Here is a 72,089-nt window from a genome sequence, read left to right on the forward strand (position 1 = left end):
TAAGTCAAATATAAATATACACACTCCAGCCTCACTTCCTTCTTCCTCCTTGCAGTTAAAATAACAGAACAAATACATCATTTACCCTGTTTAATTTGAACTTACTGGTTTGTTCAAGAATTCCAACATGACATTATTTAAACTTGCACATGTTTGATTTTAAGAAATAAGTTGTTAAATAAAGAGTTATACACTTGTGTCTTAAAATATAGATACATTCCTGCACGTACGTTTGAGAAGTTTCTTGTTGTGGCAGCTTTTCTGAATCTTTATCACTTATTGTCACTATCTGGTCATGTATAATGTGAAAAGCAGTCTCTCATACAGGTATCTCATTATTTTAAATTCTTAAACTGCTTGGTCAAAAACGTATCTAAGACTGTGTCTATAGCAGCCAAATGTTCCCATCCAGTTTATCTAAGAGCAGCTGGTCTCTGTTATTATGAGGGGACCTTAAGAAAGTGGACATGTGTTCATTATACGTAGCAACAAAGGACAAGAGGCCACCAACCTCCTAGACATGGAGTATACATTTTAAACATGACCTCTCTGGAGTTAAATAGCTTTCAGCCATCCTCTCCAGAGATGGAGTGTTTTTGTGTGACTGAACTCTGTCGTGGGCTCCTGTCAGCTGTTTCTAAATGCTAATCAGTATGCCTATTATTCAGGGCCAAACCGTCTGTGGAGCACAACCGATCCCAGCATAGTCATAATAATAAATGGTGTCTCAGCAAAGCAGTGGATGAGCAGTAGATGAGTAACACATCAACACATCACATTCAGAGGAGCTAAAGGAAAAGAAAACCAGTTCATAAACATCCACACCACAAATGTAATGTAAATCAGATGTTCTTTGATTATCTGGTTGTGTCTTTGATCCTCTCAACAAATTCTTATTTCTATGGTCGAGTCCAGATAATAAAAAAAGCAGGAGAATAAAAGCATTACATAGGCATTAATATATTTTGAAATGACATTGGGTGGATTCTTTCAGGACAGTCAAACGTTGCATTGATGTAGTTAGACCTGTGAAATTATTACATAATCCCCTGATCACAATTATTTTAGCTGATTACAATTATTTTTTGCACAATTGTAAGAATCGTTTCCATATAAAGTATTTCCATCTCTGTTTCCACGTCGTTTGCCATAGTTTGACGTTTAGTCTAGTGTCCCCTTTTTCTCCTACGGTCTAATGCCACCTGAGGGGAGAATCCGTGCCACCAACTAATTATTTTGATCTTCTAATTTCACTTCTAATATGGCTGATGGTAAACAACCAAATTAAGCTGTTGATTAATCTGCAATATATGACAATTAAATCATTAATCACAGTTATTTGGGTGACAGTTAATCACAAACTAAACTGTAATGATTGCGACAGCTATAGTTCATAAGAGTGGAAAGAGTAAAAAGTGATTTTTATCAAGCTGATCACCTGCAGCATCAAAACAACACTGCTGGACCGAAATCTAAATCAGTGTAAACGGAGTTGAAAAAAATACAGAACATTACAGTCATTCTGACTTGTTCATGTCTAGAATGCAACTTGGCAAACATTAATGGCCGTCGTTTCTGCAGAAAAGGTTTATCAGTTGCTGCACAGCCGTTGGCGGGGAGTCAGATTTAGGACAGTAAGTAATGTTGCTGTTGCATCCTTTGTTGCACAGAAGTGATTTAAGGCAACTTGCCTCCAGTAACATAAGATTAATCCAGTAAAAGACTCTATTTTATTAACCATCTGTTGTTGTAATATTTAAATATGTATTAACTGTAGTAGGTGCAACATAATTACAAACTGGTCCCATCCTGTTTTAATCCTATTCCAGTCTCCACCGTACAGTTTATGTTTGTTTCGAAGAGAAAAATTGTGTGACCCACAAAAGTACTGCAACACAATCCATTTCCATTGTATGTGAAACCAAACTTTCCCATTAGGTGATAAGGAGGAGGGGAGCAGCAGCAATTGTTCTGGAGAAGAGATACTGTGATTTTGCCTTGAGCAGAATCTATTCACATTTATGGAGAGGACGATAGTTCAGGAAAATTCGGAAACACCCAGACGTCTTCAAGGTTTCTGTAACTGATACTCCAAGCACACCCTTTAAACCCTCTGTGATGCTTAATAAAAGATTCTCTGTTGTTGGAGGAGATAGATTTGCCATCAGGTCCTGTTGTAGACTACTTACAGCTATCCCTTCCCCACACATGGGTGTGGCAACGTTTGCCACAGACACCTGGACTGACACTTGAAGGATGTGAATTACTCCCCTGAGCCGTGAAACACCTTTATTGAAACTGAGTACAGTGCCACTAAGAGAAGCCATGCAAAGAGATGGGAACAGCTTGGGTCATAGTGAGTTTAACCAGAGCTCCTGCTGAAACTACTTTATGTTATCCCTGCATTGCATTGAAAATACGCTGTTGGATAACTAACATTTGTACTAAGTGTTGGTCCCTTCAGGAACAATCTTGATGACCGCTGATCTGCTATCTTTTGCTTTAGCAGAAGTTTGGCATTTCAGATGGAGAGAAAAAGGTCTCAACAAGAGTTTCATGCCACAATATGTACTTAGATATCGTCAGTGTACCTCTGGCTTTTTATATTGCACTGCCATCAGGTGCTTGATTTGTCCGATAAACTAAAAAAAAAAAAACTTCTCCTAATCCTCAGCTGTTATCTTTTAGTGTGAATTGGGAAATGGTAGCATACTAACGTGCTAAACTGGTCGTGCTAAGTGTTATAATGTTTGCTCGTATAAAGCACATCTGTCCTAGGGTGCAGCCTCATAAGCAGATCACATGGCTGAAGCCTTGTTGGGGATGATTTTCTTTAATGCTTTTGAATTATTTCATGTTGCAGAACAGTAATCTAACATTTCTTTTAATCTTAGTGCACATCTTCTGAGAAATGATAAGTCTGTGTTCGTGAGATGAATCATGACAAGTGTGATTGTGAGCAATCTTGTTCAAGCATTTTTCACAAAGGTGGATTCTTTTATCTTATTTTTATGAAGCAGAGAGTAGCCGCTCTTAACCTCTTCATCTCTCCTCTATTTGTGATTTCGAAGGTTATTGGAGGGTAATGAGTTTGTCGGTGACAGATCTGGGTTATGTCTGCCCCTACAAGAGGTGACAGGTCTTGAGTGGCTCGGAAGGAGACTGTACAGTGTCCCACAGGCGAGGTCCCGGGGGTCACCACCCAGCCTTACAGGATTAACACACCTGCCACCAGCACAATGAGGTCTAATGAGCGCACACTGGAGGCCCCAGTCTGTTAGCAGCAGGCCAAGAGCTCTCTGAGAGGCTCACACCTCAGCGCTGGTACTGAAGTCCTGGCTCTCAAGTCAGTACCTTCATTAGTGACTTCATGGCAGATCACTCTCTGATGGCGAACAAAGGCTGCCAGGAACACAAAGTGACACATTCCAGGGATTACAGGGGAACACAGGCAGGTTCGTGCCATTAAGAGATTTCTTTTCCCTGAATGCATGGAATTTGCTTTGACAACAGAAAACAAAATACATTTCAATGTAATTAATTTGACAGCTGATTTTTTCTTGATTTAGTTTAAAGTAGTGTTGACATAATTCACTGTATAACAGACATTCCTGTGCCTAAAATATCGGAGATGGTCTTGAAAGCTGAAAATTGTTCACATAAAACACACAGACCTTTACCTTTAACTGTGAGTGTGTGTGTTGTGTGGTCTCGTTTGTAGGTTTTAGGTTACAATTTTAGGCGATGTTTAGGGGCTAGGGGATACATTACGTCAATGGAAGGTCCTCGCAAAGATGTGTGTGAATGCTTTTATATGAAATGTGTGAGTAGTCATAGATGATGCACTTTGGTCCTAATGGGTAACAAAAGTGATCACACATTTAATATGGTCTTTAGAAAGCACCACATTTGATTTGAGTTTAACCTGCCCGACAATAGAGGGGTGTTGAACTGATCTTCATTTCATTTTATGTGACCTAGCAATTACAGTAAGTTATAATATCTGTCCTTCAAGTTTTTGCACTGATGAATTTGCAGGACTTGTTTATTTCTTCTTTGACTTAGAATGAGATTCAAACTGGTTGGGTAAATAGCTACCTGTGTCACCTTTCACAACAGAAGCTTTTTAGAAATCTGTCCTTGTAAGCAACGTACAAACAGGTTTATCAAAATCACAATAAAAAAGACTGTGATAACAATAAGTATTAATAATTTTCGTCTCAGACGAACTGAAATGGTAACAATGTTATGGCCTCTGCCATTACTGCCAGTGTTGTAATGCTCTGTATCAGCTGGCAACTGGAACTGAACCTGCACAGTCCTGCAAACACTGGTGTTAGGAACCCTGTGTATTTTTTTTAATTGTGCTTATTGAGAATTACCTTTAGAAGTATGTAATTAGCGAGAACTTGGAACTTTGTCTTGTGGCCTAAGAGCTGGGCTTTCACTCTGACTACCTACTATTTAGGCTTTCCATCTTTAATTATGTTGGGAGATGTTGGAACTGTTCACTCATCAGTGTAAAGCATCTCGTAGTACGACACCAAACGTGCATTTGTGTTGGTTTTTGCATGTTTTGCAACATAAGCAGCTGTTACTGGTGTTATATTGAAAAATCACCTATAACATCCTAACTGTTGTCATAGGTCATTTTTGGTGCCATAGGCTGTAAACTGACAACATTACATAAGAGTTTTAATTGTGGTTTAATGGGTGTGCATCTTCAGAGTTCTTTAGTTGTAGACTGACCTATGCTCCCACTAACATGTGAAGCTCTCCTCTGAATAGGATATTCTTCAGGATGTCATTTCCTCATCGGGACAGAGTTGATGCATCGAGATGGTGTCATGGCTCTTTATAGACTTAACTACAGTGACATAATGATTTAGTAGCTGGACTGAGACCTCTGTTCCCTGCAGGAAACACTCTGCTCTGGCCATGAAGAGCCTGTGAGCCCTGTTGCTTAAAGTGTGCTTTCTCTATCGGCTCCTGCTTTCCCACTGTTCACCTTCATGACCCCCAGCAGCAAGAGTCAGATGGCAGCGATGCTTCAGTAACTTTAACCTCTGATAATATGACCTATGAACCCCGCGATGACCCCAGAACAAAGACGGTGACATTTTCTTTCCCAGGGCCTGAGATGGTGTTCTAGCGTGTGCAGGACTATGAGTTGTGCATGTTTGTGGACGTGTCAGGAAGTTGGAATAAAACAGTGAATCTTGGACATACTTGAAACAAAAAGGCTGCATGTAGCTCTGGCTGCATGAAGGAGAGAGAAGCATTCAAACTCCTGACTGACATTCCACTCAATCTTTTGTCTGTTTAATAAAGAAAAGGCCAGAAAAGGCCTTCAAGGAGGACACTTCACATTCCTGAATTTTCTCTCAAATATCTCCAAGGATTCTGGAGACACTTCACATAATCAAAACGTGACATTTATGCAACTCCTTTCAGAGATGTGGGAAACACTCTGCGCAGACTTCACGACTGAAACAAAGGACAAAGAACGTCCCCCTGCCCTCCTCTGAGATTACTGTGTGTAGTCTTACACCGTCGCTTGTGAGATAAAGGTTTTTTCCATCAAGTCAGGTTCATTTATGTTCCTCAGTGTAACAAAGTGGCAATGGAGAGAGGTGAGCACAGAGGGGGCTGCTGTTGTGTGTATCAAGCGGCAGGAAGGCTGCCATTCAGACAGCACGTAATACAGTACTCCCACTTGTTTGACGGCGATGTTGCCCTAAATTCAAAGAACAAAGACACTTAAGGTGGCTTATGTATGGGTGTTCTTGTATTTCCCTCTTTGTGGGAAGCAATTGTACTTTCACACCTTGACAAGATATTTTGTCAAGGGTTCATTTGAGAATTAAGACATGGTTTTACAGTAGGTTTGAGTCAGAATGAATACCTTTTAAACTTGACCTGATGAAACTGTTGTTTAAGAATGTGATTAGTAATGTTAGAGGAGCCATGAATAAACAATGCGTCCCTTTCAATGGCATGTTTTCCACCGGGACTCAAAGGCATAGGCCCTTCACATGTCTAAATCATAATTTCGTCCCTTCACTTTTACTGTTTCTTATCGTCCACCAGCCATGATTCAAAAATGTGAAGAGACCAGTTTCCAATTCCCGTCCCTCCCACGTCTTAGGAGGTGAATTTCTTCAAATTGAATTTCTTCAAATTGACACAGTAATGGCACAGACATTCACTTGGACTCAAGGTTGAACTGATTAGAATTTGGTGGTTCATTGTGACCTCTCAAAATACATTTTTGTCCATAACTCGGGAATGCGCCTTCTATCTTTTAAAAAATCTCACACAAATGTTCAATAGGTTGAAATAAAATTACAGTAATTCATATCTAAAATGCCAACTTCACTCTGACATAGTAATGGTCTGCAAAAACACTTTAAAGTCCTCTCTATATTGTGTATATTAAATCAGTCTGAACAGACGTGTCGTACAACCCTCACGAGTGTGAGAATTTTAGGTTTTTGTGTTTTACAGCAGTGGGAGCCGAAGGTATTTTGAGTATTGCTCTAAGTTGTGACATGTTCCGAGCAGCTGAGCGGCTGTGAAGCTCTTGAATCAGTCTGAATGTGACGAAAAAATGTCTTTCACGTCAGAGACTTCTTCTTCATTTACTTTTGTAGACAGCTGGCCCCAAGACAAAAATGTGTTTGCACAAAGACAGATCACGGTCACTGAACATCCTCAGATGTAGATATATCATTTAAGCAGCTGGGGCATTCTCTCAAATATTTCATTTGCTGTCCTGCACACTAAAAGCTTTTCTGTCATACAGTCCTCTTAAATTCCACTTCCTCACCAGTGGTTATTTGCCTGGACTGGAGCCTATCCCAGCTGTCAGTCATTGAGCGAGAGGCGGGGTACACCCTGGAGAGAAGAACATGCAAACTCCACACAGAAAGGCCCCAGATGGAATCGAACCCACAACCTTAAGTGTCAACCACCACGCCACTTGCCCCCTGAGACTTGATTTAGTCGATTGTTATATTTGGCACAATATTAAATGTGCTAGCACTATTAGTTAAATGTTACATTCATTAATTTTCTGTAACCGCTTGTCCTGTGAAGGGTCATGGGGGGGGGGGGGGGGGGGGGGGCTGGAGCCTATCCCCACTGTCATCGGGCGAGAGGCGGGGTACACCCTAGACAGGTCATCAGTCTATCACAGGGGTAACACAGAGAGACAGACAACCATTCACACTCACACCTACGGCGAATTTAGAATCACCAATGAACCTAAAAAGCATGTCTTTGGATGGTGGGAGGAAGCTGGAGTACCTGGAGAGAACCCACACAGACACAGGGAGAACATGCAAACCCCACACAGAAAGGCCCACAGTCAGCCAGTGGGCTGAAAGTTGCTGTGCATTAACATTTTCATTTTAACAACAGCATTAAAGAGAGCTGTTAGTGTGCTCACTCTGCTTTAAAATATTTACGACCAGCATCTACCTTGTGCTGTTAAGAATGGGAGACTTGAAACACAGCTTTACAAGATGTTTCCTGCTGAGAACCAGAGTGAAAAGATAATTGTGATACAAAATGTCAAATCACATGTCACTTTGCGTGTAACTCAGTACACTGGGAAAAGAGTGTTTATCCCAAACTGTGACATTTTTTTTTGCTACTATCATGTAGTCACTGTATATGCTGAGAAAACACTTTTATTCTCTTTGCGGTTTTCATCATTTCAATACACCTATTAAGTAGGCATACAATCCTGGAGACACAGGAAGTAATGTATACTTTTGTGTTGTCTTAAGTATCACTGTGTACTCGGGTATAAAGCAGAACATGGGCGGGTTTATCAAGGGTGGAAACTCGACACAGGTCTCATGTTTATTATTCTCTGATGCTGAACTTTTTTTCTGATAGTAAACAGGACACTGCTGCGCTTTTCTACAGGAGTGAGCAGCAGCAGTATCCTGTCGTCTAAACTCTAGATGGAAGGTGTTTGTCAGTGGCTCCAGAGGACAGCGCTGTGCTGCCTCTGCCTCTGACACTGATCTCTCTCATGTCCTATCACAAGTCCCATGAGGCCGGAGATCTCTGTGGAGATAAAACTGTAGCGGGAGGTCCGCTGGGACTGAATGAATGTAAGTGTTAGTGGAACTAGTGGCTGGTAATGTAATAATATTCAATCTGTCTCAGTGTAACTGATCATTAAGATAACAATCGGACATATGACATCCTTACAATATCATTTCCACAGTGACAAGATCACACGCTCTCCTGTATCCTTGGTTTAGTTGAAAACTTGCTCTAAAAACAAATAAAATGTGTTGTACTATAGCACAAACCACAGACAGTCGCACATCAACTTGTTACAGTCCAGCCTTTAGACACAGTAACCTGGTTAAACAGCTGATTGCATTTTCATAAAAACACTGGCTCATTCCTCAGTTTGTTCCTCCTTTTCAAAGGTCACTTCAAACATACTGTCATGAGGTTAGAGGTCAGAGACATTAATTCCACTGGTAGACTTTATTTTAGGTCATCTTGGTCTCAGGGACATTTTGTGAATAAATTAAGCCTTACTATTTAACTTGAGGACTCGTTTATTAATGTGGACAGTGATGCACATTTTTTCTTGATTGTTAAACGGATTAATTGATCTTGCAGAAAAGAGATTTAAAGTTTTGCCGGGAGAATGATCTCCCCCAGCACAACTTTAAATCTGTTAGTTAGGGTAAGACTGAGTGAAGAGTGAGGGGACACATTAAAAACAAGAGAGCAGAGCTTCTTGTAGATGGCGTCATAAAATGAGTCTGCAGACTGCATCACTACGTATATTCTCACACACATCTAGGAGTCACTGAGGAAAAGTTGTTTTGATGAGGAGTCTGGCTGTAACTTGTGTGAACTCTGTCGACTTAGATGTCTCTAGTTGTGGAGTAAGAAACGTTCTGGCCCAAACCTCCAAACTCAGCGTCTAAGCTGACAGAAAAACTGTCTTACATAAGAGTTTCTCCTCCTTGAAGAGCTGCTTTACGCTGAACCAGCAGAGCTTGTTGTTGTTTATGTACTTAGAGGTTGACAGTCAGGGAAGACATTTATTGGACTGAGCTAGAGGCTGCGTGCTGCTGTCTCACTATCGTTCAGATTCAAAAGGAGCCGCTGTAGATTAAGACTCACACGGGAGACAAAGCAGTCCTACTGCCGTTCATGTCAGTGTGCGAAATGTCACTACTTATCGTCTGCGATAGAAAGGTCATTTCTGCTCAGTGAGTCGTCAGGATGTGGAGCAGACCTCCCATTTGAGCTTTGGGCCTCTGTTTTGACTCCAGATATTATCACGACTTTATGATTCACAGCAGAGCTTTTTTTTCCCCTTCGCTCAGTGTCTGGGTCACAGTGAAAACACATACGATGTAGTTCAACATCTGCAGAATTATCCCAAACACCTTTGACTTGGCCGTGTCGCCTGATTCTGACATATTTCCTGTCATCTCTTAATGCAGACATGCCTCAAACAAAACAAGGTTTTATTGGTTTATTTATTTTTTTAGAAAAGGGAAGAAAATGAAGAATCAAAACGCTTTATTAATACGCCAAAAACAGATTCTTGGTGAGATCAACTCTAGTTCCTAAACCAGTTGAAGAAGGGTTTTATAAAAGTAGTAGAATATGGGGTTGTTACTGAGGCCATACAAAGATAAAAAAAAAAAACCCATCTCCATCATGTAGAAATATTACAGTGACGTTTCTGTAGATTTATGCAGAGTAATTCTGATCCCTGAGAGTGCAGAACTTGTTTTTATTTCTCAGTCAGATAAGCCACTTTCCTGGTAAAATCCTAAACCAATGACTCCCACACAGGGAGGCTGTCTGAGTCCTGGCTGTGCAGGGAACTTAAGCCAGTGTCTGAGTCGTCGTCGTTCACGCTGGGAGCTTTTGACAGACCCCTGGCCTGCTCCACCCACCCGCTCTTCCTCTCCAAAGTGCTCATCATCCCCGTCTTATCGTCTGTCCCGTGGCCACATCTCCCCTCGCCCCCTGTCCCTTCCTCTATATCCAGAGTGTTCACTTTCTCCAGCAAATCCCTCATCTCCTTCTCCCTCGCTCCGCAAATCTGCTGGGTCAGCTCTAAATCGCTCCTAATAGCCTCTAAATCCGCGTTGAGGCGCAGACCGATGTATAAACTCGCATCTAGCTGCGTTTTGATCCTCTCTTCTTCCAAAAGCGGCTCACTTTCTGATGCTGTGCCTGCTCCGGTGGCGGGGTGGGATGGCGAGCCGCCGCCGACGCGCTCCGAGTCTTTGCTCTGCATCTCCTCTTCCCTCCTCTGCATCCAGCGATGATTAAGCTCCTCCTGGATCTGCGACGTGATGGTGTCTATAAGAGTTTCCTGCTCCCACAGCTCCTCTTGTAGTCTAACCACCTCCTCACACTGTCGGACATACTCCTCAAACTTGGCCAAAGTCTCAGTTGAACACTCTTTGTCTCCCTCTTGGCTGGGAGTTGCAGCGGCACCCACCAAATAAGTATTCTGCACGTAATTAATCCCGTGTCTTTTAATTCTGTCAAAATGCACCTCTGCCTCGCACCTTTCGATCTCTGCGTCCAGCTCGGTAATCCTCTGAACCTGCTGGCGGATTGTATGATCCTGAGAAACCACAAGATGAACCAGAGTCTCCATCCTCTCCGCACAGGACGCATCTCTGTGCGCCGCCTTTGCCCTCTTCTTAGTGATCTTCTCCAACTTTCTGAAAGCTTTCCTCACAATCCGACGCTGCTTCTCTGGTGAGATCGAAGTCATGGGAGACCGCGCGGGCCCCTTGGTAACACAGGAGCTCTGTTTGCTGAGCACCACCCGCGCCTCTGCGCTCCGGGCTCCGTGGTTCGCCAAAGACGCCTCGCTTCTCACCAGCACAAACTTCACGTTCCTCTGCTCCTCTCCCCACGCCATCCAAAGCCGTAAAATCTTCGTTTTATTCGGCAAAATCCTCTCGAACCCTCTCCATTTCTCCACGATGCAATAAGACTGCCCCGCAGAAAGGCCACTGTGCTGTGAGTTTTGGTCCTCCAGAAGCACTTTGACTACATCAGAGCAGGTTGTGCGCTTTGACAGGCCGAGGACAAGCTTTTCCTCTCGGCAGACCCACACAGATATCTTAGTCTCCTCGGGCTCCATAGAGGTTTTCTGCTAAACTGTATTTGTTTTTAAAAAAGTGAAGAAAAGTTGAAATAGGTTTAAATCCGCACGACCGGAGAAAAGCGCAGCAGTGTCCATACTCAGGTCCCGTTTGTGCATGCGCGCTGCGTGCCAGATGCGTCTGAGAAGTTGTAGACGGGGCTGGAGGCTGGGAGCTCCATGTGTCCTCTTGTGCACCTTTCAGAGGCCCGGTCAGGGACGTCCTTGACTGCCTCTGTTGTGATCACATGACCGCGAGGATTCCATGTGTGTATCGACAGGATTATTATTTATTAACTGGAGCCGATGTCAGTTCAGTATCATAATCAGATTTTATTTTTAGAGGCATCTTTGGGTATTTACTACTAAATTCACATCAAGTCCATGAACATAAATTTCCAAATCAAAGTATTAAGACAAGAAAAAAATAGTCTGTTATTGATTAAAATTATAGAATAGAAAAGTATATTTATAAGATTTATTATAATTATATTTTAAATCACAGCATTTATCTCTTGTTTTCTGAGACATTAATTAACTTTTTTTGCTTCTTTTTTGTTGTTGCCACGAACAATAGCCTATCTAAGGGCTGATATCAGAATTCTATTTGAGCGAGATTTAGAACTTTTCCTCTTTGTTTTCTTCTAGTGTCTGGGCATTGAAGTCACCATCCACCATAGATCATGCAGCAGTCTCTCACTCTCAGTTTAGGATCAAATGTTCTTTAAATGTTGATTTGTCACGTCCTCAGTGCCGATAGAGGGTTTCCAACTAGCAACTGTACTCAACAACATCCGCATGTGGTGATTCAGCACAGTTTACACATATCTCTATTAATGTATTATTCTTAAATCCATGACAGATGAAAATGAAAGGAACACTTTGAAAACACATCAGATCTCAAGTTAAAAAAAAAAAAGCCATGCTGGATATCTATACTGATATGGACTGGGTAATGTGTTAGGAACTAAAGGATGCCACATTGTTTGATGGAAATGATAATGATCAACCTGCAGAGGGCTGAATTCAAAGACACCCCAAAAACCAAAGTGAAAAAATGATGCAGCAGGCTAGTCTATTTTGCTAATTTTCTTTGCAGCAAACCAGTGCTCAGTAGTTTGTATGGCCCCCACATGCTTGTATGCAGTCCGACAATGTCGGGGCATGCTCCTAATGGTGTCCTGGGGTATCTGCTCCCAGATCAGTCTGAGGACCAACCTGGCCACAGCAGATGAACTGAGACATAATGTCCCAGAGAAGGATTTAGGTCAGGCGAGCGTCGGGGCCAGTCACTGTCAATATCAATTCTTTCATCCTCCAGGAACTGCCTGCGTACTCTCACCACGAGGCCGGGCATTGTCGTGCATCGGGAGGAACCCAGGACCCACTGCACGAGCGTAGGGTCTGACAATGGATTTCATCTCGATACCTAATGGCAGTCAGGGTGCCGTTGCCTGTAGAGGTCTGTGCATCCCTCCATGGATGTGCCTCCCCAGACCATCAATGACCCACCACCAGACCAGACAAGCTGAACTATGTTACAGGTAGCATAACGTTCTCCACGGTTTCTCCAGACTCTTTCACGTCTGTCACATGTGTTCAGGTTGAACCTGCTCTTATCTGTGAGATGCATAGGTCGCCAGTGGTGGACCTGCCAGTGCTGGTGTTCCATGGCAAGTGAACACAGGGCCCTAACCCTAACCTTCAGGTCACCCACATGAAGTCTATTTATGATTGTTTGGTCAAAGTCATTAACTCCAGTGGCCTGCTGGAGGTCATTTTGAAGGGCTTTGGCAATGCTTATTCTGTTCCTCCATGCATAAAGAGCAGATACCGGTCCTGCTGACAGGTTAAGGACCTTCTATGTTCCTGTCCAGCTCTCCCGCCTGCCTGTCTCCTGGATCTCCTCCAAGCTCTTGAGACTCTGCTGGGAGACACAGCAAACCTTGTGGCGATGGCATGTATTAATGTGCTATCCTGGAGGAGTTAGACTGTCTGTTCAACCTCTGTCATGCTACCAGCAGCGACAATGACCCTAACCAAATGCAAAACTGGTGAAAAACAGTCAGAAAACATGACGAGGGAAAAATATCAGTGGCCTGACTTGATGCTATTGAAAAAATGGTCTGCACACTGTGTATGCTCCAAGTGCTATTTATTTATTTATTTTAAACAGGCAACGTTTCGATCCTATGGGATCTTCATCATCTGACTTGATGCTATACTCAGATTAAAAGGTGTTCCTTTAATTTTTTTCATCAGTGTAGAAAAGCAGCAGTGGTCTGTAAATGACCACAAGATGGTGCACTACACTCCGAAACTATTCATTATTCTCTCTGCCCACTCTTAATTGAGCTCTATTCACCAGAAGTTTGTCAAATATCCTACAGAAAACCCTTTAGGTTTTTACTCATCTAACTTTAACAGCAGCTGTTTGAGAGCCCCTCCAGTTCTATAACAATATTGACTCTGTGTGAAACACAACTTAAGTGCACACAGAGATTCATTGCCGAAATCATCCCTAAAGCAAATTATGTTTTAAAACTGGTGCTTTATAAAATACATTCATATAGTAGTCATAATATCCTCTGATACTTCCATTCAGATTAGTTTATCATTTGGATCTCTTTATTTTCACTAGCAAAATATTTCATTACAACACCAGGAGTTAGAGTTTTCTGTCAGATTCTTGGTGTGACTGCACTCTAATTACATTGCATAATGAATAATGGTTTACTGCAATTTGAAGTTTAACTTTCAAGGAAGGAGCCATAGTGCATTTACCTTTAATTAAGCAATGTCTCCCTCTGGTGGTGGTTTGTTACTACGGCGGTTGGATGAAATTCTATGAACTGGGACACAGGTTGGTTAAAAAAAATATATATCTACATCTACTGTTGATCTAAGGTTTATGCGATTTTTTCTCTTTTGTTTTTGTTTTTTTGAGTTAAACAAATCACCTCAGGTCAGACCTCTCACCATCACTCATACACTATTATGTTTAACTCAAGTGACAACAAAAAAGGTAAGGAGATATTTTTCTGATTTATTTAACTGCAATATTGCATACATACAAAGTATCTAGAAAGCTACAAAATATCAACTATTGTCAAGAAGGCATCATAATGTTACGGAGCCAAGACAAGACCATATGCAGAACACAGAAACATAGCCGAGCTTCTTTTCTCTCCTTTGCTCCAACACTTTAAGTGTCATGGATATGAAAAGATATCACACATCTGTACCAAGAAAAGCTAAGATAGAATTTTATACAAAGCACCTTTTTACATAAAAACATCTGCACACAAAACCCAAATGTGTGTATGATAGCTATATGTGAGCTATGTCAAGAATCACTTTAAAGCCACCATCGGAAATGGTTATAAAACAGAAAGGTACCAGTACCTACTCTTCAAAAAAAATAAAATAAAATAACAAGAGCTAAACTGCTGATATGTTTGTAGCGTGATTCCTCAACTTGGCTATTTCTATGAGTGTGTGTGTGTGTGTGTGTGTGTATATACGTGTGTGTGTCCATTTTCTAGTGAAATGGTCCACCAAACATTCGTGCCGTTAAAGGCATCAGTCCTGCTGTTTTTAGTGTTAAAATGTCTAAATGTACCAGCAGTGCAGCAGTAACATCATTACCATCTTATTGGGCTTGCAATATACAGACAATGTCATCACAAAACCAAGTATACAAGTACAACAAGAAAACAGGAACATCTCACTACATAATCAATAAATGTGAACGGATACATACACAGGGTAAACATAAAAAAAAAGCCTATTAAACCTCCACGGTGTCCACTGGACTGTGGCAAAATACTGAATGATTGAACTGCTTCCACCAGAGACATTGTCTGCAATTATTAAGAGCTTCTTTGATTAAAATACTCTAGATGATTATAATTTTTGTAAGAAACAGTAAATGTTTGAATAATTACGGTCCTTACAGTGGAAGTGGTGGCCTCGATGCCCTCGTCCACTGCCCTAAATCTGATGTTAGTTTGTCGCGTTTAATGAACTATTACATAAACTTTCACATTTCCTTCTGAGTGTTAAATAAATGATTATGTGTCTGTAGATGCCTCACTGACATACCAGCTGTGTCTGCATCATAAAGAGAACATTGTGAAAGTCTGGTTTTCACTACGTGCAAGTGTGTGGTCCTGGGAAAGAGGAAACCATATTGGTTCCAAAACCTTTCTGAAAAACACTTGAACCTGCAAGTGTGCACTAAACAGACAGCTTCAGTGTTTGAGTTGACATCCTGCATGCAGTCAGCGGCTGTACGGTGTTAGACGAAGTCTTTGACCTCAAGCAGAGAAATAGTTTTTCTTTCATAACTTCTGAAATTAATTTACAGTAATAAAAATGAATATATCATTTCACTTTAGGGATGCACAGATACCACTTTTTAAGTACAAGTACTTAGTGTTATTTTAAATGTATGGCAGTAACTAACGTTGCATTCATTGCCCTGAATCCATGTTACTCATCTGTTTCTTTGGTCAGAAGTTACAGAAAATATTCTCAGAACTTACCTCTGCTCGATAAGAGACTGTAGCATTATGCTACACGCTAACAGCATGTAATACGTGCTGTTCCAGTGTGTCAGTGTGTCGGCATGGCTTGCTGGAGCTTTTTCTTTTCTAATATGCTGGTTAAGCTGCACCTGAATGCCTTACAGGCAGAAATAGGCTAAGGTGGTATATTTAAAATGTCCAGCTATTGTACATCTGACTGCTGCAACACCTACAACGTCTCTGAGCCAAAAGACTCATTAACATGCCAGTTGGAGGGTATGAGTGACACATGGCAAGCTAGGGAATCAACCTGTGGCTTTGACTGAGTTTTTGGTGTTGGCACAGTGTGGGCAGAATGTCCCACATCTGAAGCAATCAGGAAACGCACCTGCTGTTGCTTAGCTGGTGTTCAAACCCTAAAACTGCTCAGTAAAATCTTCATCAAACGGTGAATCTGATGACACTATTTGTCCAAATATCAGTGAAGATGACGGCCCAAATTTCATGATTCATGCAGCAACTGACGTCTTGTCCTCAAGTTGTTTATCCTTAAGATATTTTAACAAATTACTTGCTTTAAAGAAACTATTTTCTTCACTCCTTCCGACCTGCTTTACCTCTGTCATCACCGCCTTTCCTAAAATGTTACCATACTGCTGACATTGCCATGCTTCACTTAAATGTACAGGTTAACGTTACATTGCTGTAGAGTGGTCCTGTGTTTCGGTTGTGTCTGAGCTGTTTTACAAATACGAGTACATGGTCACAGTATCGGTGCATCCCTGCTTTATTCACCGGTAACTATCTCTCCCCTGCTGTCATTACAGTCCTTTAAAAGGCAATGTGGTGATTGGTTTCACTTATGTATCTTTTTTTTTTTTTTTTTTTGGTCTAGCAACATTTAATTTTTAATTTCTGTTTGATGTTTTTGAAGCTGGAAACTTAGAACCAAAGGCACTTCCTTGCTACCACGCAGGATATGACAAAAAGATTGACTGTATCTCTGTATTTTTGGTCTTCTGCAACAGGAAAGGCAGTCAGTCTGTGTTTATATTACACTCTTAGAAAAAGGCTGATATTTCTGAAACACATTACAGTGTTAGAGAAAAATAACACGTTTCTGAGCTTAAATTTGCAAACTTAATTTAACATAAGTGTACTGCCTCTTAAAAACATCAACAAAAATGGTGTCCCTAGGAGTGTACCAATTTTAGGAAACATAATTTCTCAGATGTGAAAATGCACCATGTAATACATTGGTTAGTTATTTCTGCCTGTTTCGTCCACAAAACTGATTGTAAAACAAAGCAAAGGATAATGTTACAGTATATTCTAAGGCACTGTACACTTACGCTTTGGCAGATTGTATTGTGTGTGTGTTTTTTTTTTTTCTTTAAACACAATTCAAACACATGTAGAGATCACAGTTTTAGTGGCATCTTTTGGAGCTCACATACAGCTTTAAGATGTTTAAGGCTCGGGATCAATGGGCCACAGAAAAATGTGAACGTAGTGTGACCAAGAAGGCAGCAACACTCTGGCTTGGAATTATTACACCATGATCCCAGAGGGAGGGGGGAGATGTTCTGAGACCTCCAGGGGGCATAGCCACAGCATACTGAACATGACATGCTGTCTCCAAGTGATTTGTGGTGCCAGGAGAATTTAAATTGTTGTTCTAAAACCACAGATCTAACAGAACAAAAGTAAGCATCACAGAGACAAGCACGGAAAGGGGAACAAAGTGCTTTTGGGCCAGATGAGTCTGATTAGAGTCGTTTCAGTCGTACTTTCACCTGTGTAAAAACCTAAAATTCTCTTATTGTCACACAGGAAAGACTAGTTTGCAGCACAGAAATGCTTAACAGGCGTTAAGACTTCCAACATTTATGAAGCAGATGCAGGCAAAATGTTTGTAGTATTTTCACAGTGTATTCATTCTTTTGTTGGTGGCTAAGACTTGGAGTGCTTCAGGGATACACAAACGACTGAAAGCGGAGTTGTTGTCTCTCTTTTTTTTTTTTTTTAAGAAATAGTAATTTAGCTTTATTCTCAACTACCTGCTTTCAGCTCTACGTGTGTCTATAGTGTTGTTAGTTTGGTTTCTTTGGGAAATCTATTGGCTGTGGGTACATGTCTGTATATCTACAGTATGTATGCTCACAAATAATCAAGTACAGACATACAGAACATACTCAAACATATTACACAGACCACAGCAGGCTGCCGACAGAAAAGGCCAGCATCCATTTTTTTTTCCTACATAACAAAGAAGAGGACAACATACATTTTTCCATTTACCAAAAAAATCTAAATTCTTTAAGAACGGCCACATTTATACCCAACAGAGACGCATTTGAAATGAGAATTCCCATATTTAAACATAAAACAACTGTACCGCGATTCACAGCTGCAGTCAAATAACAAACACTTATATTAAAACAGATTCATAACTGAATTCACCCGATACCTTGACCAAAGAGCATCTGTAGGTATGACTTTCATGTAGAGGCACTGCCACTCGTTTTGAGGTTGATAAGTCTATGAAAAGAAAGGGGGGGAGCACTTGGGAGGGGCATTCATTCCTTTACCAGTCTGTAGATGTGATGCTGGGCGCCGTGCTCACTGTTTGAAACCTCAAACACACACGCCATACATAGCAACGTCTCCTGGGTGTCCCTATTCGTCACCACCTGCAAGGGAGAACACAGTCACTATCTAGTAGAGAAGTACTCTGTGTAATCTTCTAGGAATGAAACCCAGAAAAAGGGCTGAGTATGATTTTTTATTTTTTTTTTTTTTTTTATTTTTTTTTAAATCGAGAAAACATCACAGAACCTAAATATATGGTGTCAGACTAGCATCATTCGTTTACATGTCAGTTTTGTCACTACGTACTATCAAAACAGACTTAATGTAGTGCTTTGCGATAGAAAATTAACGAAACATGAAAGTATGATGAAAATAATTTTTGTAGATTGCAAAAATAGAAGGCCAGTGAATCTGGCTTTGATGCCCCTGATTGGGACCCTAGCGTCCCATCACATAAAATCTTTCAAGTGTCCCATTTTTTTTTTTTTTTTATGAAAGCCAAAGGTAAACTTCAAAATTTGAAACTTCTGCTTCACAAACGAGCAAACAAGCAACATATCCTCAAAGAGCCTGTGTACAAACACCACAAATAATCTACAACTATTTCTAAAAGCATATTAGCTCTTACTTTTGAGAAATTACTCATAAGATAAAAGATGTAAAATGAGTTTCAAGATCCTCGGTCTTTTGGGAAAAACATCCCTGGTGGCTTTTTTTTTTGTCCACACAGCCATTCATGGCGGTGTGTCTGTCTCTTTATTTATTTTTTGCCCTCTCTGTAGTGCTGAATTACACTTTAAGACCCCATGTGATGGCTAATAACAGGGGTTCCTGGTCTTTCTTATCCTCCCTTTCCCCTGCAGATAATGAGGCTCCTCACACTGTGTTTCATCCCCTGTGGAATGAGAGGAATGTGAGACCAGCAAGAGGAACTCATCTCAAGGCCCAGCCAAACCCTCCCAGCTGGAGCCACCAACACATCCTGACAGCGGAAAGAAGAAGAAGAATGAGAGTCCTGGAGAGGGACGTCGCCCACTCAGGTCAGTGAGGTGATTACCAATAAGATAGTGAAGTTCTCCAGCACACTGTTCATCATATATTTCTCGGGCAGATGTTTTAGCTTATGGATGAAGTTGATCATGTATTCACACATGGGAGACCGGCTTATCCGGTAGACAAAGCGTCCATTCTCAAATCGGGAATATTCCGTCTGAGGAAGAAGAGCAAAAGAAAAATGTACAGTGATGGTTTTTGTCATTCACATTTTAGCCACTGTTCTGATTCTCTGGATTTTGAAAAACGTCCATACCTCGACTTTCTCGACCACCTGCTTGCCAAAGGAGCAAACCTTTGTTGAACATGTAATGGTCATGTTCTCTGAACTCTCATACTGACTCGCGACTCCGTAGAAAGATTCATTATCATCTTGAATGTTGCAGTTCAAGTCAGCCTGAGGAGAAAACACAAAGTATAAATGAACACTGGGATTTAGGGTCCCCTTTTAGAGAAATACTATTGAGTTTAAAAAGAAATGTATTTAAAACAGCATGTTAAAGGGGGAGAAACACCAGAAAATTAAAAATAGCTTAAAATAAATAATGTCTGGTTGTTACACCCACAACAGTGGAACATCATCACCTTCTAAACTGTTACGGCAAAGTTGGTAGCAGAAATCTTGTTTACAGATACGGAGGAACACTGACAATCATTTCGAATAATGTTTTTCTCCAGTAACTGAAAAAAAAGATTTATTATTTCATTTTTGGTCTCTACCAGCTACTGAGGAAGACATTTCTCTCCACTGAGTCGGCTTGGGAAGCTGCAGATGTGGAAGATTGTCTCTGGGATTATTACCACATGCGTCACATTGTTTTCGGATTTTAATCAGATTTTCTAATTATTATTATTATTTTTTTCCTCATAAAAACAGAAATTGTAATCTGTTAAAATGTAACTGGATTTAAAGAGGTGTTTCTTTTCAGGCATTCTTGTTAGTATAAAACTGTTCAGTATTTGTTTTGTTTTTTAAAATATAAACTGAAATAAGCAGCACACTATAAGAATTACAATAATTGATTACAGTTCCCATGTCACAAGGTAACACAGAGCTGTTGAGGTAATCTGTGTACATTGCATATCAAATTAGAAGAACTCAGCCATATCTGAATAAGCATGTTAATGTGCCAATATTGGAAACAAGACTCTAAATAGGATTAAATGAAGTTACGTTAAAGGACTGATTTACAAGGTTGAACGGGTCTGCTCCTGGAGGGCAGCCTCTCTGTGCCCTGAACATCCTGTTCATTATGGACACAAAAAGACGAGACATCCTCCTACAACATTCTCCTCCTTCATTAAGCAAAGCAGTTATACATTCATTATTGTGCAGATTCCGTCTTTCATTTGAAATTTAGATTTGTCGGTCACTTCAAAAGGAATTTGAGGGGACTTGGTCCAAGTGCATACGGCCCTACTTTGTTGGCAGCCGCTAGTTAGCATTTTGCATCAGTGAGGAAATACATGCAATGTTTAAACAGCCATTAGGAGTGCAACCAGGTCACTCCATTGTTTGGAGATATTACACTGAATTAGCGAGTGCTTTGATCAAAAGCTCTCCTGCTATGCAAGTCCAAATATAGCAGAGTGCATTCTGCAAACATTAAGAGAGCAATCTTCTCTATGTAGACTGATTACACCCAATCACTAAGCACAAACCCGAACACGCTGCTACTGAACAGGATTCTACCATCAAACATTTCACAATATGCAGAAGGGTATAATGATATTAAAACTGATGCATGGAAAACATAATCAAGCTGCGGTTTTATGATATTTATCAGTGCGGCTGATGATTTACTCACCCAGAATTTTATGAGGAAGAAGGAATTCTGGGGGCCTTTTCCGTACAGCTCCTTCAGTCCTCCTTTCTTTTCCGGAAATTTGTCATAAATCTGACGAATATCCACCGACTCCAGCAGAGCATCGCTGTAAGAATGATTTGTCTGCCCAATATGTACAAATAGGTGCTTGTTGTACTGAAAGAGAGAATAAATTAGTATTAGAACTGTAGTTTAAAATATGTGTCTCAAGCTGCAAATGTAAAAAATTAAAATACAGTCCTATCCAGTCTGAGTTTAGTGATTGTAAACCGACATGAAATAAAATAATGTGTAACAGTACTGCACATCACTATCCAGAAAGTAATCAGCACACAAAGGTTTAACTGAAGCCAAATAAGCCAGTTCTGACAAATTACCACTTTCTTATTATAGTGGTTGGCAGGATTAGATTGGGAACAATACACAGTGATGATGAGAAATAACCCTCTGCAACATGGCTTTTTGTGCGTCTGTCTGAATGGTTTTAAGCAACTTTTCTATTTTATTATGTACAAATTAGGTAATAACATACACTGCTCCATGAAAGCCAAAAATGAATTTGTATTAAACAAAGCCGTGAATGCCAGCCTGCTCTGCCCAACTTCTATAAACTTAAAATGTGATGCCACACCACAAATTCTGACCAAAATAGATCTATCTCAAGCTTTAAATAGGACAAAACCACCATATAATAATTTATCTCGCAGGTTTCACTCCCATAAAAAACACTATTTCTGCATCAACAGCCACTAAAATGTATGATGAGTGCTTTGTTTAAAACAAAATTTAGGTTTGTTGCATTTCTTCAATTTTCAAATGAGAAATTTTTGGTTCAGTTTTATAGTGGATGAAAATCAGACACATGCATAGCCCAAAGCAAACAAAGAGAAGCAGCCAATGAGAGAATAACGTTTTATTTTTGGATATTAGTTGCCCTTGTTGTGACCAAATGAAACCCTGTCATGTGGTGCTCCACTTCAGTTTAAAAGCTCATTGAGCAGACTCTCCAGCATGTAGCCTTTAGGGCAAATGCAACAATTTCAAATATTAAGCTGCACATAAGATTAATGGCTGTTGTCATTCAATATCAATCCCAAAAGTGCACAAGAAAATGTAGGCAAACATTAAATTGCTAAAGCAAACATGAAAAAGGAATCAGTGAACATGTAGAGAGTCTGTATATTGTCTCGCTGAGCTTTGTGGCACAAATTTAGTTTGCCTTTTAAGGAGCCAATTAATAAACAGTTGTTTCTGCACGTTTTTATGCTGTGTGTTGCTACAGGCCAGGATTCGCCCCTTTCAGCTCGTTTTGGCCTCCTCTTAGTTGACACTCTGCCTGGGAAAATGTCCCAGTGTATTCATAGAGGAAAAGACTGCATGATAAGAGGTGGGAACGAACACCTTGCGATAGTGGCATTTCTTGCTTTAGTATAATGCTCTGCTCACCGAATCTGGATCTCGCTGCTGCTCTAGGAAAGCGGAGAACTCCACCAGTCGGAGCTTAGATGTACCGATGGAGCGGCCCTGCCATGCTGGTGCCGTGGGTGCTGGAGCCGCTGTGGGCTCGTAACCTACAGGAACATCACAACAATAAGAGAATGTGTTCAACTTTAACAACATTGCAACTAATAATTTTTATGTTATATTGGCAGAATTGTATAATGCATAAAATGTTTATATGCAAATTCACTAAACCCTTAACAGAAGAAAAGAGAGGCAGTCTATATACATTTGGTTATGTTGGCTTTTCTTGTTTTTCAATCTCATTTTTATGAAGTTTTAAGAATTGTCTGCAGTAGTATTGATTATTTTTTTGCATCAGATACTATTATTTTTAAACTTTGAATAAAGTTGACAGATAAAACTGGCTTAATTGAGCTCCTGGTCAGGGACTAGTTAGTCCTGGTTCTAAAATGGTTTAACTGAATTGGGGAACAAAAGGGGATGTTAAAAAAGGGTAAACATTTATTTTTTAATTAGGTAAATTCTCACTTGATATGGCTGTTGTGACTGCAGGCTGGATGGGATATGGTTGCTGAGTGAAAGGCTTAATGCTGAAACAGAAAAAGACGACCAGTCATTAGAAAAACTAAACAAGCAACCACCAAACATTTTGCTCAAACAAAGTTTCTTTTTCATGCAAAATTTTCTATCAGTGAAGTATGATACTCACTCTTGTGAGGATCCTGGCTGACCAGCTGATATCATTCCCTGCCACAGCTAGAGAATTAGATATATAAATAGACAACAAAGAACGGACAACAAAGAACATCCAATTGTGAGCAGCTGTTAGCGACAAGATCAAAATGGCTCTTAGTTCATTGTTCAGTGAATGTAGTTATCTTCACTACCACTCCTTTTGATTGTGTGCTTATCTGATAGGGGCAGTTGTGCAAAGCTGTGGTGTGTAATGTGATTTGGCCGGGTGTTGGTGTGGTTGGCCCTATTGCTGCCCTGGGTGAAGCTGGACAAGATGGATCAATAGCGGGGTGCCGGCAAGGCTCTTACCCCTGCTCCAGGGAAGGCTGGACGAGGGATGCCTGGCAGACCGAGCTTGTTGTGAATAGCCGTGGCAGAGACTATCTGAGCCGAGGACATGGAGGCCATGCTCTGGAGGGCTTTGTCCTTCACGGCTTGGTCCTTTTAACAGCAGTCACAAAAGGCTTAGCACTCACACAGAAGGGAGAGGAGGGGCATGTTGCAGAGGTAGCAGCAACCAGACTCTAAACAGCACACTGAAAGCACCACCGACCTCTCACAACAGTAAACAGCAAGCAGGTTAAAAGAAGCAACATCAGCAGTGCTGTGCTAAGTGTAGGCTTTTTTGAAGGTATGTGTTAAACAATGACAACTGAATTCCAATATACCATGGTCAGCAGTGGCATGCGCTTAAACGAAAGTTTGCTTGTTGACTAATCTACCACTAAAACACTTTAAAATCTCATTCAGAATCTATCAAGGCTGCCAAGGTCCACATTTGAAAAAAACATAACAAAGAATTTCATAAGTAAAACTGAAGGACACAAATCCCACTTGGAGACTTTTGCAACTCCAGACAGTTGCTTTTGTTTAATCTTTGGTCAAGAGTTTTTTAAAATGATCCGTACATATCTACACTTATTATTAAATTCCCCACATTACGGCGAAAATCTGAGCACTGGAGATTGCATGATATTTTGGACATAATCCTTTCTGAAAAAGTGCCAAAGTCATAAATTCTGTAGCAGAGTACACACCTGGTGCAACCCATACACACTAACAAACTCATGCAGATTCACTGGTGGCAGAAGCTACAGGTAAGCATGCTGGCAGCAGACGCTGGTGGGGAAGAGTCAAGCTACAGTACGGTCATGGTACGATGACACGAACAGACACAGAAAACACTGGGAAAGAAGCTACTGCGTCACTATGACAGGAGCACAAATGCAAAGAAAAACAGCAGAAGGACAAGGCAGGGCCTAATAAAAGCAGACATAGCAATAAAACAAAAGAAATACTTACCATACTTGTAACCTAAGTGTAAACACAAAGGATTTCATTGTAAATTTGCAATACAGCTACTGTACATAATTTAAGTCTGAGCTGTGCGTAAAAAAAAAAAAATCTTCATTACAGCTTGAAACATCAGTTAAAAATTATTCTAAAATAATTAAAGAATGTCTTGTCTTCACTAGGTACAGCATGCACAGATGAGAAATGATCACTTACTAACAAAGAATTATGAAATTTGTATTTACAAATTATTCTTGGTCTCCGTGACGAAAGTCTTGCTCTCTATAATTTCCACAATTTGATCAGTAGTCATCATTTGAGACAAAACAACAGAACAAGTACAACATAATGACTGTAATTTTTCTAAAACGCCACAGACGAGACCAGAAACAGCAGGTTTTGCTGCCCCTCAGAATGAAGGGCACACTTGTATTTCTCTTTGCCACTGAACTCTAATTTGCTTTAAATGAGAAAAGACAGGGATTCATACAAAAGCTGTCTGTTTTTCTTCAGACAGCCGCCTGTGCCCCTGAAAGACCAGGCATTCATGTGGCTAGCTGCCTGTCTGACGGTCTCTCAGCATACACACACACACATACACACATACACACACAGATTAATGAGGGGTCATTAATTCGTGTTGAATACTGGGAGTGGAGCAAAGTGTGAAAGTCAAAACGTATAGTCAGCTCCCCAAGAGAAGAAGAAAATGGCACATGGGTGGAGTGTCCTTTGATATACAAGCATTACTACATAAAATACCTCAAATTACAGGTCAGTATTACTCAAGACTTCTTTCACAATGCTCTTCTCCCATTTTAATCTGCCATTCTGAGACACTTTCTTCAGTAATTTTAACAGATTTCACTATTTCTGAAATAACTGACAAGAACGCTCTGAAATGACGACATCTGAACTGGGAGGAAGGAAAGCGACTGACAGCCAGCGCATTGTGAGAGCCTGGAGTTATCAACAGATTGAAGGGAGAACAAGAAAAGCAGAGAGGGCATTTCAGAAACAGCCAGCTTCACGGTTATTCTCCGCTCTGAATGCACACCACTGAGCCTTTGACAGCGGGGAAAAGTTGGGTTACACTGTCAAAGGAGGTAGAGGTGTAATCTCCTCTTCATTTTTTTTTTTTTTTAAACACAGACCCCCCCCCTTGCCATGCCCCCTCTATTTCTTTTTTATAAAGTCTGCTTAGTAAGACATGTAAGTAGACCGATTTCCTCAGACCTTCAGCTCTCAGCCGCTCACCAACAGCCAACGCCAGCATGCCCCCTGACATGTGCACACCATTTGGTTTTACTTAATCTTTACAAATAGACAAACTGTAAAAGTTAGAGCCTGACCAGTAAAATTGTGTGTGTCACTGGAACTTGGATTAGCACTGACTTTTGTGGTTTAGAATCAATACAATGTTACGTCTACATATCTTTACGCATTAAGCGTTTTGTATTTATCGGCCAGTATGTTGTTTTCAATGTTTTCAATTGTCCTTATCAACCTCAAAAATCCGCCAGCCTATTGCATAATTAAAAAATAAAAATAAAAAAAATTACCGTATAATGGTAATCTATTTTCTCCATGATTATGAATGGAAATAAAAAACGTGTTTCACTATTATTATACATAGCCATGGATATGATGTGCAGCTGCTCTCATAGCAAATGAAAAGTAAATATAAGTAGATGAAACTAAAGTAAACAGGGACAGCATGTCGGAATATGGGTGTGAGATTACCGAAAAGGTGAGGGGAGGTTAGAAAACATGAACAGGCTACATTCAGCAGAGGATTTGGGTTAGAGGGAACCAGAGCACCAAGCATTCACTCTGTCACCACAGGAAACAGGAAGTTAAGACGCACAGCAACCAACAAGCCCAAAAGCAGAAAAGCGCATACCTTTAGCTTGGAATGAAACTCACGAGATTTCCTTCTGGCAAGAACCTGAATGTGACTAGACACCTGCGGGGTAGGGGAGGGGAGGAAAACAAAGGAAGAGCCTGTAACCATGGCAATGAAAAGCCCCCTGCAACTGGGCAAAGCCAGACGTACCTTAATGGCAGCTTGGATTTCTCGAACTTTCTTTCTTGCTAAGACCTGTATGTGACTAGACACCTCCATTAAAAAAGAGAAAAGGGAAAATAAAAAAAACAAGAAAACCAAAAAAGTACAAAGTGGATGACACATTTATTTCTTTGTTCAAAAATACTTGAGGGAGATAAGGTGCATAACAGAAGCATCTCCAAACCACACACCAAGCTAACAGCCAGTAAAGCGTTATGCTGTGTGTTGTCGTCACTTAAGTGAACTGATTAAGGAGGATGCAGGCCCCTTTAGCACACATTAAGAGTACACAGATGTGCTCTGCTGTGTGCTGAATGAAAATTGGCTGGTCTAGTATCCTTAAGGGAACCAGGCAAGGCATTTCTACAGCCAAGTTTAACTCTCACATTCATACAGTTTAAAATATATATATTCTCAGATGAAACATTCAGCAGTACAAGTAGCAGTTTGAAAGAGAAGTAATGTGTGTTGATTATGACTTTGAGAGGTAGATTTACATTCTCCTCTGGCACAATTCACACCCAAGGCGAGTACTCTGCACGATTGGAGTGATTTAATAGAAAAGCATCATCAAATGCTCTGCAGTTAAATATTTAGATTATTCAAAACCTTGTTATTTGCATTTGTGCTACAACTTGAGCTAAAAGCAAAAATTAATCAGCAACATTTGCTTTCATACTTCTTCAAGCAAATATGCACGAGCCTCTTCAATGCAATGGTTTCATTCAAGTTCAGTTCATTTTCCAATGGATTTATTATCTCGATGTTCATTGGAGCCCTAACTTGTCTTGTTTTGTGTTCAGATATTCCATCTGTCAGGTTCAGCATAAAAAGAAGAAATAACACTTGAGAAGCTGGAATTTGTCAATTAAATATGACAATTCTGCAGATTTGATCTAAATTGACTAATCAATTAATCAAATACATACTGTACATGTTATGCATTTACAAGTAACAACAGGATCAAATGTGTTTCTTGGTATTGCTGTAGGTAAACAACTCTCTTTCTCTGTGGTCCAGACTGATCAATTCACGCACAGTGATCGAACGTTACTGTAGACCTCGGCTTGTTTATCACTGTCATTCAAGTCGGTGGTCATACAGGGAATTTCCTGTTTAGAGGGAAGATCAGTGGGCTTCAGACTGTTACTAAAGCACCACCAGAACTATTCAATATCAGGTCATTGGAATACAAGAACCAAGTGTGTCTTTTATTTATTTCAGTACTACAATCCCCATGGCATGCTGTACAATATAAGAGAATGACTAAGAACCTTTTTTTTTATTAAATTATTATTTTAAATTCTTTGTGTTTATGTACATGACATACAGCACTGTTTACACTTTAATTAGAAAATCTGTACACAATAGTAATGAATTCTACTCTGATGAAGTGCACAACCTCCATTTAGTCATGCAGCAAGCATGTACTGGGAACTTTGAGGAATTGTAGTTTCTCTCAAAATTTCCTTTTTACTGTAATTACTTCATTGTATGCAACATGTTTACTGTAGACAATGGAAGACTGCATTTTAATTTAAAGGCTGACATCATAGCATTTAAAAGGAGAATTTATTTTTTTCTCCAGTACAAACCTACTCCACCTACAATTCTATATGTACTTATTAGTGCAAGGAGGAGTGATGAATCATAATCTAGGGACACCTGTTCATACAACAGTGACAGGGGATTTGTCACCATCAGAAGTCTCCTTGACAGCTTAGCATTGTCTTATTCTCTGTCTTGCTTTGTGTCTCTCTTGCAGATACAAAGGCAACACATTCAGATTTGACAGCCCTCTGACGCTTATGCAATGGGGACATCTCTTCTTCTGTCTCACCTGCTTCCGGGTCCTCGTCTTCCCCGTCCGAAGCTTGATGTATCTGGCTATCAGTTCATTTCGACCTGGATGAAACATGAAAATGGAGAAAAAAAAAAAAAAAAACAATGAAAGATAGTCTCAAGGCAAAGTAAGAAAATGTCAATTGTTTTTAAAACATTGAGAAAGCTTAGTGTTCAGCGGTTACTGAGTGTCATTGTCTGATTCTTCAGTGTGATCACTTGTCATGTTCCAAGTATTCTGCACACTTCTTCTGCTTCTGGATTTATAATAATCTATCAAACACAAGTGACCGTTATAAGAAATGCATTTGAATTACGGTTTGACAACAAACCAGACGCTGCAACATCAGCCACAAACAAACAAAACATGGCATTATAGTTTGTAAGTGGAATCTGTGTTTTTATTTTAGTGCTCACAGGGCTGCTTGTGCATACCTTATACCATAGGTTAAAGTTAGGAGGCATTTTATACTTAAAACTGTAAAATATATAGCTTTGTTCAAAGCTGATAATTACAAATTGTCTAGGACATTATCTGATAGTCTGAGTGCGTGCAAAGAAGGAGATATGTACATCTAAACAAACCAGACCCAGTTCCCCATATGACAACAGGACAACCTTTCAAAATTAATCTAATTCAATCTTATTCTCTTCAAAGCCTGATGCTTTGAAAGGAAACGGACCTGGCTGTTCAAGCTATTACGACAAATAATGGCAACTGAATATATTGAGTTTAAAACAGTGCAGCTCCGACTAAATTATAATTAAAGCATAGCTTTGTAGAGATTTCCAATTAACAACGGCCCCAAACATTCTTCTGCCCTCAGCTCTGCTCTAATTGCTGTAGCAATGCACATGACCCCTGCTTAGCCCTTTCATATGGTAATAACATGCCGCCAACCAAAACTATTACACAAATTATAGGTAAGGAGGCACTCTAATTATGTGTCCAGCTGTAGCCAACCAATGCCATGGATCTGGTCTACTCCTCTATGAAATTCACCAAACCAAACTCAATATAATGAAACATTTTTCTACCTTTACTTCATTATTAATTAAATGCCTTACTCTTGTAATGGCAAAATGGAACCACACAATACCGCACATGTGCTAATAAGCTGTAACTTAGGGAATCAGAAGGAAAGGCATTTTCAATCAGTGGCAATACATCAGGCATCACGGAATGTGAGACATTGCACGAGTAAACCTCAGATGCATAAATGTAGATAACATAGCATCCAGTGTCTAGTTAAAGAGGCTCCTCTATTTGTCCATTGTTTGTACAACGGAAACAAAAAGTAGTTAGCTGGGTTTAGCTTATATTACAACCCCAACCCCAAGATCCATTACGACCATATAGTGAGGCTGCAACTAAAAAGTCAATCTACTAATCATTTTCTCAATTAACCATTTGGTCCATCTCGAAAATATTAATTTATGTGTCTTAAGTTATAAGACTGATTAATTAATCGACTAATGGTTTCCACTTACTGGCAATCCTTTCAAAAATATTACATGTCTTAAGATATAAATATAAAATGTCTTAAGAAGTTTTAACAGATTTTTTTGTGCTCTGTACCATTGCAGTAAAAAGTAAAGTTAAGAGTCTTAATAAAAATACTGTATACAATCCTTAGCAACATGAAATCCCTGACACTTATATCACCCGACCTAGTGCCACACCTACACATTTTGTTGTGTAACAGAGAGGGGAGGGAGGAGGTTTGACATCAACATGTAGTACACTGGTTAACCCTGAAGCCCTTTTCACGCTGAACATTTACGCAAGGCCAGCCTGAGTGAACCCAGTCATGTGACCTCACACTACAAATAAACAACATCTGGGGATTTACACTTCCAGCCTGTCCAGTGTGCCTGCAGTGTAAACTTTACCAGATGAAGCGGGGACCTGCACCATTTTCAATAATTCACACACTGTGGAAACACAACATGACAATACAGGCATTCATGCAAACTCCTGATTCCTAGATCAAAGCACACAAATGGCCAGCTGAAAGCTTGCTTACTGTTGAATAATTCATTCTTTTCACCAGGCTGGAAAAAAGCTCAGTGGGTCCTGGCTAGCCTGCGTTCTTTTTTTTTTTTTCTAGTCTGTGTTTGTGCTGCTGAACAACAATTGTTGAAAAAAATGTGACTGTCCACATGAAGGACAAAAAAATGTTTCAGACACAGCTCGGCTTTTTCCACCTGAAATTCATGTGGTGAAAACATTTCCACAAACTAACAAAGAAATTATCTTCCACAAAAAGAAAAGAAAAAGGCAATAATAGTAATCTGAAAAGTTGGCCTTATTGAAGCATGTGGATATGTGGATTTATGATTTACAATACTAACTTTCATTTGTCCTCATACTTTTTATAAGACTGCAAAACTAATAATGTAACTGTGTTGTAAATGTTGGTAATGAAAGATACACTACCAAACACTAAGTAATGTATCTTTCACACTTATTGTGATGGATGCTACTGGTAGCATTATTTACAAAATATATAGTAGGATTATTTACAATATATACAGTGTACTAATGGACAGTGAAATGGAAAGAGTACAAATACAAATGCATTATATTTTTTTTCAGAGAATAAAACTTCTCATCGGTCACCTAAACCTCAACTAAAACAAAAATTTTTTACACTTACAGAAACAATCATGAGTACATTTGAAACAGCTGCCTGTCAGTACATCAATGATAATATTTTAGTAGTTCACTGGAAAATATCAGAGCTAAGAGCTAGAGCGCTTTGCTTTGAGGGCTTTTTCAAAAATGCCCCTTCTCTGTTCAAAACGTTTTCTTCCTATTAGTTTTGAAGGTCCATCCCGGAGGGTACAGCCTGGAGACGGCTGAGAAAATTAACTCTTTATGGGTTCATCCTGTCACTCTATGGATTAAGTATTTCTAGTGTTACCGCTGAGCAGATTTGTTCTGTTCAGCAGCTGGAGGAGCCCTCCACCTGGCCACAGCGAACGCTCTCTCTGAATCTCAATGACTCTGGAGGATCTGCAACATATGAATGGCACTCCAGCGGCAGCCACACAAAGAGGTGGTGGCTGAACTTTCTCTAGACTGTCTCCAAGTAGCCAATTCCTCATTCATTCAGAAATCCAATTTGGGCTTCAGCATCCTCTCTCCATGAAACCTACCACAGACTCCCTCTGTTGTGAATAACAATGGAGTGTGTTGTCACAGTCCACTGTGGACCAACCTCAGAGATTCCACACCCTATAATAACTTCCATAAAACCACCATTTTCTAAATCAATAACTCATGACTTGAGCTCGACATGCATCATGTCATAAGGACTTGCTGATTTACTTTTTGCATATGTTCTGCACAATCTTTAATTCTGTCTCTTCCTTTCCGTCTGTTATAAGCAGACGGATTATTATCATGTGATCAACAATTTCAGAAAACAGTGAATCATGCCAACAACAAAACGCCAAGATCCTGTCTCAAATTGCTTGCTTTGGATTTATAAATGGATACACTTGGTTTTCTGTTGGATGTTGTTGTAATTCATCATGTGAAAAACACAGAGAAAGAAGGACATGGAACTGTTCTCACACTTAAACCAACATCCGTCCTTTCTCTCATTATTGGCCTTCATAATGTAAAAAGATGAGCGGTGATAATAGCCAACATGCTATGCACTGTGATTGGTTATCACATATAACAGACGACCATCTTTCCACATTTTTGCAGCTCATGTCAATTTTTCATTCACAATTCTAGGCCACCCAAAACAGCCAAAATCAAGGTTTGTGGAATTGGCCTGCAAGGAATCTAGCCGTCTAAAACACAATAAATTAGGTTCTTGTCCTTGACTTTATTTCTATTTCACGAACGACTCTGGCCACAACCAGACAAAAAAAAAGATTACAATTATCTTATAAATGTGGGCCTTGGTGCAGTTTTGTACAAAATGTATTTATACCCTCGAACTGTGGAACAGTCGTGTTCGAGCATTAGTCACTTCAGCTGTGAGAGCTATTCGAACCACTACAGGGCTTCTTGTTACATTATTTCATCGTTTTTACAGCAATTCCCATCACTCTGTTGATGTTAAGAGCCTCGCAATAGAACAGAAATGTGTTGGGATGTTCCAGTAAAGAAACAGCAAGTTTATAAACACATTTTAGGTTTACAACATTAGGTTTACATTTTTATTTAATTGAGGTTCCTCCCAGTGAAGAAACTGGTATATCCTGACATTCCTACGGTGGATTACACGCTGTATGACTGTTGGACATTGGTTTAAAAATGTTGAGTCTAGCCAGAGGCCTTTGCTCTTCAGTTTAGAGGGACAGACACCAAAACCTGACCTTTACGGATGATGAATTAGATGGCTGAGAATGCTCTGTTATCAAACTATTGTAGCTGCACTGGAATTATTTTAAGGCTCTTGCACCCTGTTTACTTCATCACACTCTAGGACTCCATAAGGCCCTAGATGAACACATTCTTTCATTTTCTTTGTATTATAATTAATATATATATATATATATATATATATATATATATATATATATATCAGCTCATCTCAGCAATTGGAAGAGGGCTGGCAGGAGCTGATAAAAACATTATGTCACATACTTCTGTGCACCCCATAAGCAACATAATGTTAAAGAGGTTTTCGGAGACTTTAACAACACGTGATGTAAAGGTATGTCAGGATATAAAATTTAGTTAAAATACCAACAATTGGGCTCTCACATGCATTGGCACCAGTAAGTATATGAAAAGTCCAACACAAAAGCCTGTCAGTGAATTCCCTACCAAGGTCTTTATGAACCTGTGTAACATAAATACTGGAGCTAATTTAAGTAATGCCATATTAAACTGTTTAACTGTCTGGTTGCATCCTTACAGAGGCAAGAACAATAGTTTATTGCTCTGCTTCAGATTTTTTTCCTCTTTCCTCTTTTTAAAAGCATCCATTTCCTGGAACAGCACTTTTTTTCCTCTAATGCAGGCACAACCACAGTCACATCTGGTCCAGCACTCTGCCATGAGTGAGCGCCGGGCCTGGCCGGGAACCAGTCGGCAGATTGCCTACATGTGTGTGGCTTCTACCATTTGAGCTTCTCTGCGTGGCGGCTGACGGGGCAGCCTCACGGAACAGAAAGCAATAATGTGTTGCCCTTCAGCACATTAGGAAGTTATGTCATTATGTTCAGTTCTTCATTTTTTAATCAACAAGGCTTACAATATTACTAAATACAGATAGAAATCATCAAAAAGCACAACATTAATAAAATAAATTCATATTTTTCCATTTCAGGCTATACTTTCATATGCTACAGAGCCAATTCAGAAAATAAACTTTTCAAACTGTTTTTTTTTTTTTTGATGGTTCTACCTTTTCAGGCATGAGAACTTGTCGCTTTTACTTCAAGACATTGGTCTAAAGCGATCATTTTAAAGGCTTTTGACTGAGTGTGCGTCTAATCAGTTATGAGAATACGTCTTTGTAAGGCTATTCTTTTATTTAAACAAACATTTGATTTACTCTGTTTTTTCGTCAGTTAGTTATGTAGACCACAACCCAGTGTTTTTTGTTTTTCTGTGTGTGTGTATGTGCATGTGTGTGTGGCGGGCCAACACAATGGCCCCAGCTTTCCTGTCATCCGTGATAGATGACTCAAGGGTCTCAGGCAGACATTAGCATCACAATGTACTAAACCAACAATATGAAGGCATCCGTCCCAGGTTTTGGGAAAAGGAGGCAGGGACAGGAAGCCTTTTGCTAGAAATATCAATGGGAAACCACTGCTTGCCAAGTGAAGGAGAACCTGTGACTTGCGGCTTCAAAGAAAAAATGACAGTGCCCTTTTTGGGGGGAAACAGCATGCTATCAGTTTAGCATTATGTTAGCCTTGGCTAAGAGGTCAAACACTATGCTGGCAACCTGTGTGAGGAATCATCTCACGAGAATAAAGCACGCTGATACGGTGAGAACACAATATGTCAGTTATGTAATCACAACTAAATATAAAATGACCCTGCAGGTGTTTCCTGAAGAAAATGAAGCTACAACATTTACAGGTCTTTTCTGTCTGTTTGGTAACAATCCAGGTTAGCCCTCCAGAGTATTAAAGTTCCTTTAACAATCTCTTGTGGAAGTCAGAAGATAATGGCTGGTTGCTAATGCTTTAACTCAGTGTATTGTTGCTTTCTTACACTGGAAGTGTAGGTCCATAAGAAAGACTTCAAGGCCAGAAGTTGCATGAGTGACGCAACTATGATCACGAACACTACTCCCATTCTCAGATACACAATAGAAATCCCTCCTCCTCCAACTAACTCATACTCTCTCACACACAGACAAACCAACCCAATGCCTGTGGGCTAAAACGGAAATCTTCTTATAAACTGGCTCTGCATGTATGCGTTTGATTCAGTTGATAATTGTGTAAACATAATAACCAGGAAGTATATAGTTCACACATAAATCTATCTTTTTATTGTTTTACTATATGTGATGTCATTTTTCACTTTCTTGATTGTGTGGAAGGTGATTATTATGGCAGTCTTTTTTTTAACATACTCTAATTTACACATAGCAGTTGTTTTATGTCTCATAAAACTCTCACAGGCTTTTTCAGTTCTGGAATCACATGCACTTGGGTGTTCCTCCCATATCCACAGGAAACAACTCTATTCAGTCCTCATTTAGACAAAAAAAAAAAAAAAAAAGAGGCGATGTAAAAACAAGAAAGCCTACAATTAGGACCAGTGTATTTACTTCAAAGCCTGAGAGTTTCTGAACTGAAGACAGATGGAGGAAGCACAGAGAGGGTTTGCCGTTTTGTTTGAATCTCAATCTCGAATGCATAACAAGTCAGCAAAGCTTGAATCTAATCAAATGCAATTGCTCAAGATTAATTTACAGAGACCCCCTATTTCACTGCAAATTCCCTTCTAAATTTAGGGCAAAATGTTAAAGAATTTCCAAAAATCTGTAAAGAAAAAAATGAAAAATACATGATTTCTACCCATGTTACAGTGCAATAAAACCATTGGTGCCGATTCTCCCAATTGTGCCATTGAACCACCACAGAAGAAGAGGTGGGGATGATGTAAATGATGTGTCAACCGTTCCATGTATCAATTTCAAGATGGTTACAGCCTCCTCATCACTCCATGTAGATCTTCAATTTTTTTGTTGCTTCAATGAGCACTTACGTGTTCATCTAATCATAATTTATTTGCCGTTTGTTTCTTTTAATACATAGAACTATTCCAGTGTAAAAGTACAAAAACTTTCCAGCATTGGCATTCAGTTATTTTCTGCACAAACTCAAGCTCCACAACAGGCACCACACATGTTTAGACTGATTCCAAGTATTGTCCAGGATTTAAAAACCAGTCACGAAAATGGAGTTCTCTATACAATGCAGTGTGCAACTGTAATTAACAGCTCTTTAAAAATCCATTTTTCTCTGCACACCAAAAGAAATCAATACTTAACTTCGAATGACCTTATTGAGCTAGATAAAAGGCTTTATTGCAAGGGCTGGGTCAGGAGCAGTTGAGCTAATGTGTTAGCTGAGCAGTGGGGGATTAAAGGTGAGGTGTTCTCTCAAAATCTTACAAGACATCACAAAGCAGCAGGTCACTAACCTGAGCCTTCCTGGAGACACTGAGGGGATTACAGCAGCCAACCTCTGCTGAACTGTGGCTGTATTCAGACGTAAAGACAGCCTCTTTATCACTCAGCAGGTCCAACCCATTCTATTTCCTCTCTCCTCGCTCTGCACCTCTCAAACAAGGCCAGAGCTGAAACCTGCTAGTCCCAACTCTGTGCAATATACTCACAGGGGACCAATTTGCACAGCCAGCCCTTGTCTGAATCACTCTATCAATTAGGAGCCACTGTGTTTATCATCATATACATTATTGTAGAGGCTGGCTCGGTCATTGTGCTGAGGTCTGTCTCTCAGGAGAGGGAAAGGGATGAAATAAATGACCAGGGAGCAAAGCCACAGTTGGACAGACTGCTGGACTAATCTGAAAGGACGGCTGTAATTATGAGTCTCCCGAGGAACTGGCTGTGTGGCAAGTCCAATGTGTGAACATGCCGCTAACAGTCAGGAAGGTGCACTGCCCCCCTTCTCCACAACAAAGTAAGACACTGAGTCAAATCAATATTTTCAATCTCTCACAATCAATTCAGCATCTGAGCACAAAGGAAGACATGTTGGTCGTGACCAATATGTATAAATGAAAAGTCAAACTTTGTGGTCATGATGGGCTCTTATCTGTTCTTTTGTAATCACGAGCACAAACTGGGTGAGTCTTGGCTAAAAGTTATAGTTGAAGGTTTGGAGAAAGGCAGGGTACCACACCGTCCAGATACAGTCCAGAAAACAGTCCAGATATTCACTACATAATAAACATGCAAGTACGGTTATATGACAAAGGCAGGTTATATGATATTAGGCTCAGATCATAATAGCATTAAGTACAGTAATTGTATGGCTACGGCTACAGTATTCCTCTGTTTCCAGTGATGCTGTCAATGCTGACAGACCTTTCTCTGTTTCTCTACCAGGAAAGAAAGAGATGACAGTCCGTGTTAGCACTGGAGTGTAGTCCCTGTGCTCTGGATGAGAGGATAACAGTGGCATTCAGATTCCATTCAAATGTTGATTACACAAAATGGTCCCCATCAGTATGAGATGATCTTATCAGAATAAAAGTGTTTCATCAACGGGATATGATGTAATCAGCACAAAACAGATGATTTTTGTTGAAGAGAGCACAAAAAGTGACACTGCATCTTTAAGAAGCCCAGAGTCTCTCTGTGTTTTAGTCAAACAAAAGCAGCCAATTGGGAACATGCAACCTGAAACCAGAGGGCCTCACACAGACCTCAGAGCAGGGACACACCCCATGTACTCCTGATTCATGCAGGCACAGAGCCACAGCCTGCCATCTATCCATTTAGTGCAAACACTTCCACACAGACAATCTGAAACACATAGTCTCATAGATCAGTTTGTTTAGCTTCTCTCCGGTGCTGATTTGGAAATGAAACTTAATTTAAAATGAATTCAGCAACACTCTCAGTGATACTCTATTTGATTCTGAAAGCATTATCCACTATCGTTGTGAGGTTCTTTATCATGTCCAAGTTTGTTAAATAGTTGCTTAAAGCCTTTTCACAAATAAAGTGTTTCTTTACTTAATATATACAGAGCCAAAGGAAAAAAACTGCCATCTTTCAACACTCAAACCCTCACAAGTAACATCACCTCACAGTCTGATCATCATCATAGCTTCTTACACCTCGATTTCCTCTATCTCCACTGTCTGTGGTAAGCAGCCCTGTGAGGCATGAAACCTCGACAACACGAGGCTGTGGGCAGGGGACTGGAATCTCACACGAGTCACAACATGTTATGCTTGGTCACCACAACATGGACACGAGTTAGAGCTGAAATCTGCACCCGGAACAGACTGCCACAAAATAATATGCACTTCAAAATCAATTCTGCTGCTCAGCAACAGGGGAGCTCTAAATGTATTTCCATTTTGGGACAGAGTCTCATTAATTGCACATTCTCAGAGCCACAGAATACACAAATAGACGATAAGATAAAGATATGTAGGAAAACAAAACACACACAGTGACAAACACTGGATCTAAAATCATCTGTTATCTCGATGTTCCCGTTGGCTGCTGTCCACACAGTTGCAGTAGCGTCTGCTGGGTATAGCAGACCCATGTATGTACCACTCTCAAAACAACATGTGCAGATGGCTTGTTGAAAGAGACACAAAAAGATCAGATAAAAACAGACCTGAATTACACAAGTCAACTGTTGCATGTGCCTGAGCACTGAATAATGCATAAGTCCAAATTAAAGAGCATTTCACACTGTTGGAGATACAGGATGTCAGTGTGACAGACCTTTCATGTGTGTGTAATCTTCTCTTCTGGAAATATTTTGAAGCCACACAGATCAGTCATACAAACTCCTGTCTCTGGCCTGTGTCTTAAAGTGCGTTACAATATCAAATACAAAATCCATACAAATCATGGCTTCATGGCAGAATAACGTACATTTACCTAACACAGGACTAAGTTTTAGATTCAGTCGCTCTCGCGCTCACTTGGTCTCTTTGACTCTTTTCATCTTACTCATTTTAGAATAGGCAGGAAGGCAGTTCCAGCAATTGTTTTCCCATCACAAATGAGGCAGAGTCCTGCTTGTTGAAGCATTTGCATCAGAGGTACTGTAGGTCCATGTTTGCTTCCCGTTTCCGTGTCAGGTTAAAAAAAAGTATACAAATCTATAGGGACCTACAGTGAATAAATAACCAGTCTGTCACAACCCAAGCTTCAAATCTTGAAGCTTCTTGAAATTCAAAATGACTTCTCCCTTCCCTCATTATACCTGCATCAGTACTATTTACACTTTCAAAAGTTACTCCTTTTGAGGAACACATAAAATAATTGGACTTTTTTCACTACCGTGTGTGTAAAAACACGGTAGTCTTACACTGACAATGGCAGGGTAACAAATGAGGGATTATTCTGGAGGTGTGTGATGCCTCTCCTGCAATGAAGTTCCTCACACTCTATTCTGAGTGAATGCAGGTGACTCAGGGAGCCTGAGCTGATCCCAGAATTCCTCATTATCCGCCCAGCAGGGAGGATCAGGTCCGCTCGCTCTGTCTCAGAGCATGCTCGGCCCGATGAGACGAGCCCCAGAGGAGCACAGTGCTGGGCCATCGGGGGCAAGCCAGGTCTGCTCATTATATCTAACTCATCCTTGGCATCTCTGCAAACCAAGTGCCACTTAGTTCCCACAGGAGGGGTCTGGGTTGGATCACTGACGAGATGGCAGAGCAAACAGCAGAATGGTAATAGGAAAAGCTTTACATCAAAAGACACGTGCAGATGGAGACAGTGTCCAGCAGTCTACCTACAATGGGAATATTACAACATAAGTCATATGGATTTTGGTCATTTCCTTATGGTGTCGATTATTTTTAGAAGAAATATTTGAAATGAATGGTATGAGTACTGCTATTCTTTAACAGAACTACTTGCATAGACTTGCATAGAACTACTACGCAATAGCATAGACACAAGAAAATTGTCTCCATCAAAACCGTAGAAAATGTCTCTCAATTTCAAATATTGTATACACAACTGGTGGCCTCCTTCCTCAGCAGCAAAAACAGAAAACTCCTACGGGTGTTATAGCTTTATGTAGATTATGTATTTACATATTTTTTGTCAGCAGATAGAATAAAATTCAGTTCCATTTTTTATTTCATTTTTTTTTATTACAACAGTAACTGAGAAAAATTTGCCAATGCCATTTATCTTGCTGGGTGGCGCAAATACATAACTCAATGAATAAACATACAATTTGAGTGAAGCGTGTTGTTTCATTTATCAACTCTATTTCTGGGATAAATGAATGCAGCCTAGCACAGCAGGTGAATTATGCAAGCGCAGAGTCTTAGGCCTTTGGCTCGGGCCAGTGCCCCCCATTTCCCTTCACTTTTTAAAATATTCTCTTAAGTAAACTCTGGGGCCATGGCAAGTGCCAGTGATGCAGTCTATGCAGATGTTGTGTCTTCCACTGCAGCCACAATTAGCCTCAGAGAACGGGCACAGCGCCAGCCAACACTGGTCTCAGCGCATCCGAAACACTTCAGGTAAACACCACAATAAGCTAAGAAGCAGAAATTAGAAATTGTTTTGTACCGCAACACAGTTGCTATAGAGACTGTTGCTAATTAACTGCACTCTACCCCAGGATAACAAAGGGCTTAAGGGCACTCAGGGCGGCTCCTCTTGTGATGAGCTCTGTGTATGGAACACTATGCCATCCCCAGGGTCTCTCAACTACAAAATACCTGTCTCCTTGTAGCCAGCTTTCATCTCAGATGCCATGAGAGGTTTTGTGTGGTGTCTGTCTGTGTCTGCTATAGACCCTATGGACTTGGGTAACAGCTCCACATGAGCCGCACCATATTTATCTCAACACTCCCCTCTTAAAAAGACAAATCACTGTAAGTTTGAGACAAATCAATCTCTTGTAGCAGAACACATGGCCATTTCATTGGTCACTTATCATCACTGATAGAATTCCAAAGACATGCGCTTAGCAAGGAGCCCGGCACAAATGAAAATCTGAGTCATTTTACACACAAATCACATTTACATGACATCTATGGAGGTTGGACCATATGTAATATCTCCTCGAAGTATGAAAGTTGGCATTATATAAATAAGACAGTTTGGTGAACAAGTGTGACATCTGTATTAGTCCCCCCATGCAGATTTGGCTATGGACTAGCCAAGGTGCTGGTGAATTGTCCCTACCAATGTTCTTTACCAATCTCAAAAGAGATTGTTATTGAGAAAATGGCTGCATAAACGTGTGTTAGCAGTCTATGCAGTTTCGTGTTTGGATGTCAGTTCTTACTGTGTTTAAGTTTTATCCGTAAGGTGTGTGTTTTTTTCCAGAAAATCTTTGTTTTTTGCCTCTGAAAGATGACTAAGTTACGGAACCTTGGGCGGAGACTAAAGATGATTCAGAACAGACAGGTGGTTCAAAGCACATCACACACAGGCTACTTTCTAGTAATACTTACTGTAAAAATCAGTCATATGTAGAATTTTAATGAATTATTTTAATCTGAGATTTACATTATTGAAATACAATCTAATACTTGCTTAAAATCAGTAAAATGTGTATGATACATATCCTGTTTTGGGCAATGTATACTGAAAAATACAAAGCCAAAAGAATGAAATGAACATTTCACACATTGTCTGTGTGTCTCAGCACATGTGTACATATGCAAAGTAAAAGAATGAAAGATTATGTGTACACACACACAGACACACTCACGTACAGTGAAAACAGAACTTACACCCTTTTACACATGGCTGCTCATACAAAACCTAAAATAAATAAAATTAAATAAATGACCGGTGAAACAAAATTTATTTTGGACATTTTAACACATTCAAAGAAAAATAACTAGGGAAAAAGAATACTCAAGGAAAAAGCCATTTGGTCACACTCTAAAGTCCAACACTGTGTACACTTCAGCTGCTGCAACTGTTCACAACCATAAACACACACAAACTTGCACCATTAAGCCACTGCTGACACCACCACACACACAGACCACAGCCCTTATGCCAAGGCACACCAAACTGACCGACTGGCAGCTTTGGGGCTCACCAGATTCTATTATGCATTAGTCAGACAGTAGTCTCACAGTTTGTATATTATTCCTGAGTCCTGCTTACTTTAAATTACACAATTTGTGTGCCTCTTCATTTTGCATTTTGATTTAAAGATTTTTGTTTCCAGGTCAGGGTTTTTGTTCCTATAAATATTTAATAAATATATAAACAGTATGTTTGCCGTTTTGATTTGCTGTAAAACTAATACTGAAATCTTGATTTCACAATCTACCAGCTTTAATTAGCCTGCGGTTAATGTTAAAACATTTGTTTTACTCACACACACACACACACACACACACACACACACACACACAATAGTGGCATATCTTGTTACTGTACCCTTCACTATGTCACATGAAAACTATGCCTCATGCATTTCAATATACTTGAAATACGAAAATATATGAAAGAAAAAAAACATCCTGGCATTATTAGGTAATATTGTCCAGATAGCAGGTATGTAGAGGTCAAAACATTGGTAAGAATTCTGCAATATTTGCTCACAAATATGTCAGAGAACTGAGAAGCAGAGGATAATTCCAGGCTCATAAGATTCACTGAGTTGGTCGTTATTTTTAACATGGAGATAATTAAACTGGGCGCTCCCAACAGCTACGGTCTTATTGGCTATGATTCATGGAGTGTGACCACAAAATATTTCTAACTTCAGGGTGAATGTAGGTATCAGCAACAACACCTTCCTGTTAGATTGTTGTAATGCTCTACATGTCAGTATACTGTATGACTATATGATAAAATTCATTCAACATGGTTCCCTTTTGTACTTTTTTTGTACCTTTTTCTGGCACTGAAATACAGCAACAGTTGCAGAGTCTGTTACATAGCAGCAACATTAGGATGAGGAAGAAGACTAGGACTAAGGATTCTGCTATTGGTGAGACATCTGTAACCAGATACAGAGCACATCTGGAAGGTTGAACCTCTGCGCCCTAGCGCTACATTTGTCTCTGGAAAACCTAAAAAAGCTATTATCATGAGGCAGCTTTCAGCGGGTTGAGTTTTACTCAGTTTATTCCACATATTTTTTTCTGTTCATTAGTTATTTCTAATATAATTTCATCATAAAGAGAACAATGTAAAACATATATTGACTTGCAGTTTGGTATTTGAGGCATCGACTGTGTCACATTTAATTAGGTTCTTAAAGAATTAATTAAAAACACATTTTTTAATGCCCCAGTCTTCCAGAAAGCTGAACATTTGAGTCATATTGAGAATGTTGCTGAGTAGAAGGGAGGCATGCACTTAGCATTGCTCATTTTTAATTCTAGAAAAACTCATTTTCATGCTTTAATCCACAGCAGAAGGGCAGCTTCTCTGGCTGCCTCGCGCTGTATGGGGACGGGGGAATTGGAGGACAGTGGGGAGTGTCCTGTTGTCTGAGCCCACATCTTTGTAGTGAGGGGTTCCGCTGCAACTCCTAGAATTTACATTTTGTTTGGCCGGAGGGGTCACATGACAGCTGCAAGCGAATGCTCTGAGGGGCTTTCTGCTTTCACTTGACACTGACAGGCTGTGAGACGGTCCAACACCACAGAGAGAAAATATTCCCTCTTTCCATGACATCACCCAGCCAGGGATGGAGGGAAATGGAGGGAGGAGAGGGGGCACAGCTGGTGGCAGCCGCAGTACCATCTGCTACTGACTAATAGTTCATGCTGCTTTACTTATAAACTTGCACTTCTGTGAACTAAAGTGGAGGCTGTATGGTTACCATCATCGTCTTATGATATTACATCAATCAGCATTGACATCTAATGATGCATGTCCTCCTTTCCACCACAAGCTTAGTTTTGCAGGTAAATATGCAACTCGAGAGAACAATGAATCCATTTTAACACTTGCCATGTTGTTGTCTTAGGAAAGGTTACGTGGTGGATTGTTAATATCTCATTCATATCAAATGAGAAATAACATATGCACCAGTAAGCTCCAGATGTTCTGGTGGATTGATTTTGTTACCTTCGGACAGAGCCAGGATTGCTGTTTTCTCAAACTTCCAGTCTTCATGCTAAGCTAATCAACTGCTGGCTTTGCATTTAAAGACGGACAGGAACAGTGTTGATCCTCTCAACTAGCTTTCAAGAAAGCTAAGAATATTTCCCAAAATGCTGAACTGTCCCTTTAGCTCATTCAGGTTTCACCTATTACAAACATAAGCAACTCCACAGATGACGCTAGGGTTAAGATTCACAGATATACACACACATGTCTGTACTCACCATACATCTTTCCTTCATCGGAGAGGATGATCTTCCTTCGACCGCAGGGAGGATAGATGGCCAGGGCCTCCTGAAAGCTCTGTTCAATGTCAGGGCTCCACACCCCCTCTGCATCATTGTCTACGGGCTTGTCAGTCGAGTCGCTCATCCTCTCCATGTCCTCGGCAGGGCTCTCGCTGCCGCTCCAGCTGCTGGGATCAATCGTGGCGGTTGGGCTCTCCAAGCTGAAGCCTGGAGCAGACTAGGGAGAGACCTGGAATTCCCAAACAACAAACACAGCCCAACCATCACTACCACAGCAGAACAGCAGAGATCTGCTTCCAAGAATACTACACAGTACACAATGTTAGTGGAGAGCACAATATGGACCAAAAGCAGCCAAACAACCCAGGACATCGCCAACAGTCTTGTTTTAAAATGGATGTGAAAACAATTGAACATCTTTTCTCATGGATTTACTTTACTGTATGTTAAACTGTTAAGACGTGCCACATTGTAAATGGCTATATTTAAAACTAAAATTCAGATGACACTTCAGGCTGTGATGAGACATGTAGTCCACGCTGGAAAGATGGGTTAGGGTTACCACCATTACCGGCTACTCCACTGTAATTGTATGTGAAATGTCTATTTATCATACTTTTAACATTTATATTGTTAATTTTATTTTCTACCCTTGTTCAGCACTTGCAGTTGCTTTCATTTGCATTATAAGAAGTGCCAACTACCACGTTAAGAATTGTCAGTAAAGCTAGCTTGATTCCTGCTAGGAAAAAGCTTCCCTCATTACCATGGCTGACAAGTCTTCAGTCCTAATGTCTTTAGAGGCCAAATGGAAGTTAACACCTGGAACCTCGACAGATTCCACGTGTAAAGTCCTGATTGTGAAAGAAGGCATTTCCTTAAAAACACACTCATGTACAGCAAGACTAAGCTTCATAACTGAAGGAAAAAAAAAAGAGGACTGAGGCTACTAATCTGGCGCGTCCACGTCACCAGTCAGTCACCACACACTATGATGGCATACAAAAATCAGACACTCAAGCAATGCAGAAGCCAGAGCCAAGCTGCTTACACAGCTGGAGAAAGTCTCATTTCACCAGTGGCTACTGACAAGACTATCAAGCTCCTGGGGAATATGGGGCTAATAAAGCGAGGACTGTATCATTATGCCGAGACAGCATCAAGTAACATAAAACCCGTAATCCAGACTATCCCACATATTATGGGAAATGACTATTATACACAACAAGATCATAAATGTAAAGATGTGAGTAATCACAACAACAGCGGACCATATGTTTTAAAATGAGATTCAACAGTGTTGTATTCGATATACACGGTTTGGTCTTCATGAATGGAAAACAATGTGCACATAGTGGCTTCAAGCAGGCAGAGCTGAACTTGATTTCAGTCTACTCAGTGAGAATATTGCTTATTTATCATGGAAAAGTTGAAGAGGTACACGCATGTAGTGAGTGGCTTAAAAGGTGGAAAAACCAAAAACAGACAAAACCAGAAAATGTGCATGCACTTGTTTTTGGAGATGTGTTAAAGCTGGTAATGTATGCAGTTCTGCGTCTCATCTACTGTTTATTGACACAATGACAATTCAGCTGAATCTAATCAAAACCAGGAGACCTGCTGTATCTTTATGTAAACTCTTCATTTAGCCTATTTTTACTGTCTGTATGTGAAATCCACTGTCTATCCTTATTCAGCACCTGTGCAATCACTGTCAGTTGTATAATAAGTAGTGACAAGCACCACATAAAAATTGGCAATAAATTTGGTAGTTGGATTCCCTCCTTATCTGATGTTCCAGATTAAAAAAAAAACAAAAAACCTCTGCATTCAGAGGAAGAGGAAGGAACAGATTACCATTATCAACATGGCTTTTTCTAATAGGAGAGAGCTGAAAGAAGAGAAGGACTGAAGGACTGTAGACTGCAGACTGCAGACAAGCCTCATACACACATGTCGACCATCAGACAAAGCAAGCAAAATCTTTACACTGCAGCTTTAAACACTTTAAATACTTTAAACGCTCTAAAAGAAGAAGTCGAACACAGCTCAAGCAAACAGGTTAATGCACAGCATCTCAAAACTGGTTAATAATGAATATTTACATGGAACTGAATGTCAAATACTTCTGCTGCCAAGACACAGCAGCTGAACACAAATGAACGGAAGAACATAATAAGTCTGGAAGGGAAACTCTCTGAATATTTCGTAGAGATGACTCTAGTTAACAAGTTGCTAAGGGATCAATGAGTTGGTATGGTTCTCATTTGACTCTGAAACGTTATATAAACCAGACTTCCTTCAGCTGTGTTTTTCTCTACAATATAAGTGCACAGTATAATGTTGTTTTAGGCTTCATGTCTATTTTTTCACCTAAACAGTCTAAGTAGATGATTGCACATCTTGCTGTTAGCTCAGTCAAATGTTTCTATGTGCATGGCAGTACTGCACCTGAACAAATCCAGTATCCACACTGATCCAAAAACAAAGATAATACAAGAGTAACTTGAAGACGTCTACACCACTCATCCATGCAGCTTCTTCAGTTCTACAGATCTTCTTCAGCACTAAAGACACCACTTGGATGAGTGGTGAAGATGTCTTCAAGAAAACTAAAGCAAGTCCAGTTGCCTTTGTTTTGAGTTATACCATGATCTGGATAACTGAGAATCTTTACAGACACTACCCACACTGATGGACGTCAATGTTTGATGTATTTTCACCAAGAATTGCAGTAAAATTAAATAACACTGTCCTCAATTTTGTTTACATGCAATCAGAGTCACTTCAGCACTCAGTAACATGTGTACTACATGTTAGAGAGACTTTACTTCTTTTACTCAAGACTCAATACAGTAACAGAATGGACTTTCAGTATACAGACATCTCAGAGTTGTGTCAACCGTACCCTTAACTCACATTTAAAAACTTAATTTACTACCAATTCACTGAGGTTTCATTCTATACTTAATCTTTCCACTCAATCCAGACAACTGCTTCCTCCCTGTGCAAGATCCTATTCAAGCAGCACAAGCTGTCAGGAAGTGGGAATAGTAGCATATGTTTCTTCCAGCATGTCAGTTCACGAGGGGGAAAGGGGGGATGGGAGCAAGCTGTTCGGGGGAAAAAAAAACTCCCAGAGAGCAGAGAGGGAGCTTTTACTGAATTCCGTTTTTGTGTGCCGACTGCTGACACTGCAGAACTTACTCACAAACTGATGAGGGAGGGGAAACATTCCCATTTCAACCACTAAAAGGCAGGGACTCTTTCTAGATGTGCTCCTCTCATCCCGACCCATGATGAACTGTGCACATAATCACATCCAGCTTTCATCTTCATAGCAAAATATCATTCTGAATAAAATGCTTGTTTCTGTCCTCACAACGTAGTCTAATAAAACTTTTTACATTTTTTTTTAAACGGGTACTCATTCTCACACTACTGTCACATTAGTCCAAGTAATAAAATATTACAAGATGTTACCACTAAGCTACAAATGTAATGGTCATTCATTAACAAGTTCATAAGTATGTAGAAATACTGGTTGTCTGCTGTGGTATGTTAAGGTTCATAAACTTAATTCAGTTTTTAGTAACTTTGTACATCAGATTTACACTTACACACTGATGCTTTCTTCCTTTGCATGTGTTTGCCTCAGATCACTGCACCAGAAAACAAATAGTTCCTATTTAAAATAACTACAGTTGACTACTACTATAGACAATCTGTAAACACATTTATAATAGAAAACTGAAAGGTCTTTGCATTATATCTTGTCATCATTTTGCCACAGTCAGAATCCGCATCAGCAAGAGGATCAACAATTTACATTCTGTAAATTTAACTATGAAAGAGCTTAATCTAGTAATGCATCACTAATCACCACCATAAATTACAATATTTTTAATAACCGGAAGATTTCCATTGGGCACTCGTTTCTGCTTTTACAGCTCCACTTCTTTCCTTAGGGGAATGTTGTGCAAAAACTCTGTTTAAATATTTATGCATCAACAAATAAACCTGAATAGCTTGATTATTTACTTTGTTTTCTACACTTTAATGCAAATTGAATAGTTTTAAACACCATAACAATTCTAAATACAAATGGGTGTCACAAGGCAGTACTTTTCCTGTCTGCACAACATCTCATCAGTGTATGGAAGAAGAAAACACGTAAGTAAATTGTTTTTGTTTTTTTAGTCATGGCCTAAACAAGGTTAACTTCCATAAGTTAGGAACAAACCTGCTAGACAAAACCATCGCTAACAGGTACAACTCCGTAACCCTAACAGTCATTAAATCACTAAGCTATTAAGACAAAAAAGCGAATATCTGAATTAAAATATCTTAAAATATTCTATCCTTATATCCTAACAAGGCAAAGCCTGTTTCACTCCAACATTAATACTTCCTTCCCACTGAAATGAATCTACCAACAATGTTTCTCCAGAGGGCGTTTCTCTAATGCCAGATCAAATGTGTCTTCTAAATGCTGATCATTATCTGAGGAAAATGAAACAAGTGAACCAGCACAAATAACACAACAGACCTGGCAACAATGGATTAACTGCCTTTCAACTTCCGTTCCACTCTCTCACGAGCAAAGTAATAAAAGCTATACCTGCGGGCCACGCAGAGGTTCTGATCACTGTTATATTGGCGTAAGAACTATCCAGTTCTGCACATATTCTGCAAAAACACATTCCTTGAGGTCACCCAGACGTTCCTTCATGGGATTTGTGCACATTTTCAACTAGATGGATTTCCTGCAATTTTAAAATGTTTTGAAAAACTATAATCAAAACGGGTCCTTATTTTTAAATCCAAGGAACACAAATCCAAAAGTTGTTTTTTTTTTTTCACTTTTTCCACTTGACATGCTTGATTTTGTTCCCCACAGTCTTTGTCATTTGAGTAACATTTCTTGTCTGGAATTCATATAGTCAATTCAGTTCAAACTGCAGAGCACCTTTATCCCAATCCTTTCTTAAACTCTGAGAAAATAACAATTTGTTAGTGATGCAAGTAACTGTTTGAACTGAAATTAAGATTACTTCAAATTTAGCTTGGCGACTGCAAATGACTGGTTGATTTGAGAGTGTGCCAACAAATAATTTATATGAACATGAATAAAACATGGATGCAGGCTAATGTCAGAATTTAGGGCCCATAAATAATGTACTAAAGGATTTAGGCATTACTTGGTAACAATCAACAAAGAATATAATCATAAATTATTAGCAACATGAAGGAAATTTCACGTAAACCATATATCCTGAATATATATTCAAATTACATTATTTCCCAAATAATGTTATTACTTCATAAGATTTAACAACACATAATTAAAGATAATGTCATTAACATCAGAGGCAACAAAGGCATTTACCATAAACTAATGAAGATTGGACAGTAACACATGGTCTAATACTGAAGTTATATATTGCAATGAATGGTTTTATTACACTTTTAAAATTCCATTGATGAGAACATCCAAAACATCTTATTGCTCAACTGTTCATTCATTTCACTCATTCAGCTTTCGTTGATAAACAGCATAATAGGGGATGTGGCAGAATAATGAAGGAGAAAATAAGTACATGCACTGAAGGAGGAAAAGGAAGTGGGGTAGGATTAGTCCAGTGTAGTGCATACTATTAAATCCCAGAATGAGTGAACAGAAAACCAACATACATATTGATTCCTTAAATCAATGATCCTGTTATCTATAAGATGGGGTGTGTTGATGTGTACTCTGAACATTGAAATTATAAAGGGTAAAGGTCACAGGGTGCAAAGAAAACTACATCAACTGGATGCTTCTGCTGTGTGAAACATGTGAATAACCTAGCAGCCATCAGTGAAGACGGTCTCTCAGTGCCTTAGAATGTGCTAATTACGTCTGTCAAAACAAGGTATGAATGTCACCCATAGAAACACTTGTGGCTAACAGATAATTGCATACTTCTGTCTTTGCAGGGTGTACACCATAGAAATGGTCTTGTTTGTGAAATGCGGGGTAAAGATGGCCCGCATTGCAATAAGTGAATGTGGTAGCTAAGCAAGGTAGTAGGTGTGACATGGAATTATGGGAAATTACACTTACCGTGAGATTACATAAACCACTCACCAAGCTGGAATCCAGCTCCTTAAATTAAGAGAACCCATTTCACCCATCAGACAGAGCAAGGTAATGAAATAGCAGATGAGAGGTCTCAAATGTAATTTTCCATGTGGAGTTCTTTTGTGCTGTTATCTCAGAGGGTGCAATAATGATTCTGTGAATGACTTTTGTGCACCCCATAATGGCCCACAGAAGCTAAGGCCAAAGTGTGTAAAACTATAATTACCATGTGATTTCAAAACTCATTTTTAGCGTGTTGTTAAGAAATATCCTGGCCTTTGCATAATTATAACAGCAATGTCACAATTACTCTATTTGATGCAACAAGAAAAAAAACTATGAACATTTACAATGACAGACATGACTGAAATTCCACTTCATCTCATTAAAAACAAATTAATTACCTTGAGGATGGCATGTACAGTATATGGAACAAAGTCTTTGACAGCAGGTCTTTGAGGACCTTGAGATGCAGAACACACCAAAGTAAAACTAACCAAAAATTGCTATTGCTAAAGCTATTGGAAAGCTTTAACACCCGAAGAGAAGCTGAGATATGCAGCCACAGTTAAAACTACATTAAAACCAGCAGGTAAAGCAATTAACACTAAACAGTCCAAACATTTGTTTCTTTTAATCAAACACATAACCTGCTGCTATTTCTGTAATGTTGTTGAAGAAAAGCAGATTGAATGGACGGCAGGAATTTCACATTACTGTTATATTCTAAAAGCAGACTACAGTATGTCACTAAATGATACAAGAATTTAAGGGCAAACCACTGTTTGTGTATTGAATTTTCCTTTAGATTCCATGAATAAATCCACAGGCTTAAAGTACAAACAAATAAGTAAGTCTTGCAATACCAATTTCCAAAGGTCCTGGAGAGGCTAGAAAGCTTACTTATGCTGCCTCTGTTATTGGCAATGGCCTGGTGTTTATTTCATGCCTCTTTGAACTGGCAGGCTTAAGTGCCGTGAATCTGTCTGATATCATCTCTCTCAAATCTGAAGCCTACATCCCACTACCCAGCAACCATCAGGCCACTGTGGGATCAATCTTTGTTTGAGATTGATTTACAGGTTCTGTCAAGACAGCCCTCTCTACCTGCCTCAGACTGAGAAACAGGTAGCAACAATATGATCTGGACAACATCAGAGGTGTCGTCTGGCCAGAAAAGAAGCATAGTCGACAGACACAAAATTGACTGTAAGAGACTAAATCTGTCCTTCTGAGGATAAATCCCTGTCCTACCAAAACAAATAAAAAAAAAACAACACAATTTACCATTCAAACATGAAATGTAATGAAAGCTCAGAGGACATTTGCCTATCAAAAATTTGCAGTGCATTCCAGACTGCATACGCCCATGTCACAGTGGTGTGGAGTGCGAGCGGAACACATAAAGCTCAGGAAATTAAAGCTGTAAATAAAGGTCCGTCAGATAAAGGATCTCCTGACAGTTATGAGAGCAGAGCAGGCCGAGGGCTGGCTGCTGGCTCATCCTGGACGCGTGCGGACGGGCATGAAAAAACAAATCACAGTGATGAGCATGAAGGCCACAATTTGCATTTGGCGCTGCCAAATCGCAGTGACTTTCATCTCTTTTCTTCTGCTCTCTAGGCATCATTTATGTCCTATATACTCCTTTGTTTCTTGTTCCTCTGCTGTCACCTTTCCCTCTCATTTCTTCTTCCTCTTGTTAACTCCTTCACACTACACTGGACTTATCTCTCAAAGAGAGCATCCAATTGAGCAGCCAGGTGAAATTATCAAAATCAAATGCGTCATGTCTACTTAAGTATGGCATGACGATATTGCTACATTGTATATGGTTACATTGAGAGTAAACAGTATTTACACAAATAATAAATACCAAACAGGTATTTTTTTTATTTACTGTTATACTGAGACACGGTCCAGTTCTGGCAAGTTTTTATCTGTGTATTTGTAGCTCAAATTCTCCCAAACATTTTGATTAAAAAGTCACTCACGGCGTACACTTTACCACACTAGGGGAAATATTTTGTTGAATGTGGTAAAAAAAAAAAAAAAAAAAAAAAAGATACAGTTTTCCACATTTCTCTTTCAACGGGTTGTCCAGCAATATTAAGGCGTAGGCTGTCCGTGTGGGAGCACTAAAACTAAAATGAGAATACTACTCTTTCTGCTATTTTTATCGTTTATTCTTGATCATAGCCAAGCTGAAAAGCAAAGTAATCTTGCATCGCTCTCTGCGAGTGGAACTGTTTAACATTTTCTACAACTATCAAGTTAGACACTATATCATGTGCTTGTTCATACATACATGGGTGTTTTTCTTATTTTTAATTTTACTTTTTATGCATTTTTCCCTTTCGTCCGCAAACAAATGCAGTTTTAGTTGACTGAAAACAGACCTTTTGTAAAACTCTTTCAAGACGAACATATTCAGAAACTCAGTGTGTGTCAATAACTAATTTGTTTACATAAACGGACTTGTGGAACGGCAGAGGGGGGCAAAAACGTTAAGTGAGACGTGTAATTAATAATAGTGACCAATTCCTTCAGAAAGAATCAATGAGCTTGGACCTGAAAGCCACAAGAACTTGGTTGTGATCTTGCTTGTGATCATGCTTTTTGTATATTCTCAAAATACAGCATGTCCTCATCCTTTTAAGGCAACATATGCTCTCGTGGGATGATGAAAGATGTATTGTTGGTTAACAAAAAAGCTAACCCGTGTTGATGATGTAATTAGAAACCAACAGCTCCTTGTTGAAAATGCACACTATTTGAGCCTATTCAATGGACTAAACAAGGGGGAAAAGTTTGGACAACACAGCTCTCCACTGCAGAGCCCTGGCTCAGATTCCAAACTAATTTACCAGGCACAGACTGCATATTAATGTTGGGAGCTCACCCTCTATTCTATCTGTGCCTCCGCTGAATCCAGGGCACCTTCGGGGCAGAGAGAGCCCGCCTGATCTGTGTCTGTCACAGTAACAATACAGTGACCATTGGTGAAAGGTCTTGTGGGAATTTATTACAAGCGGTGACTGGGGAATACGGTGCCAGAGAGACTAAATAGTCCACATTTGAATTCAAGCCACAAATTATACACAGTTTCAGTAAATGAAGAGACTGGGCGCCTCTGCTCTATGGCTTTCCTTTCACAAGTGAGAAGCTGAACACCAGAACTACTACTACTGTGGTCAGCAGTTAGAAAGGAAGTTGTTGAAGGCGAGATTTCCTGCTTTCATTGTGGTTAAGAGCTGAAAATGTTTATAGTGGTTTCAGAAACTGACTCATCAAATGATTCATGGAGAATATATTGCTTTTTGTCCGTGTGCAATCATGAGGCAAGTCATTTCTTCTTCTTTTTTTCCCCCCAAATAGGACTAGAGGGAAAAGTACATGTGCCAGCATCTAAATAAACTTCTGAGGCACTACACATTAATAATGAGTGGTTGAGACATTACGCTGTCTAAATGACTTTTTCCAGAACAAAGGATGGAGAGTGCCATATGGTAAACATTATAAGGCTGTATTATTAAAGTGCTATGGCTTCAAAGGGTCAAAGAAGCTCAATCACTTGGTGCTCTATTAAAAACTAGAAAGCCTCAAACATGATTTCTTTTATTGAATGAAAATGCAACGTCTGCTACTACTCGAGTAAAATGAAATAGACTTCAACACAGACTTCCATAAGTATGCACAAGGAGAAAAAAAAAATTGTGTCGCACTAACTAAGGTGGTTGACAGGGCCAAAGTGCATTCGGTAGCTGGCAGTCATTTTATGGCTGCAGTACTGTAGCAGATTTACTTAGATGACGTCAGTGGCTTTGAGCCAGCTTTTCCTTTTTGGTGGCACTCTCGGCTGGCCTCAGTGGGCCCTGCTCAAACTGCTGAGCAGCAGCGCATACTCTAAAATTCCCTTTCTAGACCAGGGTTTACCTCAGGGCACACACAGTCTGGAAGCCTGCAGGAGTGTCCTCTTTTTAAAGCATGCTTTGACCACAGAGAACACTGATGTTTTCATATGATTCAACCCCTGCCACACATCACAACTAATTACACAATTAATGACTCTCCGTCTAGATTCAATTACAGATCACAGATCTTTTTCTAGCCCAGAATTTTCATAACAAAAAATAATATTGTGTATTATCATTTCAATTAAAAATGTGGCACACACAATGTGTTCACATTCCCATGAGTAATTACACAGGCCCTCCCAACAAATAGAAAAGATGCACCTACGTTTGCACATTAATTTCCTGTTCGTACATATGGTACGGATCAATGTCTAAAACAATGTAAAAGCCGACCACCAAAGCTTTTACCTGTTGACTAACATATGCAAAAAATCTGAGCAATGAAGACATAATGTCTGACAATTAATCCGTGTTAACAAATCAAAAACCCTTCTGAATTTGGGTAACACGGCTCTTGATCAGAGCACTCAGTCATAGTTCTTATCCCAAATGCATTTGTGACTATTTCAATTTTAGGATGATTGCATAAACAACACTACATTAAAATCTGATCTTAAGCTCCGGTTTACATTTCAACTCCAGAAAGACTTAAAAACAATCTATTCATACCAGTATTCGTAGAAATAAATAGCTATTTGTGAATGAGAAGCTATCTATAGCATAGAGTAAAAAGAAACTTCTCACAGGCAGACTCTAAGTTATTATTAAAAACAGCCAGAAACCAGTTGAGGATATTCTGAAATTGTATTTATGAAGATAATAAGAAGGGTTTAAAGCAGAGTATTTTTGTCTTTAGCCTTGTCAGTACAGGTAACTATGGTTATAGCTTAAGTAGTTTTTTAAGTGTAGTAAGTACATACGATCATATTTTACACGCAAAGTTTTCTCAAAAGAGACAGACATTTATATACTAGAAACTATATAGAAAACTGCTATAGAAACTGCTTTTTTTTTCTGTCGTAAAACACAGTGAGAATTTATATTTGTCGTGTGGTGTCATCAAATACAAAATGAACACAAGACATTTGACAAATGACTGGCCAAAACGCAGCTCTCTGAAGATTAACAGAAGAAAAGAGGAGTTTCACTTTCCTCCAGGAAGTAATGCCATCCACTGTGTGCTTCACAAAAGCACATTATTCCGTCCACACTCCACAACAGATAGACTACACTCTCTGTAGTCCTCCCCTCTGACCTCAACAAGGCAGCGTAAAGGAACAAAAACCTGAACAATGAGGCAATATACAGCTTAGCCCTTTCTCTCTCTGATGTTGTCTGCATCTGCTCAAATCTCAGGAGTGTGGCGCGTAATGCCACCCGAGCTACACATTATTTCTAATAAGAACATGTTAAACCAGTTTTATTTCGCATGTGACTAATTCAAAACAATTTGAAAATACAGACTAATCTTAATGTAGCGGAAAAACTCACTGTCGTCATAGTTTTGGTGTTTCATATTCACAGTCTACAAGTAATGGAGAGACAGTTGGAAAACTTCTAGTTTCAAAGGTAAAGTCTCATTTGGTCAAACAAAGACAACATCCTATTCTTGCTCAAATGTAATGCAGGCTTCCGTCCAACAGGTCCACTGGTTGCATAAGCTGAAAACAAAGCATCCACTTCTACCCTGTTTTTTTTTTCTCTTCAGAGCCTAAAGATTTACACTGTGACATGTCTGGGTGTATGCCTAACTGCATTCAAACTGTTTCCAGGAAATAAGAGCCACCCTTTCACGTTAATCCATTCAAAAAAATATATATATATATATACTGCGTCTTTCTGTCTCTTTATTTTCAAGTTGTATTAAGTTGTATTAAATGTTTAACCGTGGTTAACTGCGAGCGAGAACACCTTTCACAGTACCAAAGCACACAACTTGTGCACTTGCCATAAGCAGCTGCTTTCATGTTAAACACGAAAAGAGGAGGGAGTCTGTGCTGCAGCCAAAAACTTGCAGGAGTACTGGCGGAGGGGGTTTTGTTGAAGCATCCATTTTTAAAGAAATTTACTTTACCTATTTGTTTAACTGTGTCACCTCATCCGCTGAGCTCACTTTTAATACAAAAGGGCCACTCTCAGAGAGTACCGAAGCCATGAAATGTCAAGATCAGTGTGACTAGACAGCTGAGGAGAAAGAACGCAACATTTATTTTACCATCCGCAGCTAAATTAATGAGGCACAAAGACACCTTGACTGAATCACCAAAGACCTGCGACAACTATAGCCTCATCTCCAGTTTGTGCGGAGCAAAGCCGACTATTTAAAGCTGCAACTATTCAGTTAAAGAGTAGAAGTGGAGAGAAACCAAAGTCTGAGGATTTAACACCCACTTTTAAAGCTAATTTTACTCTAGCTACTGAAAGCATGGGCCTTTTCTCATCCCTCCCTTTGCATAATAACCAGGTTTTTCCCCCAGAGTCCACAAAAAGTAATGGATGGATGAAATCACTGTAAGGAGTAAAACTTTGTGACACACAGCTGGCCTGCAGTTGAGGGAGTTAAGTTTTAGCTGAGCAGGCATTTCCCAAAGTAGAGGAAGGAAAAGGACAACAATGAGGGAAACTCCAAATAAAAGCTCCATAAACTCCACTAAGCAGCTTTTATTTTATATAAAGCAACAAACTATCCCTGTACTATTTGTACTACATACATTCATAGTGAGCTAATACTGTATGCTAATATAATACATAAGTTTAAACTCATCTTAAGCTATTTTTTTCCATCCACAACAAAGACACAAAGACCCTTTAATGTTCCTCACAAATAACTCAGAAACTGCAATTTACTGCTATATTTTATGTCACACTGGTGGATTCTGGATATAAGTTGCTGTGGGAGCGACAGAGAGGAGCTTTAATTTCTTCCTCAACATGAAACAATAAAGGAGTTTGGGCTAACCTTTCTCTCCGGTTCACTCGTTAGTTACAGTAACAACATGGAGAGCAGTACACGGCCAGGGGAGAGAAGTCACACACAAACATTATACACACACAGAAAAAATAAATACTTACACAAAACTTAGATGGCGATTTAAAAAAGCACCGTCAAACGTGCCGAAGCAACAAGTCTCCTCGCTGTGCTTTCTTCGAGGTGGTCCGAAAACGCTGCGGTGAAATCTCCAACAACTCCCGGCTGAGCCAACTACGGAGAGGAAAACAGCAACGTTTTCAACCGTCATCTTGTCCAAAAAACTGTTATTCGTGCGGTGTTGTTTTTACTTCATCCCGGATCCCACTGCGACTTTCTGGGAGTCTGACAGTGGGTGGCAAACGGCATCCGAGGCTTTTATAGGGGCGTACGAGCAGGCTTCTTTTCAAAAAAATGTGAAAAATGTCAAAGATTTTCGCCGCTGTGTCAAAGCCATAGGCTACAACAGAGTGTTCAAAGTGAGCACCCTGTTGCAACAGCGGCCATCTATCTCCGCGAAGGAAACAAACGACCTAACGTTACCATGAATAAACACTAAACAACCCAAATAACACAACATTTTAATACAATGTGCAGAATTTCCAAAAAGACGTAAACTAACCCCCGTGAGCAGAAGTCTACAACCAGTTTGAATACCTGCAACTACCATTGAAACTTACCTCGTTATTGATATCTCATATAAAATGCCCCTTTCTTTAGGTAATGTGATGTTACTGGGTATTTTGAATACTATGTCAAGTTATTCTGGTGTTTCTGGGCCAGCCAGGAAGGTGTAGGTGAATCGCTTCGCGAACTGACAGAGATGCGAAGAATGCTCGGAATGAGAAGAGGAATGAAATGAACGCAGGGAGCGAGTTTGCGCCGGGGCGGAGCGAGAGGTGGCGTCATCCCGAGCCCTGCAGCCAGCAGCCAGCCTGGGCAGCAGGCAGCAGCGGGGACGGGGAGGAGGGCACTAAACATCCCGGGAGCTGACGCCTTCAGGGACGCGACGAAACTCCGATTTTACAGCTTCACACCCCTCTCGTCGGAGGATAAATCCAAGCAGAAGCCTACTCAAGGTAATCCTACCATTTTTTCCTATTTTAATAATACAGCCGGATTCATACGTTTCCTGACCTTTAACCCGATATTCTATCAAATGTCATCTCACTAACATATAAGTCTTTGAGATTTCCTGTAAATTACCCAAACTAACAGGCATGTAAAACACACACTTAAACACACATGTAGTCACCCCTTCCTATATTTATTATTTAATATGAAATTTCATATATTTGTCGTGTGAAATGTATAATATAAATTAACATCACATGTGGTAAACTCACTTCCACTCAGATTTCTCACATTTCACCTGTTGCTTCTTCAAATGACACTTTAATTTCACTTTAAAGTCAACTGACCCATGTGGTATTGCTGTTCACCCTCAATGCACACATTTGGAGTGGTATTGTTTTATGCAAAACGTTACCTGTGTGATTTTGGCTATAATAACAGAACAAAAGCGGTGGTGAATCCTTGTGTTAATGTGTAATGAATTAATGTAACACATAAATAGGGTGTCTATTTTGAATAACCACAGAAGATTGAGGTATTTGCATCACAGATGATAGAGGGAGCGTTTGGAAAGATTTCCATGGTTCTACCTTACAAGAACCGGACTGTAAAAAATGAATGAGCTACCACAAAACTACAGCTGGATTAGGAACTGTTTGTTTGCTAAACATGCAGAGCTCATATATATATATATATATATATATATAGCCGAGCTATAACTTCTCAGTGACATGAACATGCGCAGCTAGCCATGGTACTTCAGATGATGTGTGGTTTACGTTTACATCTTATTGTAATTATTAAAAAATTATCAGAAAATGTAGAAATTTCAGAGCAAACATTACAAACTCATAAATTATATACAAAAAATGTGTGATTTGCTGTTACAGCTTCTACATCATCTGTCATTTACAACAGACTCTTTTTAATCACATCTTTGGTTCGATCCTTACCTACAGATAGTAGAAATGTGTTGGAAGCAGGCCTTAATGCAGACAGGGTGTGGAGAAACTGTGACTTCCGGCTACTACTGATATCGACACTCTTTGAAATGCATAGTTTTGTGTGTTTCCCCGTATAGTAAGTCTGCATTGTCAGCATGTGTTAATGGAATACTTTTAGCTTGACGTATGTCGGCCTTAAGTTTATTCAATCTGTAATCTTTAAACAAAGGCTTGTTTACCTTTACACCCTCTACAGCATAATAACCAAAAATAAATGACTTCTCTTATCATAACATACTGCAAATGCAAGGTGTTTGATACATGCCACAACCTCACTCCATTTCTATGTACAGACCTTCTGTATGCTCAAAATATAAACACATTTATCACATTTTTATTATTATTAAGTTGACCAGATGGTTTTACACCCCTATAGATACTTGTTTGAACAAGTCATCCATTAGGAGCCAATGTTTTGACACCAGTCCTTCAAAAGAAGGGGATCTATGAGGATGAACGACTGCTCCTCTGAGGACATCCATCAACACCTTTTTACATCTGCCTGTGCACGTTTAGCTGAGAGGGAGACACACATGAAGATGTATTTAAAAAGGGCTTCATACAGCATCGTCTTTTTTATTTTATTTCACAATCGGTTGCACTTTGCACATCGCAGTTGGAATAGCCTAGCAGTCAAGCAGCTGTTATCACCTAAACTATGGACAAATTATTAATCACAAAAATGCAGCTGGATGTCTTTCATAGAACATCCTTCCTTTTATCCAAAGATAAACAGAAGAGTATGTACCTCCAGGAGCTCAGATATAGCACTGGTAATTCATCAGCTGACAGCTACATTTTAATTATAATCTAGCTGTATCCTGAGAGTTCTCCTCACATGTGTCAGAATTCAGAAAAGGCTCTCATGCAAGAACTCTTCAGACTCAGTGTGCCAAGCAGAGATGGAATTTTTTTAGGTGACTGAGCCAAATGATTGCAACTAAATTATGGATAAACAAATACCTGACATTCTTATTTCTGTGTTCACCATGCAGTTCTTGCATTTCATCATCCCTGCATGTGGCAAAAAAATAAAACAACAAAAAAAAAACTCTTTGTGTTTACTTCAAAAACATACAGCCAGTCCACGAGGCCAGCAAGCACGAGAGCTGCTCCCGCGCCGCCACTCTGCTGTTGTGTAACAGGGTGTGGCCACATGAGCGCACTGTACAGGTGGCAGATGAGACAAAACAGATAAATATGTCATCAGGGAATGAATGAATGCATGAATGAATGTGGAAGAGTCACATATTTAGTGTATGTTTCAGACAGGTGTGTGAAGACCTGCATTTAGCAGTAGCTCAGAATCATAATTTACTTTTTTGCAAGTAATGCAAGTCAATAAGCAAAACACACTTACACACACTTATTTACCCTTTAAATGTAAAATCCCAAACCGAACAGAGATGCATTAATGGGACAGAATATGTAATGAAACAGCCTCACAACCCTTCAGGTATTACACTGTAATAACAAACACATTTTGTCTGCACAGCAGGCTTCTGTTTTTAGGTCTTTCTGTGCTGATTTGATTGCCAGCAAAGACACAGTGTGCTTTGCTGTTAATAACCAATGAGTGTGATGAGCCCAGCACCAGGTCATGACTTAGGAGGTTGTTTTCATTAGAGGTGACAGTCTGCAGTATATGTCTCCTTATGTTTTCTTCTATTCATAGCTAAACTGGCAAACTGGGTTACATTCCCTAAAATGGAAACACGTCATTTCTGTTCAGTTAATGCTTGTTGCATCCAAATATATCAACCTAAGGAAAGAGTAGATGCTCTTTAAAGAAGATGTGTCATGCACCGTCAGCCATGTGTATTCAGCTCATACTGCTGTTTAAACGAAAGCTGCATGTTGTGGGTTGGCTGCACTTATTTAATATCAAATTCCTGACAAATTTGATCGGTTTTACCAACAGAGCATTTTTTTTAATTCTTTCATACATTTGTCATTGTCATAAGAGGAACAAAACACCTCTAAGCTTTGTGTGCCATATGCTGTATGGATTTTGCCATTGCCACATACACTTTCCTAAAAAAATCAGATAAAAGCAAAATAATCTTTATTTATGTGTGTGCTAAACTGCCTTACTAATGCCTCCACTCTGCTGTGTAACTCTCAACATCCATGCTGTTTTCAGCTGAGATAAAATTTGTCAGAGGACTCTTATTCGTAAGCCAATTTGGGGGCTTGGGGACATGGTAGATAATAACAGCTTAATCATTAAATGCATGCTTCAAAGAACACCAATCAGCTGCTCTAAACCAATGAAGCTATAGTTTCTTCACTGCGACCCCCATTCATGTCTCCTGGCTTGATAAGGTTTGTCCGTGCTATGGCATTGCTTTGATTTGAACCTGCTCCCTCTAAGGGAGGCCATGGTGCAATAGAATTAACCTGGTTTAGTTCATTTCAGTCCAGATCTGTGCGTCCTCTGTTACTGCCTGGCCTGGTCTGGTCTGGTTCAGCTTGGCCTGCAACCCCCTCTAATCAGATAGCAGTGGAAGGCCAGGTGCTTTCCTGGCTCTCAGCTTTGACTGCTCAGCCAGCCACACTGATTCACTTTATTCAGAGATAAGAGAAGGACTAGTGAGGGCCACTTACTGGTTAAATGAATAGGAGTGGAGGAGCCCACATCTCTACCAACATAGCATCTGATTATTTCATGCATTTTTTTTTAAACATGTACTTTAATACAAACATATGTGCCAAAATAAACCCATTTTTAAAAATAAGGTACCAAAAATATATCAAGAACAAATAAATTAAAATGCAATAATCTAAGTAATCTGATTTCACTGGCCACTGATTTCTTGTCACATGGTTTTTACATTATCAAATATCACATGTACAAGCTGATCCATTCTATTATATTCATTCATTCATCTTCTGTAACTGCATGTCCTGTGAAGGGTGGCGGGGGGGCTGGAGCCTATCCCAGCTGTCATCGGGCGAGAGGCGGGGTACACCCTGGACAGGTCTCCAGTCTATCGCAGGGTATTTATTTATTTAGGTACTGTAAATATTTGTCCCAGGTTGTTTTAAATTTATTTGTGCAAAAGACTTGCTAACTGATCTGCACAAATTTATCATGATATGCAGACTCGCATGAAAGATGAATAGCCATTTGCGATAAATGGGAAAGAGGGTTTCCATGGTGACAAAACATCCCATTTCTTGTCCCTACTTTTTTCATGTTAGGGTCTTTTTTCATTGTCCTTGTAAGTGCTTGCATGAACAGTAATAGAAGTAGTACTCTGTATATATGTACTGAAGCCTCTTTGAAAAAGCAATAACATTAAAAATGTACCTGTGTCATCTACTGGCTGCATAGTTGAAGAATTCTAAAGTCTGAATTTAAACTTTTCGCATAGACCTGTGCTGTTTGTATCAATCCAAAGTTTAGTCCTTTTTTTAAATTAAAAGACTTTAGTTGTCAAGCAGTTTAAGTTGCCGTGGCAATCTACATTGTCCGGTTGAGTCAGCCTCTGAAATGTCGTTAATTGAACGTCTTTAGAGATTTTAGAGAGCCCAGACTTTTTCTGGTCTCATGATGTTGCTTCATTTTGGTCACCGTGGCAACCAATCATGTATCTGGACCAGGTGAAAGTGATGGGGTCAAAACAAAACGCTTCACCTTCGCACGCATCAACTGGCCATTACCTAACGGTCAAACGTGGGCAAAATCCCTGTCTACAAATAAAGGTCAAACGGCTGCAACTAAACTGAGACTGTACAACCAAGCCTGCTCCCAGTAGACCACATATGTATAACTACTGTTGTGTTTAATTTGCTACTTTTTGTATTTATTTCCATGTCTTTCCATCTACTACTATGCGGTGCTGCAACATTACTAATTCCCCCACTGTGGGATAAATAAAGGATTATCTTATCTTATCTTATCTTATCTTATCTTATCTTATGGACCTAACAGGTATTTTTGTGGCAGCCAATGTGCCATGCTTTCAGGGTGACAGCCACTTTTCTGCCAATAATGATTTCATATGGCCATTAAAAAGGACTCAATTAAACAGCTGGTGTGTTGGTCTGCAGTTGACCGTCAAATCATTCTGATTAGAGAAAATTACTATTGTGCAGAAATGTAAGGGGGGGAACTGGTCCGTGCAGCCTGTAACATTCAGTATTTCACTCCAGACTTGCTGTATGTGAAGCAGCCATTGTGGAAATAAAGTGCAGTATTTTTATATAGCTAATGGCAAAAATGGCATCCATTTTCTTTCTCCAAGTTAAAATCTACGTAAGACCGCAACAACATTTTTCTGATATTACATGCAATTTGATCAATGAGTATTTAATATAAAACTGAACGATGCATGATAAACAACATCCCTACTGGGAACGAAACTAGCTGTAAAGGTCAAGTGTGAGCCGTAGTTTATGCAGACAGCTCTTGTTTCTGCTACACACTCACAACTCTGTAACAAGATGGAATATACCTGACTACCAATGTACTAAGATGGTCTATTTAAGCTGTCACTACGTTGCTTGCTCTTTTGCTGCTCACTCATCTTATTGGACTACAGGCATTATAAACGGTTTATCCTGATATAAATACATCCGCTCTCCAGTTCATTGGATACACAAACAAATGCATTCTAATGTAACAGTCCTGCACTACATCTTAGCTTCATGACAGTTATGTTGTTCAGCATTTAGCCGGGAGAGCTGTTGATTCAACTGGGTTTTCATTTTGGAGGCTGCGGTTTGTAGTACTATTCAAATATCAACCCCACTGGCTAAATAACAGAATCATGTTTGTGCTTAATTTAGTACAGTTTAGCTGCACCTCCAAAATGATCATACAGTTAAATTCTCACCTTTCTTACTCAGCATAAACTGAACGTTATGAATGTTATGAAAGTGGATTTAGTCCAGGACTGCTACATATACAGTGTATACTACAATATAGTGCATGTAACATAACACAAATGCTTTCACAAGAACAAAAAAAAATTACACACCATACAAATGTATGTAGTATGTGGAAGCACAACAGATTGCAGGGGAGAGAAATGTGTCATTCAATGTAATTAAGTTCTCACAAAATCCCCACTAATGCTGTTTCCTCTCTGATATGCTGCTGCAGCTGTTTAGGGGAGGTTTTTGTTTTTTATCACTGTTGAACAGTTTGCATACCTGCTTGTTGCCTTCAAATCTCTTTATCGCTATGGCAGCTCATTTCAAAGGTCCTGCCAGTAGGACACACACATTAAAGACGGATTGTTGCATAACCAATGTTTAAAATGTGATTATGACCAGATGTGCACTCAGATTGTATCTGAGGCAGAGGATTTTGTGATATCACACGGATGCATGTTTTTAGAGCAGAGCTTTATGTCCTGCCTCTTAAAAGCAATCAGTACATCACTGAATTTTTGCCATCTGGCTAAAAATGCAGTAGTTGGACCCAAAGTATGATATAAATGATCCTGTAGCTGCTACTTAAGAAGGCGCTCATACTTATAACCATATTGTGGCTTTTAAAGATTTTATAATACTATTGCTGGTGCACAACCTCAGTAGTGAAATGGATTTAAAAAAAAAAAATCACTAACAACAAACGTGCATGTTGAAATGCGGAAAGAGCGGTGTTGATAGTGGAGAACAGATAACGTTTGATAGATTCTCCTGTTCTGAGGCCTTAGCACAAATCAATAACCAACGCATGCAAGTTCCAAAATCTCTAATAGACATAAACTACTCATCCTCAGTATCAGTCTTGGCAAGCGTACCTTTCTGAGCGTGTTTTTTTTAACTGCTGTTGTTCTACATAAAGGACAGGCAGGACTATGGTCTTAGTATGTCCAGAGAGGCTTATTTGGTATGAATACAGTGGTATATAAAGGCAGGAGTGTAATTACATCTAATGGCTGGAAATGCTCCTGTTCAAGACATCTTGGCGTATGATGTCTGATTATGGGTGATCATTTTCTGCTTTTTGGTGAAAAGAACCACATCCAGGTCTTGGGATTTACTGATGATAGTGGCTCAGAACAATGGGCCATTGAAATGCATTGTCACTATCCCAGCTTAAATGTCAGCGGATAAGGCTGGCTAGAAATCCACGGCTCAATTTATAGTAGCATCCTCAACCAAAACTAAGAGCAGTTGGTATGATGCTAAGAACGGGAATGACCCTTGAGCAGCATTTCATTATTGAGTCAGACATAAAATGCACATGCACTGCAACAACAAGGTGCATTTCACATGCAAGGTGGTTTCTTGTTGTCACTAAACTCCTAATTATAATGTTTTAAGGTGGAACTGTCACACATAAAATGCACCCGATAATGACAAAAGGGGATGTTACACTGAAAAGGAAACTGTCAAAGGGCTTTTGTCATTTCTGTTTCATGCCACATCTGAAGATGTCTCACTATACAACTCTAACTCTTGTAACTGCGTGCAAGGACAATAAGTCATTCTCATTATGATTACGATTCTGATACATCGCGAAGAAAGGACAGTGGATAAATCTTTTCGGCGCTAGTGATGGTTGTAAGAGGTGTGACACTGTGAATTGAATTAAAAGTGAATTTATAAAAATACTATGTGCTAAAAGTACAGAAAAACTACCCCTGTAGTATTGCTGTATTGTACGTTATGGTAGTTCAAAGGTCAAGGGTCAACTTCACAGTGACGCCATAATGTTCTGCAAAAGTTTTCACGAGGTGTATTACATAAGTCTGGGATATGTTGGTGGAGGCTTATCCACTATCACAAATCACACATTTGACGCATGCAGGGCTTTACAGTCGGCATGGCACACAACATGTTCCTTCCAGCAGGAAACTCTTCCTTGAAAACAAAACAGGGAAAACAAATAAGAAACCCCAGGAAGGGCAACAGAAGGAGTCCTCGTCCAGCTTGAACGGGCATGCCATATGTTGTGTGTGCAGGAAAAACAAAAATAGCAAAGTTACAATATGACAACTGTAAAAATACATGAAGACTTTTCTAAAGGTAGATGCAAGCATTTTCCGGGTCTCTGAACCTGGAAAGAGGACAGACTACGCAAACATACAAAAGGCAAAACACCTTTGACACATTTAAAGAAAACAACTGTGCGAGAAAGAGACTGAGACAGTACATAAGAGGAGAAGCTGAATCTCCTGCAGGGCGAACAGTCAGATCCAAATATCACGAGACATCAGCAATCAAGGGAAAGACATAGAGGTCCCAGGACCTGCAGTACAGAGTAGCCGGAATAAAGAGCAAGCACAGGGAGAAGAGGGAGAGAGATGCCCACACTGTGTTCATGCTCTAACTAGTTACTATAGAAACTACACAACTAGAAACTAGAGTTGTTAAATTTAGTGGAATAAAGAGCATTTTCCAGTAAATTATAGTGGAGCCAAAGTAGAAAATTGGTACGAGGTACTTCACATTTATAATACTTCAGGGAAGTCATATTTCACACTGACTGACAGCAGACAGGGCCAACTTACACGTAGGTTACATGTGTAAGATAGCCGCTGCTACTCTATCCTGGCGAAAAGCTCCTGATTCTCCCATGAGACAAACTGCACTTCAACTTCAACTTCAACATTAAACTTAAGTGTGCTAGCCTCAGGGGTATTATTCACAGGTCAGTCTCTGTATCCCAGTTTGTTCAGAATCACACAAGAAATCTGGAAGTCCTAATTTGAACTTAAAGGGGAAGTTCCCCAATGCAGGCGTTGGGGTATACTACTATACGGTATGTGCAAAAAATAGCTTTATAAAGCCTGCTGTGGCTCCAGAGAGAGCTTTGATTTGATTTACCTTGGTGTTAGTTGGATTTGAGGATGGCAAAACACACAGAAAATTCACCCAAGCTGCAGTCTAGGATCAGAGTAGCAGGGAACAACAGGAGGACGGTGCCTTTCTGCAACATTTAAACGACAGAGGTGTGAAGAATCATCAAACTGTAATGAAATGTTTCATTTAAAGGTCAGTAGTTGATAGCAAAGTGCATAAGTTCAGGCTTGAAACTGAGTGAGTTTATAAAGCTGTTGAAAGACAAAGATATTAGAGGATAGAGGATATTCTAACACTGGCTGGAGTAAGAAAAAAATAATTACAGAATAGGAGACAGGATGAATGCCTTTGAGGAGAGACTGTCCTTTCTTTTGTGTAACTCATCACTTTGAGGCTATTAAAACACACAAAGCAAAAGTATCTTAGAAAAATCAGGCAGGCAGTGTTACAACGGATTCACATTTTTAGATGTTGGCAACTTAGGAATCTGTTATTCTGGGGCTTTGTTACTGTATGTTGTGAGACTGTAATTTACAGTCTCTGCTCTGACATGACAGTCCGCGTACTGTGTATTCATTTTCATTTTTTGCAGGCGTTTTATCCTAGCTTTTTTACAATAAGGCTGAGAAATGTCTGCCATGTATCGGAACTGATCCCAAGCCAGATGTGGTTTGCCGTGATTGGCTCTAACCTGGCTGTTACTCACATGGCATCAGATGATTTCTGAATAAGGTAAGAACCTTTTTCGAATTCTCCTGTAGCGAAGCACTTTTGCACGTGTGAACAGGCAATTGTGCAGCTAGGAGGAGGCTGGTTTGCAATTGGTATAAACACTTTCGATTTAGATTTGGTCAGGTGAAATCAAGCTGCAGCACCCGTTCAGTTTAAGCAGACTGAAGGTCAGCAGTAGAAAACTGGACAGGATACTTGAATGCTGGGGAAGACTGAGGGCACCTGATACCTGATGAGTGCGGCTGAAGACTGGCGGACATGGCCAGTGCAAGGCCACAGGAGAAGACTGGCAGGAGGCTGATGAGCGTCGGCAGCAAACTGGTGTCCTGCGGCAGGATACTGGCACATCACTAACAGGCAGGTAAGAGGATTAACAGGCGGGAAATCAGGGGGGAGATTTGCTTGACAACAAGGGAACTTGCCAAACAAAGCTAATAAACTACTGAGCCATGAGAGGTGTTGGGCCTGGTACTAAGGCACTCAGTATTGGGGTTTGGCTATCATGAATAATTAATAATTATCAAAAATAATTATTTATTATTAAATAATTGGATCTGAATTACTAGATCACCTCGGGGCACCACCCTTCTAGGAAGGGAAAAGATAGCCAATTAATCAAAACAGTCTCATAAATTATACTAAATTGTCAATATAGATTTCTGATTAATAATTAACTTAATAACTATAACCAAAATTACCACGTTAACAACTAGTTACAGTTGAAGGAATTTGGAGTTCTTGGCAGTGTAGAGGTTGGCAATATTCACTCTTGTGCAACATTAAACAGACAGGTATGTTTAAAAGACATTTATTAACAAGAATAAAAGTAAACATACAAGCTAACTACAGTGTACTCAATACAGGTGTGTGTGTGTGTGTGTGTGTGTGTGTGAGCCAAAATGGCCGCTGGTTGTGTGTGAGCCAAAATGGCCGCCGGTTGTGGGCGTACCAAGATGGCCGCCGGTTGTGGGCGTGCCAAGATGGCCGCCGGTTGTGGGTGTGTCAAGATGGCCGCTGGGCCTTGAGGTCTTGAACACAAAGGAAACAATGGCTGCTGAGTGGGGGCACTCAGACCATGTGCTGCCCAGTAGATATGTGGAATGTGATAAGGGTTTTATGAGGTGCCAGGTTAGAGGAAGAGTGGTTAGTTAAGCATGCAAGACCCTGAGTCTATGTGTTGCATAATCTAAACTAACATCAAACCACTATACTATAAACAACTCAATAAACACAAATATCACATTCAATCAAAGTTTAAGTTCTATGCTTTGCTTAGCTTAACTATGCCCAGGTCATACTACCAGATTTGGTGGAAAGTCAATTTCTGGTGTGTTGCTCCTTTAGCTGGCAGTTCCTGATGGAAAGCCAAACCGGGAAAAGTTGAAGTCCTTGCTGTGTTTTCCTGATGGCAAACGTTGGAGGGGAAACTGGCCGCTCCTTGAAGTCCTTTGAAGTGGCTTGTTAGCAGCTCGGTGCTAACTAGCCGTGTGGCTCCTGTTGTTTGGGAGTTTAGCCTGCAAACCTTCTGTTTGTTGGCTAAAAGACCTGGTGTAGATTCCTCAGCAGGATCTCGCTTCGCTGCTGTAAAGAGAACAGGCCTGGCACCCAGCTGCAGCCGAGCGGCTGGGGGTCTCCACGTGGAGGTGTGGAGTTGTAGAGGGTAGGAGGATAAGAGAATAAGAGAGAGAACAAAGGCCAAACGGTGCATTTTATATGACCTGATGACCTCATAGGTCACATGCCACTGTCAGCCAGTGAACTGCTTGGTCAGTTTTCACACCTAGAGGATTGTGGGATACTGGGGTTTTTCCAGGGCTCCTTTGTTCCCAAGACAAAAGCAGCCATGTGGTTACCTGATTATGCACCACCAGGTTCAGATCCCAACATTCCCCCCTTTGGTCTCACGATCTTGCTCGATGCGTGGTCGTGAGAGCACAAGTGTCCGTGTATAATCCAAGTTGGAAAAGTTCATTCATGGTAATGACATCTGGGCAGTCTGTTAACCAACTGGGCTCTGGTAAATGCTAACTATCTTAGCTAAGCAAAACAAAATCATCAGGTGACAAAACTGAAATACACATAAGCACATTGACAGTTACTAACAGTGTTAGTGAGGAAAAGAAGAATGTCAGTGATGTAAATTGTTAGGGTAAGATGCAGAAAGAGAGTGGCACCTACAATGATAAAACCATTTCCAAATGTCCAAGAGTTTTGTGGTTTACTCATTGGATCCTATTAGAATAATTATTATTCAATGCAGTACTCGGTCTGATCTTAACAGAAATAACAATTTTGTCCTTCATGCAGATGTTGCTGCGGAAGGATGTCATCACATTTTAAAATCTTGGTTGTCAATGGCTGTATCATTGTCTGAATGTGTCCTAAAATTTGCGTTGAATAAGGACATGTATAAATTGCAAAATACTACCAAGGAGTTGGTTCAGGTGTAATTGCAAAGTTAGACAGTGGGTCTGGTTCCAACCAGAATTTAGGCTTTTCTCAGCTAATAGTGGCAGGTGTGACTATTAGTGAGTTGAAAAATATGGAGTTTGCTGCTGTTGCTAACAAATCACAAGTTTGCCTACTTAACTGCAAAGAAAGTAAAGTACTTAGTACCTACTGGCAGTACAGGGATGGACTGTGTTATTATTTCCGTGAGGAAGGAACTCTGAGCTTGTGTTGCCTTAAGTTCTTCTGAACTCGTGGCTCAGGGCTGTAACGCTCCGTGTAGCCAGAGGCATTGTCACTGTCTGCTGAATTATGATCATCTAAACTGCACTCAGAGATGCTGCGATCATCATCTGAGCAGTCTATTGGCTGATCATACTGCTGGGCCATAATTTCGGAGTAAGGCTTTCTACAGCTTCGACTGTGTGAATGCCTATCTCGGGGAAGCTGGCGGACATGGCGGCTACGCTCAGTGTCCCTGTGTGGCCCTTTATCACCCCCCTTTGGTCTGTTGTGAGGGTGATGTTTAAAGGTGGTAGACCGGGATGATGCCTTGGTGTTTGCGCTAGAGGGCTCAACAGTCTTCCCTCTTGCTTTGGAAGTGACGACAGTTTCCCAAGCCACCTGTGTCATCTTCCTGATGTCCTGCATCGAGGGGTCACCTTGGCGTGTCATGAGTACAACGTGAGTGCGCACACATGGGTGAAGGTTCTGCAAGAATAAGGACTTGAAGGTGGAGTTCTCTTCTAAGCCTGGTGCATTCTTGCCCTGAAAGTACACATGTCTCAAACGTTTGTAATAATCTCTAGGGTGCTCATGACGGGTATGTTTGATTTGGAGGGCTGCAACCATTGAGTCAATCTCATCAGCAGTAGAAGAGAATTCTTCTAGTAGTGCTTGACGGAGCTCTGTGTAGTCATCTCTGACTGCGGGAGGTTGTGACTGGATAAACTTATGGACAGCTTTAGAGCTTGTTTTCCATACAAGTTTAACCTTCTCCCTTTGGGTTGCATGGGGCAAATCAATTAGGGCGTGGTCTAAATCCCTAACGTAATTGTCAACGTTATGATCACAGCTGTCTGGATCAAAATGTTCAATGTCCTGAGCAAGGAACTCAAGCACTTTAAAGCGGGGACACTGTGGTGTCCGGGCAGGTGCATCACGTGCAACAGCTATCGCTGGTGGAAAGGCGGGGGCTGGGCAAACCTGTGGGGTTGTAGTCCCCCCTTCGGAGAGATGGGCACGGATGGGAGTGTCATACATCATAGGCTGAAAAGAAGATTGGGCAGAATATCTTCTGGAGGATAAACTACACATCTCTTCACGGTCTATATTAGAGAGATGGGACGTCAGGTAATTGTTACCTCGGTCTCTCAGAGGAGGTTGAGGACCTGACTCCATTCCCAGGAACTTAGGGTCGGCTGGAAATTGTTCCCATCTTCTTACTGTAGAGGGTGTTAACCTTTCACTACAGGAGGAGTGTGAATCGGAATAACCAGAATCACATTGGCTTAATGACTGTGGTGGGGAAAGACAACCCGATTTAAGCCTTAACAATTCCTCTTTGTGTGCACAAAGATTGGACTCTGCTGAGTGCAGGTCTGCTAAGTAGCGCATAGCTTTCTTATTGGCCATTTGTACCTCATGGAGGAGACAAGCAGTTTGCGCTTTAAGGGACTCTACCTCCTTTTCTAAGGCTGCTTTGCTCTGAGAGGCAAGGCTGGATTGCCTGTGGAAGTTCAGAAGCAAACATCTTAACAATGGGCCTTTGGATGCAGTCTGTGCATCACACCTGTCCTTCAGTAGAGAATCTATCTCATCCCTGCACTCACTGAAATTCAACTTGTTAATGAATTCAGGGTAGCCTGGGTTTAGGCTCTGTGCAAGGGAGGAAATGAATTGCTCTACACAGGGGTTCTCCATTGTTATGTGGGATGGAGGTGTCAAAAACAACAACAACAATGCAATGGGGTTAGCA

General features: G+C 40.0%; 2 protein-coding genes across 3 annotated transcripts; both read right to left on the reverse strand.

The window, feature by feature from the left end:
- Positions 1–9,579: 9,579 nt before the first annotated feature.
- Positions 9,580–11,222, reverse strand: LOC311485376 (ras association domain-containing protein 10-like). The gene has a single exon (XM_084540740.1). It carries the CDS (start codon positions 11,162–11,164, stop codon positions 9,827–9,829), a length of 1,338 nt encoding a protein of 445 aa, XP_084396866.1. The 5' UTR covers positions 11,165–11,222; the 3' UTR covers positions 9,580–9,826.
- A 2,824-nt stretch (positions 11,223–14,046) lies between these two features.
- Positions 14,047–57,935, reverse strand: tead1b (TEA domain family member 1b). 2 transcript variants are annotated; one of them, XM_084541559.1, is made up of 14 exons: positions 57,770–57,935; positions 57,194–57,323; positions 44,057–44,309; positions 28,565–28,629; positions 26,713–26,775; positions 26,560–26,622; positions 23,673–23,804; positions 23,338–23,384; positions 23,157–23,218; positions 22,611–22,735; positions 21,147–21,320; positions 19,595–19,735; positions 19,343–19,495; positions 14,047–18,386 (listed from the first exon to the last, which is right to left on the reverse strand). In XM_084541559.1, exons 3-14 carry the CDS (start codon positions 44,211–44,213, stop codon positions 18,273–18,275), a joined length of 1,296 nt encoding a protein of 431 aa, XP_084397685.1. In that variant the 5' UTR covers positions 44,214–44,309; positions 57,194–57,323; positions 57,770–57,935; the 3' UTR covers positions 14,047–18,272. The 2 variants fall into 2 exon arrangements, with proteins under 2 accessions (XP_084397685.1, XP_084397686.1); XM_084541560.1 differs by lacking the exon at positions 26,713–26,775.
- Between the last annotated feature and the right edge of the window lie 14,154 nt (positions 57,936–72,089).

Source organism: Chelon labrosus (genome assembly GCF_963514085.1).
Source record: "Chelon labrosus genome assembly, chromosome: 3".
In the NCBI taxonomy this organism is placed as follows: Eukaryota; Metazoa; Chordata; class Actinopteri; order Mugiliformes; family Mugilidae; genus Chelon; species Chelon labrosus.

What these genes read in the sequence shown, in the direction of transcription:
- LOC311485376 (XM_084540740.1), bottom strand. Translation starts at nt 11,164, where the DNA reads ATGGAGCCCGAGGAGACTAAGATATCTGTGTGGGTCTGCCGAGAGGAA.
- tead1b (XM_084541559.1), bottom strand. Translation starts at nt 44,213, where the DNA reads ATGGAGAGGATGAGCGACTCGACTGACAAGCCCGTAGACAATGATGCA. An exon ending in AAATCCAAGCTGCCATTAAG is followed by an intron (nt 26,623 to 26,712) that starts GTACGTCTGGCT and finishes CCTACCCCGCAG; the next exon opens with GTGTCTAGTCACATTCAGGT. An exon ending in TCTTCCTCATAAAATTCTGG is followed by an intron (nt 19,736 to 21,146) that starts GTGAGTAAATCA and finishes TTTTCTCCTCAG; the next exon opens with GCTGACTTGAACTGCAACAT.